Source organism: Dryobates pubescens, chromosome 33 (assembly GCF_014839835.1).
Source record: "Dryobates pubescens isolate bDryPub1 chromosome 33, bDryPub1.pri, whole genome shotgun sequence".
NCBI classification, from domain to species: domain Eukaryota; kingdom Metazoa; phylum Chordata; class Aves; order Piciformes; family Picidae; genus Dryobates; species Dryobates pubescens.
Window position 1 is genome coordinate 3,321,823 of NC_071644.1, and position 62,943 is coordinate 3,384,765.

Sequence of the window (62,943 nt, forward strand, 5' to 3'; positions counted from 1 at the left end):
CCGTCGCCGTGGCAACGCTGGCAGCGTCCGGCGGCGCGCGCGGGAGGCCCCGGGCGGCCCCATGCGGCAGGTGAGGGGCGGCGGGGCTGGGACCCCGGGCCCGGGACATGCGCCCGGCAACGGGACCGGGGGCCCGGGACCTGGATCTGGGACCTGGACCTGGTGGTGGGGCAGGCCATGGGACTATGGAGTTGGGTTATAGGGCCCAAGGCCTAGATGTGGGGCAAGGGCCTGGCTGTGGGGCCAGGGCTATGCTGCAGGGGCAGATTGTAGGACTCGTGGCTGACTTTAGGACTACGGCTTGGCTGTGGGGCTCTGCAGTTGGGTTCTGAGGGCCTGGCTGTGGGGCTCTGGAGTTGGGTTCTAGGGGCTGGCTGTGAGGCTCTATAATTGGGTGAACAGGAGCCAGCAGGGTGACCAGGTGGCCAAGAAGGCCAAGGGCATCCTGGCCTGCATCAGGAAGAGTGTGGCCAGCAGGAGCAGGGAAGTCCTTGTTCCCTGTGCTCAGCACTGCTGAGGCCACACCTGGAGTCCTGTGTCCAGCTCTGGGCTCCTCAGGTTAGGAAAGAGGTTGAGCTGCTGGAAGGTGTCCAGAGAAGGGCAAGAAAGCTGGGGAGGGGTCTGGAGCACAGCCCTGGGAGGAGAGGCTGAGGGAGCTGGGGTTGCTTAGCCTGCAGAAGAGGAGGCTCAGGGGAGACCTTCTTGCTCTCTGCAACTCCCTGAAGGGAGCTTGGAGCCAGGTGGGGGTTGATCTCTTCTGCCAGGCAGGCACCCGGCACCAGAACAAGAGGACACAGTCTCAAGCTGTGCCAGGGGAGGTTCAGGCTGGATGTTAGGAAGGAATTCTTCCCAGCCAGAGAGATTGGCCATTGGTATGTGCTGCCCAGGGAGGTGGTGGAGTCCCCATCCCTGGAGGTGTTTAGGCAGAGCCTGGCTGAGGCCCTTGGTGCCATGGTTGAGTTGATCAAATGGTGTTGGGGGATAGGTTGGACTGGATGATCTCTGAGGCCCTTTCCAACCTGGTTCATTCTGCACTCTGTATCTGACAAGTGCTCCAGTGTGCTTGGGAGTTCCACTTCAGAGGACACCAAGCTCCAGGGTGTTGCCTTGGAGTTGATTTGTTAGAGTCAACACACAGAAGGCGCACCCCCACCCCCACCCCACCCTGCTCCCTCCCCTGGGCTCCTAGGAAACTTCTGTGAGTCACTTGGCTGGCATGTCCCTGCCCATAGCTCAGCCCCAGCCTTACAGAGGGTCAGGTCTCTGTGTCTCCAAGCACTGGGCAGGCCCTGCCTGCCTGCTGGGGCTCTGCCTTGGCTTTGCTCAGCCTTGGTTTGCTGACTCTGTCCATTTGGAGGAGGGCTTGGGACTGCTAGAGCAGGTCCAGAGGAGACCATGATGATGGGCAGAGGGCTGGAGAACCTCCCCTGTGGGGACAGGCTGAGGGAGCTGGGGTGGTTCAGCCTGGAGAAGGGAAGGCTCCATGGAGACCTAACTGTGGCCTTCCAGGATCTGAAGGGGGCTCCAAGAAAGCTGGGGAGGGTTACAAAATATAGAATGAACCAGGCTGGGAAAGAGCTTTGAGCTCATCCAGTCCAACCTCTCACCCAGCACCATCTGATCAACTCAACCATGGCACCAAGGGCCTCAGCCAGGCTCTTCCTAAACACCTCCAGGGATGGGGACTCCACCACCTCCCTGGGCAGCACATTCCCATGGCCAATCTCTCTTGCTGGGAAGAATTTCTTCCTCACCTCCAGCCTAAACCTCCCCTGACACAGCTTGAGACTGTGGCCTCTTGTTCTGGTGCCTGGCAGAAGAGACCAACCCCCACCTGGCTCCAACCTCCCTTCAGGGAGTTGCAGAGAGCAAGAAGGTCTCCCCTGAGCCTCCTCTTCTCCAGGCTAAGCAACCCCAGCTCCCTCAGCCTCTCCTCCCAGGGCTGTGCTCCAGACCCCTCCCCAGCTCTGTTGCCCTTCTCTGGACACCTTCCAGCAGCTCAACCTCTTTCCTAACCTGAGGAGCCCAGAACTGGACACAGGACTCCAGGTGTGGCCTGAGCAGTGCTGAGCCCAGGGGCAGCAGGCTTGGCAGTGCTGGGTTGGACTTGGTGAGCTGAAAAGCCTTTCCCAGCCTCAGCAGTGCTGTGGTCTCAGCTTTGTTGCTCCTTTGCCTCGCTGCCCTTCTGAGGAAGCTGTAGAGAGCATTCTTCAAAGGGCTTCAGAGATGTCTTACCCCAAAGGCCACCACAGGACCTTAAGCTCTCACTGCAGGAACAGCCTAAAGGCCACCTCTGGGCTCTGAGCTTGACTCACTTCCCATTTGCAGGGAGTTGCTAGCTTGAGGGGGGCAAAACAAAACCCCAAACAATTCATTTCTGCTTTTCCCCATGGGACACTTGAGGCTGGGAAGGGCATGACCCTGGGGCCGCTTGAAGCAAGTCCTGCCAGCACTGATAAATGCTCAGCCCCCTCCCCAGCACCTCCACCCCAACCATGCCTGCTGCGTGGGCTCGCTGCCTGGCACACCCCAGGCTGGTGACTGCTTCTAGCTGCTGTGCATCACAGGAGGGGCAGCTGGGGGCAGTTGTGTCCTTGAGAAACTCTCTGGCCACTTCCTTGTAACAGAATCCTGGCATGGCTCAGGTTGGAAGGGACCTCAGAAGGGCAACAGAGCTGGGGAGGGGTCTGGAGCACAGCCCTGGGAGGAGAGGCTGAGGGAGCTGGGGTTGCTTAGCCTGGAGCAGAGGAGGCTCAGGGGAGACCTTCTTGCTCTCTGCAACTCCCTGAAGGGGTTGGAGCCAGGTGGGGGTTGGGCTCTTCTCCCAGGCAAGCAGCAGAACAAGAGGACACAGTCTCAAGCTGTGCCAGGGGAAGTTTAGGCTGGAGGTGAGGAGAAAGTTCTTCCCAGAGCCATTGGGATGTGCTGCCCAGGGAGGTGGTGGAGTCCCCATCCCTGGAGGTGTTCAAGAGGAGCCTGGCTGAGGCACTTGGAGCCATGGTTGAGTTGTCAGGAGGTGCTGGGTGCCAGCTTGGACTTGCTGAGCTCTGAGGTCTTTTCCAACCTTATTGATTCTGATTCTGAGTGTGATCCTGCTGTGACTGAACAGCTTCCACCCCTGAGCAGTCTCTGACCTCACTGAGTTCTCTGACAGCCCTTTAAAACAAACCACACTTTATGCCCAAGATCATCCAGGGACCTTGGATGTGGCACTTGGAGCCATGGTCAGGAGGTGCTGGGTGCCAGGTTGGACTTGCTGAGCTCTGAGGTCTTTCCCAACCTTATTGGTTGGGATCATCTCCTCCAACCCCCCTGCCACGGGCAGGGACACCTCTCAACCAGATTTGGCTGCTCAAGGCCTCATCCAGCCTGGCCTTGAACACCCCCAGGGAGGGGGCAGCCACAACCTCCTTGGGCAGCCTGTGTAGTTCTGTGCCTAAACCTGTGGCTAGGTTCTCACTGTCCTAGAACAGGTTGGGAAAGGACCTTCAAGATCATCCAGTTGGCTGGACTTGGAGCAGGGTTCAGTTAGGAGGTGGTGGGTGAGAGGTTGGACTTGCTGGGCTCTGAGGTCTTTCCCAACCTTATTGATGCTGTGCTGCTGTGTCCCTCTGCTGCCCTGCCCACAGGTGCCTTGAGAAGCAATGGCCACAGCAGCCCTCCTGACCTCGGCAGCGGCTGGGCTCAGCTCCCCCCGGGGCACCGCGGCCCCTTCCCCGTGGGCACCATGCACGTCACCAGGCCAAAGTCTGCCAAGGGCCGCAGGAGGCCGAGCTTCAGCTGCCCCCAGAGCCCGGGGACCTGTCCTTGCCAAGCGCCGCCGGGACCTTCCCCGCCGGCAGCGGCCGGCCGGGGCTCGGCGAGCGGCCGCGGAGCCTTGGCCGCAGCCCCGGCGGTCCCGGCCGGCAGGGCGGCTGCCGGGCAGGTGCCAGCGCTGCTGCAGCAAGTGCCCCTGAGGAGCTGCTCTTCCCTCAACAGGTACAGGGTGCTCCCCTCCATCGGCTGCAGAGGGGCCGCGGAGGTGCTGGCCGAGGGCACCGACCGGCTGAGCCTGCAGGAGCGGCGGGAGGACGCTGCCCGAAGCGGAGCTGCGGCCGGAGAGCGGAGCCCTGCCGGCGCCCCGGCGGAACGGCACGGCCCCCGTGCGGAGAGCTCACACGGCCAGCGCCCTCCCGCCAAGCCAGGAAGGCAAACTCGGCAGCACAGCCCTCCGAGGTTGACTTCAGGCGTGGAAGAGTCGGAGCTGCTGCTGGCGGTTCGCTCTCCCTCCGGCCGGAGAGTCCAGCACCGCTTCAAGCCCAGCGACAGCCTCCGAACCGTCCTGGCCGTGGCAGAGCAGGGAACAGCGTCCAGGTACAGACACTGCAGCCTGGAAACGATGGAGGTGCCCCGGAGGAGCTTCTCTGACCTGAGCAGGTCCCTCCGCGAGTGTGGGATCCTCCACAAGTCCGTGCTCTGCATCCGCCTCTCGGAGCAGCACGACCCAGAGCTGTAGGGGCAGAGGCCCCAGCCGCGGGTGGCTCTGCTGGGGGAGTTACTGAGCTCCTGCTGCTTGACCTCTGATGCCTCTTGGGCTTTTTCTTCACCTCACCACCTCCCTCGGAGTCCCCTTGGGGCAGACCTGTCTGTGTGTTGAGAGAGTCTCTCAGGTGAAGCTCCCTGCTCTGTATCCAGCACCTTGTTCACATGTGCCAGCACAGACTGCTGCCTGAGTGCCACCAGCCTTGGGCCTTTGGGCCCTTTTGAGACCTGCTGCTATTCTTCCTGGGAGACTGAGGGTTGTGAGATCTTTTGTGTGCTCCAGGGAGGTGAATCACTTCCCAAAGTGAAGCTGGGTGCCTCTGCACCTCTTTGGGAAGGTGGAACTGGAAGTTGTTTGCCTCTGGAGGAGCATCTTCAGCAGGTTGTCATCCTCATCATCTTCTTGAGAGTGGCTGAAAAGCAGCTCAGCTCCCCCCAAAAAAGCAGCTGGAGCTAACAGGAGTGACATGTGAGTGATCCTTGTGAGGTATTCAGCTGCTGCACTGATGGACATGATGACCAGAGGCCAGCACTCTGCCCTTGAGCCCAGCAACAGTGGCAGCTTGGGGTGCAGCAAGCAGCGTGTGGCCAACAGGGAGGCTCTCCTGCCCCTCTGCTCAGGCCCCATCTGGAGTCCTTAGCCCAGATCTGGCCTCCCCAGTTGGAGGAGGCCAGGGACTTGCTGGGGAGGGTACAGCAGAGCTCAGCAGGAAGGGTTTGCTGTGTTTCACTCAGTGGTTCCCCCTCTGCCCCTGCGGTGCTGCTGCAGCAGCTTAGCCTTTGCACAGCAATAAAACCTTTCAGGCTGAAACCTGAGGGTGATTTCTGGGGAGGTTTAGCCATCACCACATCCCTTCTTGAGGCAGAAATGTTGCTTAGGGGGTGGGAAAGACCCCAGGGACTGCCCAAAGCAGCCAGCTGCAGCCCTGTTAAACACAAGCTCACAGCAAGGGAGGAAGTGATCTGGATCAGCGAGAGCCTGCTGCCAGCAGAGACCACCACAGGGCTTTGGGAGCATGCAGAAGCTGACCTTTAATCAAGATCAGAAGGGGAACAGCAACTTGGAGCCCAGCAGACAGCACTGGTGCTGCTGGAGGGTACTCACTGTCTCCATCTGAGACGAAGCTGGATCAGTCTGGTCCTCCCACAAGCTCCCCCAGGCAGCAGCACCTCCAGGGCTGCTCATTCTGATGACTTCCTTTTCCACAAGCCCCATCAAGGCTTGCTCTAGGCCAGCCCAAGGAGGACACCTCAGATCTTCCCTGCTTCTCTTCTGCCCCAGTGCCATGGTGGGGACAGAGGGGAGCTCTGCAAGTCCTGCTCAAGAGGCAGTGTTCATCTGACTCATTGATTTGGGCCAGCCCTGGGCTCCCCAGTTCAAGAGAGACAGGGAACTGCTGGAGGGAGTCCAGCAGAGGCTGCAAAGCTGCTGAGGGGCCTGGAGCAGCTCTGTGAGGAGCAAAGGCTGAGAGCCCCTGGGGCTGAGAGCCTGGGGAAGAGCAGCCCCAGAGGGCAGCTGAGCAATGCTCAGCAAGAGCTAAAGGCTGGGGGGCAAGAGGCTGGGGCCAGACTCTGCTCAGTGGTGCCCAGGGACAGGCCAAGGGGCACTGGGCACCAACTGGAACCCAGGAGGAGAAAGTTGTTTGGTGTGAGGGTGCTGAGCCCTGGAGCAGGCTACCCAGAGAGGCTGTGGAGTCTCCTGGTGTGGAGAGCTTCCAACTCCCCCTGGGCCTTGTGCTGCTGGGCTGGGTGCTGTGGGTGCCCTGCTGGAGCAGGGGGGGTTGGACTGGGGGAGGGGATGGGAGGGGGTGGGAGGGGGTGGGAGGGGGTGGGAGGGGGTGGGAGGGGATGGGAGGGGATGGGAGGGGATGGGAGGGGATGGGAGGGGATGGGAGGGGGTGGGAGGGGATGGGAGGGGATGGGAGGGGATGGGAGGGGGTGGGAGGGGGTGGGATTACCCAGGTTGGAAAAGACCTTTAAGATCATCCAGTCCAACCTCTCACCCAGCACCATCTGATCAACTCAACCATGGCACCAAGTGCCTCAGCCAGGCTCTGCCTAAACACCTCCAGGGCTGGGGACTCCACCACCTCCCTGGGCAGCACATCCCCATGGCCAATCTCTCTGGCTGGGAAGAACTCTCTCCCCTCCCCTCCAGCCTACACCTCCCCTGGGGCAGCTTGAGACTGCACCCTCTTGTTCTGGGTGCCTGGCAGAAGAGCCCCAAACCCCCTACCTGGCTCCAACCTTCCCCAGAAGCCCCTTCCAAGCCCTTCCCCACGCTGGGAGAAGGCAGCAGCAGGAGGAGGAGGAGGAGGGAGGGAAGGAGGGGAGCAGAGGCCACACTCAGGATGTGTTCTTTATTCCAATTCCAAGTCCATCAGAAACAGCACACAGGAGGAGGAGGAGGAGGAGCAGCAGCAGCAGCCTTTGGGTGGTTTGCCTGTGGCTGGGAGCTTGGTTCTGGCCCCCAGCTGCTTTCCCCCCCCCCACTTCCCCTTCCCCTCCCCAAAACAAGCCAGGTGACTGCACCACCTCTACCCCTCCCCCCCCAGACCTCAAGCACTCACACTCCCCCTGCCCCCCACCCCCTCTTTAAATAGCTTCCCAACTGAATAAAAATAGATACAACCCCAGAATACAAAAGAAGTTTTTTTTTCACTTGCAGGTTTTTTTTTTCCCTCTCTTTTTTTTTTTGGTCTTTTTTTTAAAAATTATTTTCCCTTTTTTTTTGGTTCTTTTTTTTTTCTTTTGTGTCCTTTTCTCTTTGTTTTTCTTCACCAAAGGCCTTGATACAAATTGATCAAAGGGTGCACAAAAATATGGCTGTGGGGGTTTTTTTTTCCCCCCACCCCTCCTCCTCCCTTCCTCCCCTTTCCCCCCCCCCAAATTCTTTGAAGTACATTTTTAAATGAAGCTCTTTAGTTATTATTCATTAATTAATTAAGAGGGGTTTCCCCCTCCCCCCTCCCCTCTCTCCCCCCCTTCCTTCCCCCTTTCCTTTTTACTTGGTAAAAGGATTCACTTCTCCTGCCTCAAGCAACAGGACCTGATGGCCAAAATCGCCCTGAAAGGCCTCCAAAAGTCACAGTTTGTCCCCATCTTGCTGTGGTGCTGAGAGGGGGAGGGGGTCCCTGCCCCTCAAGGGGCAGGCTGAGGGCTGCTCCTTTGTGCCCCCTGGCTTAAAACCTTCCTCTCCCCTCCTCCAAGCTCCTGGCTGCCAAGCTCGGCAAGGACCCACTGGAGGCCTGTGGCTCTGCACAGGAGTTGAGCCCAGCGCAGCCAAGAGGCTGGGGGGAGGGAGGATGGATGGATCCTTCCTGCCAGGTCTGGAGCAGGGAGGATGGATCCTTCCTGCCAGGTCTGGAGCAGGGAGGATGGATCCTTCCTGCCAGGTCTGGAGCAGGGAGGATGGATCCTTCCTGCCAGGTCTGGAGCAGGGAGGATGGATCCTTCCTGCCAGGTCTGGAGCAGGGAGGATGGATCCTTCCTGACCAGCCTGCAACAGGGAGGATGGATCCTTCCTGACCAGCCTGGAAGAAGGAGGATGGATCCCTCCTGCCAGTCCTGGACCAGGAAGGATGGATCCCTCCTGCCAGGCTAGGGACAAGAAGGATGGATCCCTCCTGCCAGGCTAGGGACAAGAAGGATGGATCCCTCCTGACCAGCCTGGAAGAAGGAGATTGGATCCCTCCTGACCAGCCTGCAACAGGAAGGATGGATCCTTCCTGACCAGCCTGGAAGAAGGAGGATGGATCCCTCCTGTCAGGCTAGGGACAAGAAGGATGGATCCTTCCTGACCAGCCTGGAAGAAGGAGGATGGATCCCTCCTGCCAGTCCTGGACCAGGAAGGATGGATCCCTCCTGCCAGGCTAGGGACAAGAAGGATGGATCCTTCCTGACCAGCCTGGAAGAAGGAGGATGGATCCCTCCTGCCAGGCTAGGGACAAGGAGGATGGATCCCTCCTGACCAGCCTGGGGACAAGGAGGATGGATCCCTCCTGACCAGCCTGGGGACAAGGAGGATGGATCCCTCCTGACCAGCCTGGAGAAAGGAAGGATGGATCCCTCCTGACCAGCCTGGAAGAAGAAGGATGGATCCCTCCTGACCAGCATGGAGAAAGGAAGGATGGATCCTTCCTGCCAGTCCTGGAGCAGGGAGCATGGATCCTTCCTCCTCCTCCTGCAAGGATCACCCTGGGGCAAGGAGCTACAAGGAGCAGCTTCCCCTGTGCAGGTTGGCTGAGCAATGGGAACTTAACCCATGCTGTACCAGGCCAGTCTGGGTGCTGTCCAGGTGGCTTTTTGGTCAGGATGAGCTATCATGATCATTATTATGGGTTGGTTTGGGGGGGGGGTGTTCAGGTTTCTTCCCCTTCCTGATGGGTGAAGCCCAGCAGGTCTGCACATTATTCACACAGAGCTTCAGCAGCAGCAGCTTACAACTGGCTAAGGGAGATCAGCTTCCCCTCAACTCCACCAGTCAGGAGGTGAATTCAGCACACACAATTCCTTAGCACAGCTCCCTTCAGCCTGCCCTCCCCTCCCACCCAACCCTTCCCCTTGCCAAGCCTCAGTGCTTCAGAGCAGCTCCCTGAGCCCTGCCACCACCTTCAGTGGGGAAGCACAGCAACAAAAGAAGCAAGCAAGCAATGCCCAGCAGAAGCAAGGTGGCACCTGGGTGCCTACTGGAGACATCCCTGGGGCAATCTAAGGGAAAACAGGGACAATCCATCAGGAAGCCAGAAACATGAGGCTTAAAGAGCCACAGGGAAGGATTAAGTTTGGGCAAGCTGAGGGCCTTGAGCCCCAAACCAGCTGCTGTGGTTGGGGTTTTGAGGTTGGTCTCCCCCCTTCCCCTTACCTCTGCTGCATTTTAACTGGAGAGGTTAATGCTGAACCTTCCTCCAGCTCAAGGCAATAAACCTTTTGCTTGCTGCTTTGTTTGGGGTGGGTTAAAACTTCAGCTGAACTGAAGCTCAGCTCCCAGAGCAGCACCTGAGGCCCTTTCACCACCTTCAGTGGAGAAGCACAACCACCACAGCAGCAGCAAGCAAGCAATGCCCAGCAGAAGCAAGGTGGCACCTGGGTGGCTACTGGAGGCAGCCCAGGGGAAAATCCATCAGGAAGGCAGGAAAATGAGGCTTAAAGAGCCACAGGGAAGGATTAAGTTTGGGCAAGCTGAGGGCCTTGAGCCCCAAACCAGCTGCTGTGGTTGGGCTTGGCTTGTTTCCACCCTCTCCCTCCCTCCTTCCCCCCCCTCTCCACTTATCTCTGCTGCACTTTAACTGAGGAGGTCAATGCTGACCCTTCCTCCAGTTCCAGGCAATAAACCTTTTTGTTTGTTGCTTTAAAAGTTCAGATGATTAACCTCCTGCCCTTTTGGGGGCTGGGGTTTTTTTTGGGGGGGGGGGGACACACACATACAAGTGCCTGGAATCCAGGAGCAAAAGAAAGAGAAGATTCTTTCCCACCCCCTCCCTCCCCTCCCCTCCTTCCCTTCCCTCCCTCCCCTGACATTTTTAAGGCTAAACTAAGACATGTTCAAAGCTTCTGTAAACATCTCCTCTTCTTTTCCCCTCCCCCTCCCCTCCTCCCCCCCAGACTTGTTGCACAATTTGAAGAGTTTCCCCAACTGCAATTTGGAAATGAGGTAATTTTGGTGTGCTCAAAGAAAAGGTCCTTCTGGTGGAGGGGGAAGGGGAGGGGGAAGAAGAGTTGGGGATGGGGGGCGGGGGGGAAGAGAGGAACTTAGCTGAGCGGCGTTGGCCAATCTGAACACTGATCCAATTGGGATGGGAGAGCTTCCCCAGCAGGCTCCACAGCACTTGCCAGCAGCTGGGCTTCAGTTAGTGATCTTCTCAATTTCATCCAAGTCATCAGTATCCAATTTGTTGATCTTTTTGTCTGGGGGAGGGGGGAAAAAAACCACAAAGGAAGGGATGAGAAGCTCAGCCTGAGGCAGCGGTGAGCAGCTGCAGCCCAGAGAGCCAAGCAGGGCCTGGGCTGCAGCAGGAGAAGTGTGGCCAGCAGGGCCAGGGAGGGGATTCTGCCCCTCTGCTCCACTCTGCTGAGACCACAGCTGCAGCTCTGAGGCCAGTGCTGGAGCTTCTGTGCCAGGAAGGGTCTGGAGGGGCTGGAAGGTGTCCAGAGCAGGGCCAGGAGGAGGAGCAGAGGGCTGGAGCTGCTCTGCTGTGAGGACAGACTGAGAGAGTTGGGGTTGTGCAGGCTGGGGAGGAGAAGGCTCCCAGGAGACCTCATTGTGGCCTTCCAGGATCTGCAGGGGGCTCCAAGAAAGCTGGGGAGGGACTAAAGGAGCTGGGGTTGCTTAGCCTGCAGAAGAGGAAGCTCAGGGGAGACCTTCTTGCTCTCTCCAACTCCCTGAAGGGAGGCTGGAGCCAGGTGGGGGTTGGTCTCTTCTCCCAGGCAGGCACTCAGCCCCAGAACAAGAGGACACAGTCTCAAGCTGTGCCAGGGGAGGTTTAGGTTGGAGGTGAGGAGAAAGTTCTTCCCAGCAAGAGAGATTGGCCATGGGAATGTGCTGCCCAGGGAGGTGGTGGAGTCCCCATCCCTGGGGGTGTTCAAGAGGGGCTTGGATGTGGCACTTGGAGCCATGGTTTAGCTGTCAGGAGGTGCTGGGTGCCAGCTTGGACTTGCTGAGCTCTGAGCTCTTTTCCAACCTTCTTGGTTCTAGGATTCTGTGACTTTTGAGGGTGTCAGGGAGGGATAGGCCTAGGGGGGGATGGAGCAAAACTGGAAATGGGGAGATTCAGCTTGGATGTGAGGAAGAAGTTCCCCAGGAGGGTGGTGAGAGCCTGGCTGGTTGCCCAGGGAGGAGGTGGTGGAAGCCTCCTGCCTGGAGGTGTTTGCAGCCAGGCTGGAGGTGGCTGTGAGCAACCTGCTGCGGCGTGAGGTGTCCCTGGCTGGGGCGCAGGGAGGGGGTTGGAACTGGCTGAGCCTTAGGGGTCCCTTGCAAGCCTGCCAGCTGTGTGTCTCTGAGGGTACATACTGAAATGCTCCTGGATTCTGTTGAGGATGTTCATGCTGTGCTTGCTGTCCACCATGTTGATGGCCAGGCCCCGCTTGCCGAAGCGCCCGGTGCGGCCGATGCGGTGCAGGTAGGTCTCGTTGTCTGGGTTGCCATCCTTGTCCACAGGGAGGTCGAAATTGATCACCACAGAGACCTGCTCCACATCAATCCCTGCCCCAGGAGAGAGCCATCAGGTCAAACACACAGCTGCACCTCAGCTAGGAGCTGCCTGCCCCCAGCCTGCTCCCCCTGTGGTCAGGTCACCCAGCGGGGCAGTTCCCGGCGGCTCTCGGAGCTGCCTCCACGTGGAGTCAGAGGCTCCTTACAGGGCACTCTGAAGGAGTTCCACCACAGCACCCCACTGAAACAGCCAGGGGAAAAGCAGCCCTGGAAATGCTTTAGCCCAACAGGACGCTCACAAGGCAGCAATGGGCCCAAGAAGGGATCAGGGCTGGGCCCCAGCCTGTTCAGTATCTTCATTGATCTGGAGGAGGGGATGGAGTCCATCAGCAGTGAGTCTGCAGCTGACAGCAAGCTGGGGGCAGGAGTTGAGCTGTTAGAGGGCAGCAGAGCTCTGCAGAGGGACCTTGCCAGGCTGGGCAGAGGGGCAGAGGCCAAGGGCAGGAGACTGAACACATCCAAGTGCCAGGTGCTGCACATTGGCCACAGCAACCCCAGGCAGTGCTACAGGCTGGGGGCAGAGTGGCTGAGAGCAGCCAGGCAGAGAGGGACCTGGGGGTGATGGGTGACAGCAGCTGAACAGGAACCAGCAGTGTGCCTAGGGGGCCAAGAAGGCCAAGGGCATCCTGGCCTGCAGCAGGAAGAATGTGGCCAGCAGGAGCAGGGAAGTCCTTGTGCCCTGTGCTCAGCACTGCTTAGGCCACACCTGGAGTCCTGTGTCCAGTTCTGGGCTCCTCAGGTTAGGAAAGAGGTTGAGCTGCTGGAAGGTGTCCAGAGAAGGGCAAGAAAGCTGGGGAGGGGTCTGGAGCACAGCCCTGGGAGGAGAGGCTGAGGGAGCTGGGGTTGCTTAGCCTGCAGAAGAGGAGGCTCAGGGGAGACCTTCTTGCTCTCTGCAACTCCCTGAAGGGAGCTTGGAGCCAGCTGGGGGTTGGGCTCTTCTGCCAGGCAGGCACCCAGCCCCAGAACAAGAGGCCACAGTCTCAAGCTGTGCCAGGGGAGGTTTAGGCTGGAGGTGAGGAAGAAGTTCTTCCCAGCAAGAGAGATTGGCCATGGGAATGTGCTGCCCATCCCTGGAGGTGTTTAGGAAGAGACTGGATGGGGTGCTTGGTGCCATGGTTGAGTTGATCAGATGGTGCTGGGTGATAGGTTGGACTGGATGAGCTCAAAGGTCTCTTCCAACCTGGTTAATTCTATTCTAGTCTATTCTAGTCTAGGGCCAGTGGCAGCCTGGGGTGCATCAAGACCAGCAGGTCAAGGCAGGTTTCTCCTCCCCCTCTACTCTGCCCTACTGAGGCCACATCTTGGGAGTTGTGTGTCCAGTTTGAGAAGGGCAGGGACTTGCTGGAGGTGGTACAGAAAAGAGCTACACAGATGCTGAGGGCTCTGAACATCTCTGTGTGAGGGAAGGCTGAGAGAGTTGAGGCCTTCCAGTCTGCAGAAGAGCAGCCTGAGGAGGGATCTCATCAGTGCTGATCAATACTTCAAGGGTGGGTGTCAGAAGGATGGGACCAGTGACAGGGCAAGGGGCATGAACTTGACCCTAAGAAGTTCCTTGAGGAGGAGCTCCTTTAATTTAGGGCTGGTGGAGCACTGGAGCAGGCTGCCCAGGGTGGTGGTGGAGTCTCCATTCCTGGAGACATTCCAAACCCCCCTGGGACATGTTCCTCTCTAGGTGCCCCCTGCCTTGGCAGGAGGGTTGGACTCACCCTCCAGAGGTCCCTTTCCAACCCCTGCTGCTCTGTGATTCAGCTCCCCCCTTTGGCAACTCCTCCTCTCCAAAGCTTTTTAGCCTTCCTCTCCCCTCCAAGTGCTGTGTTAACTGCTCTAGGAGGTCCAATTGCACCACAAATTCCTGCTGCAGTTCAGGGCTTTCCCATGATTCAGCACCCTGTTTACTTTAAACCCTGAGGGGCAGAGGTCCCAGCCAGGCCTGGATGCCAGAAGCTCTCCCAGGATGTGGACTTTTCCACCTGGAGCTGCCTGCAAGCAACCCTTTGTTTACCACAGGCACCCCTCTGGGCCCAGAGGTGCAGGAATTGCTTGAAGGGCTTTGATTTATCCACTTGGACACCCACAAGTCCATGGGACCGGATGGGATCCATCCTAGGGTGCTGAGAGAGCTGGCAGATGAGCTGCCAAGCCACTCTCCATCATTGTCCTCCAGCCCTGGCTCACTGGAGAGGTCCCAGGTGACTGAAACTGGCCAAGGTGGTCCCCAGCCACAAGAAGGGACGGATGGAGGAACCTGGAAACTCCAGGCCAGTCAGCCTGACCTCAGTGCCAGGGAAAGTGATGGAGCAGATTATCCTGGCAGCAATAACTGCTCACCTGAAGGATGGCCAAGGGCTCAGGCCCAGCCAGCATGGATCCAGGAAGGGCAGGTCCTGCCTCTCCAACTTGATCTCCTTCTATGATCAGGTGACTGCCTGGTGGTTGTGGGGCAGGCTGTGGATGTGGTCTGCCTGGACTGCAGCAAGGCCTTTGACACCATCCCCCACAGCAGACTGCTGGCTAAGCTGGCAGCCCCTGGCTTGGACAGCAGCTCTCTGAGCTGGGTTAGGAACTGGCTGGAGGCTGAGCCCAGAGAGGGGTGGGGAATGGTGCCACAGCCAGCTGGCAGCCAGGCACCAGTGGTGTGCCCCAGGGATCAGTGCTGGGCCCCAGCCTCTTTAACATCTTCATTGATGATCTGGATGAGGGCATTGAGTCAGTCAGCAGCAAGTTTGCAGATGACACCAAGCTGGGAGCAGATGTTGGTCAGTTAGAGGGCAGAAGGGCTCTGCAGAGGGACCTTGACCCACTGGACAGAAGGGCAGAGGCCAACAGGATGGCATTCAACAAGTCCCAGTGCCAGGGGCTGCACTTTGGCCACAACAACCCCAGGCAGTGCTACAGGCTGGGGGCAGAGTGGCTGAGAGCTGCCAAACAGAGAGGGACCTGGGGGTGCTGATTGACAGCTGCCTAAACATGAGCCTGCAGTGTGCCCAGGGGGCCAAGAAGGCCAATGGCATCCTGGCCTGTATTAGGAATAGTGTGGCCAGCAGGAGCAGGGAGGTCATTGTGCCCCTGGACTCTGCACTGGTTAGGCCACTCCTGGAGTCCTGTGTCCAGTTCTGGGCTCCTCAGGTTAGGAAAGAGGTTGAGCTGCTGGAAGGTGTCCAGAGAAGGGCAACAGAGCTGGGGAGGGGTCTGGAGCACAGCCCTGGGAGGAGAGGCTGAGGGAGCTGGGGTTGCTTAGCCTGCAGAAGAGAAGGCTCAGGGGAGACCTCATTGCCCTCTACAACTACCTGAAAGGTGGTTGGAGCCAGGTGGGGGTTGGTCTCTTCTCCCAGGCAACCAGCACCAGAACAAGAGGACACAGTCTCAAGCTGTGCCAGGGGAGGTTTAGACTTGAGGTGAGGAGAAAGTTCTTCCCAGCAAGAGAGACTGGCCATGGGAATGTGCTGCCCAGGGAGGTGGTGGAGTCCCCACCCCTGGAGGTGTTCAAGGGGAGACTGGACGTGGCACTTGGTGCCATGGGCTAGTCGTGAGGTCTGTCGGGACAGGTTGGACTTGATGATCCTTGGGGTCTTTTCCAACCTTAGTTATACTGTGATACAGGATGGAATGGCTGAGGGTGTGAGCTCCTTCCAAAGGCAGGCAGCCAGCAGTGGGCCTGGCTGCTCCTGCCCCTTCCCCAGCCCCTACCTCTGGCGCAGACGTTGGTGGTCACCAGCACCTTCTCCTTGCCCTCTCGGAAGCGCTCGATGACAGCAGCTCTCTGCTCCACCATCATCTCCCCACTGAGCAAAGCCACCTGGTGGCCTTCCTTGGAGAGCTCTGCTGCCAGCCAGCTCGCTGTCTTTCGAGTCTGCAACACACAGTGGGGGCCCAGCTCTGGCAGGCAGCTTGGAGCCAGCAGGAAGCAGCCCCCCGCCGAGCCCCGAGCCGGCGCCGTGCGCTCGGCAACCCCCGCCCCGGCCTGAGCCCCAGCAGCGTGGGCAGCAGGGGCACAGAGGGGATTCTGCCCCTCTGCTCTGCTCAGACCACCCCACCTGCAGTGCTGGGGCCAGCTCTGGAAGCCCAAACACAAGGAGGACGTGGGCCTGGTACGGTGGGTCCAAAGGAGACCGTGAAGATGAGCCAGGGGGCTGGAGCACCTCTGCAGAAGGCAGCAGGGCCAGGGAGGGGATTCTGCCCCTCTGCTCCACTCTGCTGAGACCACAGCTGGAGCTCTGGGGCCAGTTCTGGAGCCTCTGTGCCAGGAAGGCTCTGGAGGGGCTGGAAGGTGTCCAGAGAAGGGCCAGGAGGAGGAGCAGAGGGCTGGAGCTGCTCTGCTGTGAGCACAGCCTGAGGGAGTTGGGAGCTGTTCAGCCTGGAGAGAAGGCTCTGGGGAGACCTTAGAGCAGCCATCCAGTACCTGAAGGGGGCTGCAGGAAAGCTGGGGAGGGACTTTTGACCAAGGCCTGTGTAGTGATAGGTTGGACTCTATGATCTCTGAGGTCTCTTCCAACCTTGGTGCTACTGTGATAGGATGAGGGATGATGGCTTCAAACTGGAAGAAGCTGGATTTAGATGAGCCATGAGGGAGAAATCCTTCCCCATGAGGGTGCTGAGGCACTGGGACAGGTTGCCCAGAGAAGCTGTGGAGGCTCCAAGCCTGGAAGTGTTGAAAGCCAGGTTGGATGAGGCCCTGAGCAGCCTGCTCTGGTGCAAAGCCTTCCTGCCTGTGCCAGCAGGGTTGAAATCAGCTGATCTCTAAGGTCCCTTCCAACCCAAACCATCCTGTGGCTGGCTGATTCTGGCCTTGACTGGAAGCTCTGGGGCTGCTCAGTTTCTCTCCCTCCAAAGCACCCAGCTCTGAGTGCTGTGCTCAGCCCTGCTCCTTCATACCCTCTGCTCCCAGCTCTCTTAGCTGAAAGAGGAGAGGGTGCCTCAGCTCCCCCCCACCAGGAGCCCACCCTCAGTGGCCAGGTTCTCATTCATGCTCTGCTCCTCAGCTTCCACTCTTGAGGGATGACATCTAGAGGCTGAACAACTCCCAAGCAGCATCAAGTAAACAAAAGCACTCAGCTTGGAAATGCCAGGCTCAGAGCTGAGCCTGGTTGTGAGACCCAGCAGAGGCTCCACGTGGGTCTGAATTCAGCAGTTTGCCATCAGGATGTTTTCCCTCTGCTGAGCTCCAGCTTATGACTGATTAGGATCACATCTTGAGCAGAGGGAGCCAGAAGAGAATCCAAACAGAGGTTTTCCCTCCTGCCTGGGCCAGCTTTGGTGCTGCCAGCACTGGTTTGCAACTGAGAGTTAATATGGTGGCTTCCAGGCACCAAATGAAAGGCTCAGGGGGATCCCAGAGGAGGTCTCCCCAGCTACACAGTGCCAGGGGCATCAGCTGGGGAACTCCAAGACTTCCTCAGCCCTCTCTCTGAGCTCTTCTCAGCCCTTTGCCACCCTTGGGAGTGGGTTCTGGGGTTTTTTCTCTCAGTAGCCCTCAGCAATGGTTTGTTCTGCAAACCTGCACTGCTCTGATCTTTCCTTTGGGGAAATCAAGACCAAAACCAATGGCCAAGGCCAGAGAAACAAACCTGCTCTGGCTGGCATGGCTCTCCAGCTCTCACTGAATGGCTTGGGATGGAAGGGACCTGAGAGATCATCTGCTCCAACCTCCCTACTATGGGCAGGGACTCCTCTCAACCAGACTCAGCTGCTCAAGGCCTCATCCAAGCTGGCTTTGAACACCCCCAGGCAGGGAAGTTGTAGCCAGCTGGGGGTTGGTCTCTTCTCCCAGGCAGGCACCCAGCACCAGAATAAGAGGACACAGTCTCAAGCTGTGCCAGGGGAGGTTTAGGCTGGAGAGGAGGAGGAAGTTCTTCCCAGCAAGAGAGATTGGCCAGGGGAATGTGCTGCCCAGGGAGGTGGTGGAGTCCCCATCCCTGGAGGTGTTCAAGAGGGGCTTGGATGTGGCACTTGGGGCCATGGTTTAGCTGTCAGGGGGAGAGGGGAGAGGGGAGAGGGGAGAGGGGAGAGGGGAGAGGGGAGAGGGGAGAGGGGAGAGGGGAGAGGGGAGAGGGGAGAGGGGAGAGGGGAGAGGGGAGAGGGGAGAGGGGAGAGGGGAGAGGGGAGAGGGGAGAGGGGAGAGGGGAGAGGGGAGAGGGGAGAGGGGAGAGGGGAGAGGGGAGAGGGGAGAGGGGAGAGGGGAGAGGGGAGAGGGAGAGGGGAGAGGGGAGAGGGGAGAGGGGAGAGGGGAGAGGGGAGAGGGCTCCAAGGAGACCTAATTGTGTTCTTCCAGGATCTGAAGGGGGCTCCAAGAAAGCTGGGGAGGGACTTTTGAGGGTGTCAGGGAGGGATAGGACTGGGGGGGATGGAGCAAAACTAGAAGTGGGGAGATTGAGATTGGCTGTGAGGAAGAAGTTGTTCTCCAGGAGGGTGGTGAGAGCCTGGCACAGGCTGCCCAGGGAGGTGGTGGAAGCCTCCTGCCTGGAGGTGTTTGCAGCCAGGCTGGAGGTGGCTGTGAGCAACCTGCTGCAGTGTGAGGTGTCCCTGGCCATGGCAGGGGGGGGTTGGAGCTGGCTGAGCCTCGAGCTCCCCTCCAGCCCTGAGAGCTCTGTGATTCCAAAGCTCCCCACAAGGGACTCACGTGGCAGAAGATCATGGCCTGGGCGATGGTGATGGCGCCGTAGATGTTACAGAGGGCCTGGAACTTCTCATCTCTGTTGTTGCACAGCACATAGTACTGCTTGATGGTGTCCAGAGTCTCCTCCTCTCGCTTCAGTTTGATGATGTTGGGGTCTGGAACCACCTTCTGAGCAAACTTCCACACGGAGTCCTCGAATGTGGCAGAGAACAGAAGCATCTGGCAGTCCCTGGGGAGCATCCTGCAAGAGGGAGCACAAGGGGCAGGGGCCACGTGGCTCTTCCTGATGATGGGACTGGGCATAGGACCAAAGAGTTGTTTGGCTTAGGAAAAGACCTCTGAGATCATAGAATCCACCAGGTTGGAAAAGAGCTCAGAGCTCAGCAAGTCCAAGCTGGCACCCAGCACCTCCTGACAGCTAAACCATGGCTCCAAGGGCCACAGCCAAGCCCCTCTTGAACACCTCCAGGGATGGGGACTCCACCACCTCCCTGGGCAGCACATTCCCATGGCCAATCTCCTTCCAATCTCTCTTCCTTCTGGGAAGAACTTTCTCTTCACCTCCAGACTAAACCTCCCCTGGCACAGCTTGAGACTGTGTCCTCTTGTTCTGGGGCTGGGTGCCTGCCTGGGAGAAGAGACCAACCCCCAGCTGGCTGCAACCTCCCTTCAGGGAGTTGTCATAGACTCAATAAGGTTGGAAGAGACCTCAGCGATCAGCAAGTCCAAGCTGGCACCCAACACCTCCTGACAGCTAAACCATGGCTCCAAGGGCCACATCCAATCCCTTCTAGGTGTAGAGAGCAAGAAGGTCTCCCCTGAGCCTCTTCTGCAGGCTAAGCAACCCCAGCTCCCTCAGCCTCTCCTCCCAGGGCTGTGCTCCAGACCCCTCCCCAGCTCTGTTGCCCTTCTCTGGACACCTTCAAGTCTCTCAATGTCCTTCTTAAACTGAGGAGCCCAGAACTGGACACAGGACTCAAATCCAGCCTTCAACCCATGAGCAAAGCAGAATGAGAATCCCTAAACCACTTCTTTCGGTGCCTGGAAGGCTTAATGCTCATCTTCCACCACCTCCTGGAGCAGAGGGATCCAAGTCCTGAATCCTGACAAATGAATCAAGCCAGGGCCAGGGCTTAATCTTGGTGCTTTAGCAGTGAAGACACCAGTCTGGAATCCAGCCCTGCTCTCCCTCCATGGCAGAACCACCACAGATCCAAGGAACCAGAAACCCCCTGGGGCAGTGAGGAGGAGGGGAAAGGGCCACAGCTTGTGCCAGGGCTGGGTTAGGTTGGACATGAGGAACAATTCCTCTGCTGCAAGATCAGAGCTGAATATATCAGCTTAATCTTGGTGCTTTAGCAGTGAAGACACCAGTCTAGGATCCAGCCCTGCCCTGCAGAACAGCCACAGATCCAAAGAACCAGAAACCCCCTGGGGCAGCGAGGATGAGGAAAGGGCCACAGGTTGTGCCAGGGGAGGCTTAGCTTGGACATGAGGAACCATTGTTTTGCTGCAAGATCAGAGCTGAATATATCAGCTTAATCTTGGTGCTTTAGCAGTGAAGACACCAGTCTAGAATCCAGCCCTGCTCTCCCTCCATGGCAGAACCACCACAGATCCAAGGAAACTGAAGCCCCCTGGGGCAGCGAGGAGGAGGGGAAAGGGCCACAGGTTGTGCCAGGGCTGGGTTAGGTTGGACCTGAGGAACAATATCTTTGCTGCAAGAGTGGTCAGGCACTGGCACAGGCTGCCCAGGGAGGTGGTGGAGGCCCCAGCCCTGGAAGGGTTGAAGAAAGGAGCAGATGTGGCACTGAGGCTGCAGTGGTCACGGAGGTGCTGGGGACTGGATGTCCTCAAAGCCCCCTGCTTTGGGGGAGCCCTTACCTCTGAATGCGGATGCTCTGGTCCTGGTGGCCCTGGGTGGCTATCATCACATCAGCCTCATCCAGGACAAACACTTTGATCTTCTTGGGGTCTATGAATTTCAGCTTGGAACACCAGTCCAGCACCGTGCCGGGCGTGCCGATCACGATCTGCTCCGAGATCTTCTGCCCGCGCTCCACTGCCGAGCCAGAGAGGAAGGGGCTGTCAGCACATGGCTGCACTGCCAGCAAGGGCACCCTGCAGGAGCCTGCTGCACCTCCCAGCTGCTCTGCACCACCACAGACAGGCTCTGCCTGGCCTGGTTTCAGGCCAGCCAGATCCTCTCTCGCCTCCCACTGGGGCAGGGAAAATGGATAGGGCGGAGGAGGGCAGAGGAGGGCAGGAGGAGGGCAGGAGGAGGGCAGGAGGAGGGCAGGAGGAGGGCAGGAGGAGGGCAGGAGGAGGGCAGGAGGAGGGCAGGAGGAGGGCTGGAGGAGGGCAGGATTAACCAGGTTGGAAAAGACCTTTGAGCTCATCCAGTCCAACCTCTCACCCAGCACCATCTGATCGACTCAGCCATGGCACCAGGTGCCTCAGCCAGGCTCTTCTTTGTAGCTCTCTGTAAAACACTTTAACTGCTTTTCCATTTAAACTTTCCCTCACTTCTGCAATCCATTTGTGTGAGTCCCACACCTGGAGTCCTGTGTCCAGTTCTGGGCTCCTCAGGTTAGGAAAGAGGTTGAGCTGCTGGAAGGTGTCCAGAGAAGGGCAAGAAAGCTGGGGAGGGGTCTGGAGCACAGCCCTGGGAGGAGAGGCTGAGGGAGCTGGGGTTGCTTAGCCTGCAGAAGAGGAGGCTCAGGGGAGACCTTCTTGCTCTCTCCAACTCCCTGAAGGGAGCTTGGAGCCAGCTGGGGGTTGGGCTCTTCTCCCAGGCAACCAGCACCAGAACAAGAGGACACAATCTCAAGCTGTGCCAGGGGAGGTTCAGGCTGGAGGTGAGCAAGAAATTCTTCCCAGCAAGAGAGATTGCCCATGGGAATGTGCTGCCCAGGGAGGTGGTGGAGTCCCCATCCCTGGAGGTGTTTAGGAGGACACTTGATGGGGTGCTTGGTACCATGGTTGAGTTGATCAGATGGTGCTGGGTGATGGGTTGGACTGGATGATCTCAAAGGGTCTTTTCCAACCTGGTTAATTCTATTCCATTCCCTTCCTCAGCCCACTGCCTTCCTCAGCCCATTCCCTTTCCTCAGCCCATTCCCTTTCCTCAGCCCATTCCCTTTCCTCAGCCCATTCCCTTCCTCAGCCCATTCCCTTCCTCAGCCCATTCCCTTTCCTCAGCCCATTCCCTTTCCTCAGCCCATTCCTCTCCTCAGCCCATTCCTCTCCTCAGCCCATTCCTTTCCTCAGCCCATTCCCTTTCCTCAGCCCATTCCTTTCCTCAGCCCATTCCTCTCCTCAGCCCACTGCCTTCCTCAGCCCACTGCCTTCCTCAGCCCATTCCCTTCCTCAGCCCATTCCCTTCCTCAGCCCATTGCCTTCCTCAGCCCATTGCCTTCCTCAGCCCATTGCCTTCCTCAGCCCATTGCCTTCCTCAGCCCATTCCTTTCCTCAGCCCATTGCCTTCCTCAGCCCATTCCTTTCCTCAGCCCATTCCTTTCCTCAGCCCATTCCTTTCCTCAGCCCATTCCTCTCCTCAGCCCATTCCTTTCCTCAGCCCACTGCCTTCCTCAGCCCACTGCCTTCCTCAGCCCACTGCCTTCCTCAGCCCATTCCCTTCCTCAGCCCATTCCCTTCCTCAGCCCATTCCCTTCCTCAGCCCATTCCCTTCCTCAGCCCATTCCCTTCCTCAGCCCATTCCCTTCCTCAGCCCATTCCCTTCCTCAGCCCATTCCCTTCCTCAGCCCATTCCCTTCCTCAGCCCATTCCCTTCCTCAGCCCATTCCCTTCCTCAGCCCATTCCTTTCCTCAGCCCATTCCTTTCCTCAGCCCATTTCCTTTCCTCAGCCCATTCCTTTCCTCAGCCCATTCCCTTCCTCAGCCCATTCCCTTCCTCAGCCCATTCCCTTCCTCAGCCCATTCCCTTCCTCAGCCCATTCCCTTTCCTCAGCCCATTCCCTTTCCTCAGCCCATTCCCTTTCCTCAGCCCATTCCCTTCCTCAGCCCATTCCATAGAGGCCTTGAGACACTCCCCACCCCCCCCAGACAGGGCAGCATCTCTTATGGCAGCAGGGAGAGAAGAACAAGGAAGCGAGAGACTCGGCAGATAGATTCATGGGGTGCAGGACACCATGGGTATGAAACAGGCTACTTCCTGTGTCCTGGGCACTCCTGACACCAGAGGGGGGACCTCATGTGGCAGCAGCAGGAGGCACCCAGGCTGCCCTGCCCCAGTGCCTCAGCCAGGGGCTGCTGCTGCTGCCCTCAGCTCACTCACATTTATTGCCTCGGACGGCGTAGGCCAACTTCAGCTCCGGGTAGAACTTCCCCATCTGCTCGATCACTTTTCCTGTCTGCAGAGCCAGCTCATAGGTGGGGGAAAGGCACAAACACTGGAGGGACAGAAGGACAACAGGCTGGAGGTGGCAGGGCCCTGGGCCACAGCAGCACACTGCCCTTGGGAGGCCTTTGCTGCTGAGGTTTGCCTGACGACTAAGCCCCGCGTGGGTTCCGGGGGGCCTGAAAGCAGGGCAAGGAGCTGCAGGCCTGCTGCAGCCAGCTCTGCTTCTCAGATCCTCTGCCAGGGGACAGCAGTGACAAGGGACCCAGTGCCTACACTTAGACTAAGAGCTAGGAATGGCCTTTTTGCAAGGGCAGGAGCACTGCTCAGCTATCTCCTAAGGAGCTTGGGTTCCAAAGCTCTTCCTGGGCTGCCCGGGGAGGTGGCGGCGGCATCCAAAAGGGCTCACAGAAGGCCTGGCTGTGGTGCTGAGGGACATGGCTTTGGTGGTGGACTTGGCAGGGATGGGTTAACAGCTGGACTTGACCATCTTGGAGGTCTTGCCCAACCCTAATGGCTCTGTGACTCCTTGGGAGCTTCTGCTCTCCTGCCTGAGCTCTTTTTGCCTCGCAGCCCCCAGTTCCGCTTGCTCAGCCCCCTTCAGCCCCCAGCTCTGCCCTGATTCAATGCCTCCCAGAGTGCCATTCCCCTGAGCCAACCCTCCACAGAGCAAAGGCATCCTGGAGTGGTGCAAGGGAGGGCCTGGCAGGAACAAGCTGAAGCTCCTGAAGGGCCTTTCCCAGCCTCGAAGGCTCTGCCCCTCTCCTGCCTTTTGCGCTGTGGCAGGTCCCCACAGCCCCTGCTCAGCACTGCACAGGAGGGGCATCACAGAGGGAGGTTCCTTAAGCTAGGAGCTGACTGTCAAAGGTCTCAGCCTCTTCACTCCCCACCCCCAGCAGAGTCCCAGAGCAGGAGCATCACCTGTGGGTACTTGTTGCCGGGTTCCACTCGGCTCAGCATGGCCAGGACGAAGGCAGCTGTCTTGCCAGTACCAGACTGAGACTGTGCAATCAGGTTCTGGGGGCTGCAGAAGGCACAGGGGGCATGAGCTCAGCAGCTGGAGCCCCCAGGCAACCTCACCATGGCCTTGAAGGCTGGCCAAAACCCAGCAGAGGAGCAGTTTAAACCCCTTCCAGCTTCACCACTGCCCTGGACCCGGGGCCCAGCTCCGCCAGCTAAGCCCCCACAAGGCAGAAGGTCATCCCTGCCCCCTTCCAGCACCTCCTGCTATGGAGAGCTGGAGGGAAGCTGCTGCTCTCTGCCAGTACTTTAGCCACTTTTGCACATCTCCCCCTAGTGCCTGCACAGGCTGCAGCTCAGGGGGGCAGAGGAAAAGCAGCCCCTGCAGGCAGCACCCTGCTCCCACACCCAGGGCAGCCTCAGGGTTTCTTTGCTGCCTGGGGAACTGGGATGGACCTTGGGCACAGCACATCTTGGCCAGCCCCAGCAAGAGGACAGCCCCCAGGCTGCTGTCACACAGCTGGGGACCACAGAAACACTCTGGCATGGGAACTCCTTCATCACAGCCTGGACAGCTCCCCCATCCCCAGTCACAGACTGCACTGGGTTGGAAGAGACCCTCAAAGGTCATCTTGGCCAAGCCCCCCGCAGGCAGCAGGGACACCTCCAGCTGGAGCAGGCTGCCCAGGGCCACAGCAAGGCTGGTCTTGAATGTCTGCAGGGATGGAGCCTCAACCACCTCCCTGGGCAGCCTGTTCCAGGGGCTCCCCACCCTCACTGCTCTTCCTCTTGGTGTCCAACCTAACCCTGCCCTGCTCCAGATTCAAACCACTGCTCCTGATCCTATCCCCACAGCCCCTTCTGAGCAGTCCCTCCCCAGCCTGCCTGGAGCTCCCCTGCAGATATTGCAATGCAGCTCTGAGCTCTCCCTGGAGCCTTCTCCTCTCCAGGCTGAACAGCCCCAACCCTCCCAGCCTGTCCTCACCAGAGAGGTTCTCCCTGATTGTCCTTGCAGCCTTCCTCTGGGGGCCTGCTCCAGCAGGTCCATGTCTCTCTTATGTTGGCTGTCCCATAGCTGGATACCATCCTCCCCTCCAGAGCTCAGAGCACACTCCTCAGAGCACACCAAAGCCTCCCCTCCAGAGCTCAGAGCACACCAAAGCCTCCCCCCCAGAGCTCAGAGCACACCAAAGCCTCCCCCCCCGAGCTCAGAGCACACCAAAGCCTCCCCCCCAGAGCTCAGAGCACACCAAAGCCTCCCCCCCAGAGCTCAGAGCACACCAAAGCCTCCCCCCCAGAGCTCAGAGCACACCAAAGCCTCCCCCCCAGAGCTCAGAGCACACCAAAGCCTCCCCCCCAGAGCTCAGAGCACACCAAAGCCTTCCCTCCAGAGCTCAGAGCACACCAAAGCCTCCCCCCCAGAGCTCAGAGCACACCAAAGCCTCCCCCCCAGAGCTCACTCCTCAGAGCACACCAAGGCTGCTGGTGGGAGGGCAGCAGGGAGCAGGTACTCACGGCTCAGCCAGCATCATGGGCAGGGCATTCTCTTGGATCTTGGATGGCCTGTTGAAGCCCATGGCATAGACTCCCTGCAGCAGCTGGGGTTTCCTGAAAGCACAAGAGGGTGCCACCATGACCCCAGGGAAAGCACATTGGGGTTTTCCCCTCCCAAAACGAGGTGAGAAGGGGAAAGCCTTGGAAGCAGCCCCAGAGCTGCCCCTGCCCCAGGCACCACCCCAGCCACACCGCTGCCATCAGAGCCTGGAAGCCAGCAGAGGCAGCAGGAAACCTGCAGAGGAAGCTTTGCAGAAGCCCAGCCAGGAGGAAAGCAGCCCTCCCCAGCCCTGTGGGAGCACTGTGCCACAGCACTGGGCAACCTGAGCCACACTCTCACCACCCTCACCCTGAAGAGCTTCTTACAATCATGGAATCAATCAGGTTGGGAATGACCTCAGAGCTCAGCAAGTCCAAGCTGGCACCCAGCACCTCCTGACAGCTAAACCATGGCTCCAAGGGCCACAGCCAGTCCCCTCTTGAACACCTCCAGGGATGGGGCCTGCACCACCTCCCTGGGCAGCACATTGCCCAGCACAGGCTGGGGGCAGAGTGGCTGAGAGCAGCCAGGCAGAGAGGGACCTGGGGGTAGTGGCAGACAGCAGCTGAACAGGAGCCAGCAGTGTGCCCAGAGCATCCTGGCCTGCAGCAGGCAGAGTGTGGCCAGCAGGAGCAGGGAAGTCCTTGTGCCCTGTGCTCAGCACTGCTCAGGCCACACCTGGAGTCCTGTGTCCAGTTCTGGGCTCCTCAGGTTAGGAAAGATGTTGAGTTGCTGGAAGGTGTCCAGAGAAGGGCAACAATGCTGGGGAGGGGTCTGGAGCACAGCCCTGGGAGGAGAGGCTGAGGGAGCTGGGGTTGCTTAGCCTGCAGAAGAGGAGGCTCAGGGGAGACCTCATTGCTCTCTGCAACTCCCTGAAGGGAGCTTGGAGCCAGGTGGGGGTTGGGCTCTTCTCCCAGGCAGGCACCCAGCCCCAGAACAAGAGGACACAGTCTCAGGCTGTGCCAGGGGAGGTTCAGGCTGGAGGTGAGGAGAAAGTTCTTCCCAGCAAGAGAGATTGGCCCTGGGGATGTGCTGCCCAGGGAGGTGGTGGAGTCCCCATCCCTGGAGGTGTTTAGGCAGAGCCTGGCTGAGGCACTTGGTGCCATGGTTGAGTTGATCAGATGGTGCTGGGGGAGAGGTTGGGCTTGATGATCTCTGAGGTCTCTTCCAACCTGGTCTGTTCTATTCTATTCTAAGAGAACTCTTTGCTGATGACCCCCAAGGACAACCTGAACCCCAGGGGAACTCTTTGCTGATGCCCCTCCAAGAGCTCCTGGAGTGCTGTAGTGGTGCCCAGCAGCAGAGGCTCTCCCCCCAGTGCAGGTAACAGGCTCCCTGGAGAGCTTCCCCCTCAGCACAAGAAGCTTTTCAGGCCCCTGGCTTTCAGAGGAGGGCTGCAACAAAGGCCCTTTGAAAGCAGCCCCTTGTGGTGCTCAGCAGGGAGGACCTGCAGAGCTGCTCTGCCACAGTTGCCAAGGACACACCAAGCCAGAACAATCCCAAGGCTCAATTAGTCCAACTGGCTCCTCATTAACCCACTTGGAGCTCTGGCTGGTGAGGGACTGGAACCAGTCTGACAGGCACTGCACAACTGGGCTTGTTGGAGGAGTTCAAGCACTAACAACCACCCAAGTGAAACAACATCCTGCCAGCTCCCAGCCTCAGCAGCTCCCAGTTCCCTGGGGAGCTGCAAAGGAGCAACAAAGCTGAGACCACAGCACTGCTGAGGCTGGGACAGGCTTTTCAGCTCACCAAGTCCAACCAGTAACCCAGCACTGCCAAGTCTGCTGCCCCTGTCTGTGCTCAGCACTGCTGAGGCCACACCTGGGGTCCTGTGTCCAGTTCTGGGCTCCTCAGGTCAGGAAAGAGGTTGAGCTGCTGGAAGGTGTCCAGAGAAGGGCAACAGAGCTGGGGAGGGGTCTGGAGCACAGCCCTGGGAGGAGAGGCTGAGGGAGCTGGGGTTGCTTAGCCTGGAGAAGAGGAGGCTCAGGGGAGACCTTCTGGCTCTCTGCAACTCCCTGAAGGGAGCTTGGAGCCAGGTGGGGGTTGGGCTCTTCTCCCAGGCAAGCAGCACCAGAACAAGAGGACACAGTCTCAAGCTGTGCCAGGGGAGGTTCAGGCTGGAGGGGAGGAGAAATTTCTTCCCAGCAAGAGGAATTGGCCCTTGGGATGTGCTGCCCAGGGAGGTGGTGGAGTCCCCATTCCTGGAGGTGTTCAAGAGGGGCTGGGATGTGGCCCTTGGAGCCATGGTTTAGTTGTCAGGAGGTGCTGGCTGCCAGCTTGGACTTGCTGAGCTCTGAGGTCTCTTCCAACCTTATTGATTCTATGCTTCCTTGCTTCCCAAACCACCAGCACCTGCCTGAGCCTCCCCTGCTCTGCTGGGGAGCTGCTGCTGGAACACCACCTGTGACACAGCAAAGCTCTCACTCTGCAATTCAATCAGCCAGTGCCAGTGGTGTGGAAGGACAGCCCTCCTCCTCCTCCTCCTCACCACTCAGCTTATCACACACCAGACCAAAAGCCACAGGTTCAAACTCAAGAGGAGCTGATGAGAGAGAGCAGGAATGGAAATGAGCTTGGTGGAGATGGAAGCTTCCACAAGCTGGAAGCTTTCTGGAGCTAAAACAATTCTCCTTGCATTTAGAACCACAGAATCCATAAGGTTGGAAAAGAGCTCAGAGCTCAGCAAGTCCAAGCTGGCACCCAGCACCTCCTGACAGCTAAGCCATGGCTCCAAGGGCCACATCCAAGCCCCTCTTGAACACCTCCAGGGACAGGGACTCCACCACCTCCCTGGGCAGCACATTCCCATGGCCAATCTCTCTTGCTGGGAAGAACTTTCTCCTCACCTCAAGTCTAAACCTCCCCTGGCACAGCTTGAGACTGTGTCCTCTTGTTCTGGTGCTGGGTGCCTGGGAGAAGAGACCAACCCCTTCCTGGCTACAACCTCCTTTCAGGTAGTTGTAGAGGGCAATGAGGTCACCCCTGAGCCTTCTCTTCTCCAGGCTAAGCAACCCCAGCTCCCTCAGCCTCTCCTCCCAGGGCTGTGCTCCAGACCCCTCCCCAGCTTTGTTGCCCTTCTCTGGACACCTTCAAGTCTCTCAATGTCCTTCTTAAACTGAGGAGCCCAGAACTGGACACAGGACTCCAGGAGTGGCCTAAGCAATGCAGAGTCCAGGGGCACAATGGCCTTGCTGCTCCTGCTGGCCACACTCTTCCTGATGCAGGCCAGGATGCCATTGGCCCTCTTGGCCACCTGGGCACACTGCTGGCTCATGTTTAGGCAGCTGTCAATGAGCACCCCCAGGTCCCTCTCTGTTTGGCAGCTCTCAGCCACTCTGCCCCCAGCCTGTAGCTCTGCCTGGGGTTGCTGTGGCTGAAGTGCAGCCCCTGGCACTGGGACTTGTTGAATGCCATCCTGTTGGCCTCTGCCCATCTGTCCAGCCTGGCAAGGTCCCTCTGCAGAGCCCTTCTGCCCTCTAACTGACCAACATCTGCCCCCAGCTTGGTGTCATCTGCAAACTTGCTGCTGACTGACTCAATGCCCTCCTCCAGATCTTCAATAAAGATATTGAACAGGCTGGGGCCCAGCACTGATCCCTGGGGCACCCCACTGGTGCCTGGCTGCCAGCTGGCTGTGGCACCATTCCCCACCACTCTCTGGGCTCAGCCTCCAGCCAGCTCCTAACCCAGCTCAGAGAGCTGCTGCCCCAGCCAGGGGCTGACAGCACAAGCGAGTCAAGGCTCAGGCTCAAGGAGCAGGCTTCCCACCACTGAGTGGGCTGCAGGAGGCAGGCAGGAGGGAGGCTGTGGGCAGGACAGCTGTGGGGGCAGGGCAGCCTGGGGCTGAGCACTCACAGGCGGAGCTCCTCGAAGGACTTGACGGAGTAGAGCGGCGAGGCAGGGTCCCGCTGCAGCACCTCCACCTGGTTGGTGGTGGCCACCAGGTTGCTGCGGATCAGCTTGTTCAGCAGGGACTGGGCAGCCCTGTCCTCTGGCAGGGGAGGGGGAGAGGGGCGAGGGGGAGAGGGCAAGGGGAAGGGGGGGAGAGAGGGGAAGGGGAGAGGGGATCGAGGGGAAGGGGGGGAGAGAGGGGAAGGGGAGAGGGGGGTGAGGGGAAGGGGGGGGAGGGGGGAAGGGGAGAGGGGGGCGAGAGGAAGGGGGGGAGAGAGGGGAAGGGGAGAGGGGGGCGAGGGGAAGGGGAGGGCGAGGGGAAGGGGGGGGCGAGGGGAAGGGGGGGGCGAGGGGGGAAGGGGGGGCAGGGAGAGAGGGGCGAGAGGGGCAGGGAGAGAGGGGCAGAGAGGGGCAGGGAGAGAGGGGCAGGGAGAGGGCCAGAGGGGCAGGGAGAGAGGGGCAGGGAGAGAGAGGGCAGAGAGGGGCAGGGAGAGAGGGGGCAGAGAAAGGGGCCAGAGGGGCAGGGAGAGAGGGGCAGGGAGAGAGGGGCAGGGAGAGAGGGGCAGGGAGACAGAGGGGAGGGAGGGGCAGGGAGAGAGGGGCAGGGAGAGGGGCAGGGAGACAGAGGGGAGGGAGGGGCAGGGAGACAGAGGGGAGGGAGGGGCAGGGAGACAGAGGGGAGGGAGGGGCAGGGAGAGAGGGGAGAGAGGGGCAGGGAGACAGAGGGGAGGGAGGGGCAGGGAGACAGAGGGGAGGGAGGGGCAGGGAGACAGAGGGGAGGGAGGGGCAGGGAGACAGAGGGGAGGGAGGGGCAGGGAGAGAGAGGGGAGAGAGGGGCAGGGAGAGAGAGGGGAGAGAGGGGCAGGGAGAGTCAACCCCAGCCTGCCCCGCCACAACGCGGCCTCCCCGCGCCGGCTCCGCAGGACAAGGTGGATCCCGGCCCTGGAATTCAGAGCAAGGCCACAGAGGAGCCCAACCCCCCCTGAAGCACCCCCAGGGGCCCAGAGGTCCACATCTCACCCCCAGCAAAGCAAAGCCAAGGGACTGAAGGGGAACCTTCCCCAGGCAGAACGCTGCTGAGTTCAGAGCCACAGAGTGACAGAAAGGGTTGGGCCGGAAGGGACCTTAAAGCTCAGCCAGTTCTGACCCCCCTGCCATGGGCAGGGACCCCCTCCCCCCACCAGCCCAGGGACCCTCCTCCCCCCCAGCCCAGGGGGACCTCCCCTCTCCACCAGCCCAGGGGGACCCCCCCTCCCTCCACCAGCCCCAGGGACAGGCCCTCCCCCCCAACCCCGGGACCCCCTCCCCACCAGCCCAGGCTGCTCAAGGCCTCATCCAACCTGGCCCTGACCACCTCCCTGGGCAAGCAGTGGCAGTGCCTCACCACCCTCACTACAAAGAATTTCTTGCCAGAGAGGGCTGAAAGGGCTCCAGGGCCAAAGAAGCAGCCAGGGCTGAGGGTAAGGGAGGTGGGAGCCTGAAGGTTGAAGCCCTGCACTCTGGGCTTTGCTGTTTTTAAAGCCCCCCAGAAGAGGCAGAGCCAGCATCCACCTCTGAAGAGCCAGGAAAGCCTCTTGGTGTTGCTCCAGCAGCTCCAGCCCCACCTTCTCCAGCTGCTCCTGCAGCCACTCCTGCCCCTGAGGCCTTTGCTGTCCCCTTATTTCCACTCCAATTCAGGAGGCTCCCAAGTTACTGCAGGGCCCAGCAGCTTTAGAAGGGTTAGGGCCATGCCTTACAATCAGGTCCTTGGGGCAGGACACAGGATCAGCCATGCTGGGCCATGAGGCAGCCTCAACAAAGAGCTGTAACTCAATTCCTTCCTCAGACTCCTTGAGGAAGCCTTTCCCAAGGCAGCACTTACCCTTCTCCTCATCCTCTGTCTTCTCCACATTGTCATCAGCCTTGATCACAGCACCTGAATGAAAGCAAGGAAGGGTTTGGGGGTGGTGCTGTTTCATTTCAGCTCTGTGCTTCCCTTCTGCTGGAAGTTCTGGACTAATGGGGAAGGCACTTGAGCAGCAGCAGCCCAAACCCACCAGAGAAACCACTTCTGTCAGCCCCTGGCTTGGGCAGCAGCTCTCTGAGCTGGGTTAGGAACTGGCTGGAGGGCTGAGCCCAGAGAGTGGTGGGGAATGGTGCCACAGCCAGCTGGCAGCCAGGCACCAGTGGTGTGCCCCAGGGAGCAGTGCTGGGCCCCAGCCTGTTCAGTATCTTTATTGATGATCTGGAGGAGGGCACTGAGTCCATCAGCAGTGAATGTGCAGCTGACAGTAAGCTGGGGGCAGGAGTTGAGCTGTTAGAGGGCAGCAGAGCTCTGCAGAGGGACCTTGCCAGGCTGGGCAGATGGGCAGAGGCCAAGGGCAGGAGACTGAACACATCCAAGTGCCAGGGGCTGCACATTGGCCACAACAACCCCAGGCAGTGCTACAGGCTGGGGACAGAGTGGCTGAGAGCAGCCAGGCAGAGAGGGACCTGGGGGTGCTGGTGGACAGCAGCTGAACAGGAGACAGCAGTGTGCCTAGGGGGGGGCAAGAAGGCCAAGGGCATCCTGGCCTGCAGCAGGAAGAGTGTGGCCAGCAGCAGCAGGGAAGTCCTTGTGCCCTGTGCTCAGCACTGCTGAGGCCACACCTGGAGTCCTGTGTCCAGTTCTGGGCTCCTCAGGTTAGGAAAGAGGTTGAGCTGCTGGAAGGTGTCCAGAGAAGGGCAAGAAAGCTGGGGAGGGGTCTGGAGCACAGCCCTGGGAGGAGAGGCTGAGGGAGCTGGGGTTGCTTAGCCTGCAGAAGAGGAGGCTCAGGGGAGACCTTCTTGCTCTCTGCAACTCCCTGAAGGGAGGTTGGAGCCAGGTGGGGGTTGGGCTCTTCTCCCAGGCAGGCACCCAGCCCCAGAACAAGAGGCCACAGTCTCAAGCTGTGCCAGGGGAGGTTCAAGCTGGAGGTGAGGAGAAAGTTCTTCCCAGCAAGAGAGATTGGCCATGGGAATGTGCTGCCCGGGGAGGTGGTGGAGTCCCCATCCCTGGAGGTGTTTAGGCAGAGCCTGGCTGAGGCCCTTGGTGCCATGGTTGAGTTGATCAGATGGTGCTGGGGGAGAGGTTGGACTGGATGAGCTCTGAGGTCTCTTCCAACCTGGTTCATTCTGTTCTGTTCCACACCCATCTGAGAGGCTGTAACTCACCATTGGCATCTGCTTTGGGTTTCTCCTCCTTCAGGTTTAAACTGCTCAGCTACAAGTAGAGGGAGTGAAAACAAAAGACACAGGATCAGAGCTGTGCAAGAGCCACTGTGCCTCAGCTCCCCTGCTGGCCAGGGCAACCTGGGCTCCCACCAAGGCTTCCAGGCTCAGCAGTGAAAAGCCAAGGTGAATGTGCTGAAGTTAGTGAGGTGAGCTCAATTCCAAGAGCCTGGAGACCACTATCCCATCCTCTGAGCTGTGATGACAAGGGGGAGAAGAGAGCTGACTGCTGGCCCCTGTGCCCTCTGCTCTCCTGCTCACACACAGGAGAAGACTTCCAACTCCAGGGTGGGAATCTTGAGCAGTCCTGGGAGACAGAAACTGCTCCAGGGTGAGATCTGCTTTCACCCCTCAGAAATGTGATGGGGAGAGGAGCCCTGAGGGTCTCCCTGGAGCTGGGTTAAAGCTCTCTGTGCTAAAGAGCAGCCCCTGAGCAGCAAAAGAAACCAGACCCAAAGCACCTCAGACAAACTGAGGACAGGGGGAAAGGGAGACTTGGGGCTCCTGGGAGGCTCCTGGGAGTCAGAATGCAGGTTTGGTGACCAGCTCTGAGGTGGTGCTGCTGGCAGGGCTGCATCTGAAGGCTTCCAATTAGCTCAAAGGATTAACAATGACATTAAAATAGGAAGGAAGGTTGGTTTATTTTCCTCCTCCTGTTGAGTCCTCCTAAATCCTGGCAGCCCCAGGCCAGGGTATCCCAGAGGCAGTGCTGCCAGCAGGACCCCAGTTGAATAGCTGAGGAGAAGGCTCTCCCTGCCCCTTCAGTGCCTCAGAGCAGAAAGTAAGGGGAAAGGGGATGGGGAAGGGGATGGGGAAGGGGATGGGGAAGGGGATGGGGAAGGGGATGGGGAAGGGGATGGGGAAGGGGATGGGGAAGGGGATGGGGAAGGGGATGGGGAAGGGGATGGGGAAGGGGATGGGGAAGGGGATGGGGAAGGGGATGGGGAAGGGGATGGGGAAGGGGATGGGGAAGGGGATGGGGAAGGGGATGGGGAAGGGGATGGGGAAGGGGATGGGGAAGGGGAAGGGGAAGGGGAAGGGGAAGGGGATGGGGAAGGGGATGGGGAAGGGGATGGGGAAGGGGATGGGGAAGGGGAAGGGGATGGGGAAGGGGAAAGGTTTTTCCGGGCTGGCTGTCGGTGAGGAGGAGGCGGCGGCAGCGCAGCCCCGGGGACCCCGCGGCTCCGGGCCCGGCCGGGGCCGCTCTCCCCCCGCGTCCCCGCTGGCCACTCACCGACTCGGCCGCCGCCTCCTGCTCGTCCACGGCCAGGGCCCAGGAGTCGGTGGCCATGTCCGGGCCGGGGCGCTGGCGCCGCGCTCGCCGGGACCAGCAGCAGCACAGCAATGGCGCCGGGCGCGGGAAGGGCGCAGGCGCCGCCGGGGCTCCCCCGCCCCCAGCGCGCCGCCGGAAACACAAACCGCGGCCCCGCGTTCCGCCTGCGCGCACGGCCGGCCCGGAGGGGAACGCAGCGGGCACAGGGGCGGGGGCAGGGGCGGGGGCAGGGAGACTGGGGCGGGGGCAGGGGCGGGGGCAGGGACAGGGACAGGGGATGGGGAAGGGGAAAGGGAAGGGGAAGGGACAGGGACAGGACCAGGGGCGGGAGCGGGGGCGGGGACAAGGGCAGGGGCAGGGATAGGGATAGGGTGACAGGAGCAGGGGGGTAGGGGCAGGGGAATAGGGGCAGGGGAAGGGGGACAGGGGCAGAGGCAGGGGCAGAGGCAGGGGCAGGGGCAGGGGGACAGGGGCAGAGGCAGGGGCAGGGGCAGGGGGACAGGGGCAGAGGCAGGGGTAGGAGAGGGGACAGGGGCAGGGGGACAGGGGCAGAGGCAGGGGCAGGGACAGGGGGACAGGGGCAGAGGCAGGGGTAGGAGAGGGGACAGGGGCAGGGGGACAGGGGCAGAGGCAGGGGCAGGAGCGGGGACAGGGGCAGGGGGACAGGGGCAGAGGCAGGGGTAGGAGCGGGGACAGGGGCAGAGGCAGGGGTAGGAGCGGGGACAGGGGCAGGGGGACAGGGGCAGAGGCAGGGGTAGGAGCGGGGGCAGGGACAGGCGCAGGGAGAGTGCAGGGGTGAGGGAGGGGCACATCGGGGCGCTGCGGGCAGATGGTTTCCATGCAGGGGTGATCTGGTCCCTGGGTGCTGTGGGGCTGGAGTCTGTGCCTGCCTGGTGCCTGGCGTGGGGTTAGGGTCAGAGCCAGCCTCACTGCCTGGTGTGGGGCTAGGGTCAGAGCCAGCCTCGGTGCCTGGTGTGGGGCTAGGGTCAGAGCCAGCCTCGGTGCCTGCTGTGGGGCTGGGGTCTGTGCCTGCCTCTGTGCCTGCTGTGGGGCTGGGGTCAGAGCCAGCCTCGGTGCCTGCTGTGGGGCTAGGGTCGGGGCCAGCCTCGGTGCCTGGTGTGGGGCTAGGGTCGGGGCCAGCCTCGGTGCCTGCTGTGGGGCTGGGGTCTGTGCCTGCCTCGGTGCCTGCTGTGGGGCTGGGGTCTGTGCCTGCCTCGGTGCCTGCTGTGGAGCTAGGGTCAGAGCCAGCCTCGGTGCCTGGTGTGGGGCTGGGGTCTGTGTTCCCCATGTGAGGGACCCCCTCTGGGAGGTGAGGCTGGGAGGACGGGAGTCAGCGGTCGTTGTGAGGAACTGCAGCTGTCTGGCTGTGAGCCGGAGCTGGAGGTGAACAACAAGGTTGGGGAATGAGTCACTGAGGTGTAGACGTGGCAGGAACATGGAAAAGCCATTTGTGTCCTGTCACTCCCCGGGGAGGAGGGGCTGGGTGCTACCCAGTGCCAAACCTGCTCTGCAGAGCTCCTGGGATAAAGGTGAGAGAAAGCAGGAAGGAGTGTGGGAAGGGGCTGTGGAATTCCCTTGCTGGGCTGCCCTTCCCTGTGCAGCAGTTGTGCTTCCTGGAGCCTGGGGTGGAAGGAGCAGCCCTCAAGGAGGATCTTCATTTGTCTTTCTGTTCCATGTGGCAGGAGAGGTGAAGTGGCCAAGCCTGTAGGCAGCAGCCAGAAGTTCCCAAGGCAATGGTCACTTCCTTGTCTCAATTTCCCTCTCCCTTTTAATGCAGACACAGAGCCACCTCACTCATTCCTGTGCCTCCCTCATTCCTCTCCTGTGAGGACAGGCTGAGAGAGTTGGGGTTGTCCAGTCTGGAGAAGAGAAGGCTCCAAGAAGACCTCATTGTGGCCTTTCAGGATCTGAAGGGGGCTACAGGAAAGCTGGGGAGGGACTTCTGAGGGTGTCAGGGAGGGATAGGACTGGGGGGGATGGAGCAAAACTGGAAGTGGGGAGATTGAGATTGGATATGAGGAAGAAGTTGTTCCCCAGGAGGGTGGTGAGAGCCTGGCACAGGCTGCCCAGGGAGGTGGTGGAAGCCTCCTGCCTGGAGGTGTTTGCAGCCAGGCTGGAGGTGGCTGTGAGCAACCTGCTGCGGTGTGAGGTGTCCCTGCCCATGGCAGGGGGGTTGGAGCTGGCTGAGCCTTGAGCTCCCTTCCAACCCTGACAGTTCTATGCTTCTGTAATTCATTCCCACAGCCTGGAACTTTCCATCTGGGCTGTTGGCTCCTTCTGTGCATGAGAAATCCTCTCCACACCTCCTAATTTTGATGCTATTGATGTGTTGGGGCCAGGCAGGACCTGAGCCCTTCACTGTTGCTCTTCAAACCCCCTTCTGATTTGTTTTCCCCGTGGTTATCAGCTATTAGCTGATCTTTCCTCCTGCATCTAATTAGGTTGCCTCATCAGAAGTGAGAGCCCTGCTTCCCTCTGCTTAGCAGGATTGCCTCCACATCCCCCCCAGCCACACACACAGAGGAACTTTGGGGGTCTGGCAGCTTGGAGAGGTGACATCATGGCTTGTTTTTTCCATGGCAACCCAGGAGGATGCTGGATGCAGGAGCTGAACGTGAGGAGATTGGCAATGAAGGGAGCAGGCAGCCAGAAGCCAGGCTGGGGTGCTGGGGACTTCATTGGGGGGGAAACCAAGGAGAAACCTGGCAAGTCCCATGGGATGAATGGAATGGAATGGAATGGAATGGAATTGACCAGGTTGGAAAAGACCTTCAAGATCATCCAGTCCAACCTCTCCCCCAGCACCATCTGATCAACTCAACCATGGCACCAAGTGCCTCAGCCAGGCTCTTCCTAAACACCTCCAGGGATGGGGGACTCCACCACCTCCCTGGGCAGCACATTCCCATGGCCAATCTCTCTTGCTGGGAACAATTTCTTCCTAACATCCAGCCTGAACCTCCCCTGGCACAGCTTGAGACTGTGGCCTCTTGTTCTGGGGCTGGGTGCCTGGCAAGAAGAGCCTAACCCCCACCTGGCTCCAACCTCCCTTCAGGGAGTTGCAGAGAGCAAGAAGGTCTCCCCTGAGCCTCCTCTGCTCCAGGCTAAGCAACCCCAGCTCCCTCAGCCTCTCCTCCCAGGGCTGTGCTCCAGACCCCTCCCCAGCTCTGTTGCCCTTCTCTGGACACCTTCCAGCAGCTCAACCTCTTTCCTAACCTGAGGAGCCCAGAACTGGACACAGGACTCCAGGTGTGGCCTCAGCAGTGCTGAGCACAGGGCACAAGGACTTCCCTGCTCCTGCTGGCCACACTCTTCCTGCTGCAGGCCAGGATGCCCTTGGCCTTCTTGCCGCTCTGGGCACACTGCTGTCTCCTGTTCAGCTGCTGTCCACCAGCACCCCCAGGTCCCTCTCTGCCTGGCTGCTCTCAGCCACTCTGTCCCCAGCCTGTAGCACTGCCTGGGGTCGCTGTGGCCAATGTGCAGCCCCTGGCACTTGGATGTGTTCAATCTCCTGCCCTTGGCCTCTGCCCTTCTGCCCAGCCTGGCAAGGTCCCTCTGCAGAGCTCTCCTGCCCTCTGACAGCTCAACTCCTGCCCCCAGCTTGCTGTCAGCTGCACATTCACTGCTGATGGACTCAATGCCCTCCTCCAGATCATCAATGAAGATATTGAACAGGCTGGGGCCCAGCACTGCTCCCTGGGGCACACCACTGGTGCCTGGCTGCCAGCTGGCTGTGGCACCATTCCCCACCACTCTCTGGGCTCAGCCCTCCAGCCAGTTCCTAACCCAGCTCAGAGAGCTGCTGCCCAAGCCAGGGGCTGACAGCTTGGCCAGGATGGGAACACTTCAGCTGCTCAGCTGCTTCTGCAGACACAGACCTCCAGGACAGAGCTGTAATTGGGCTTAGCCTAATCTTGGAGATGGGAACATCAAGGCACAGGACAGGAGAACTGCCCCTGGCTGGCAGAGTTAGCTGGAGGCAGAGCTCTCCAAGCCCTCCTCTGATCCTCTACCTTAGCTGCAGTAGTTGCTGGGGGATTAAAGGGCAATGAGGCTGGGGAGAGGCCTCAAGCACAAGCCCTGGGAGGAGAGGCTGAGGGAGCTGGGGTTGCTTAGCCTGCAGAAGAGGAGGCTCAGGGGAGACCTTCTTGCTCTCTGCAACTCCCTGAAGGGAGCTTGGAGCCAGCTGGGGGTTGGGCTCTTCTGCCAGGCAGGCATCCAGCCCCAGAACAAGAGGACACAGTCTCAAGCTGTGCCAGGGGAGGTTTAGGCTGGATGTGAGGAAGAAATTCTACACAGAGAGAGTGATTGGCCACTGGAATATGCTGCCCAGGGAGGTGGTGGAGTCCTCATCCCTGGAGGTGTTTAGGCAGAGCCTGGCTGAGGCACTTGGTGCCATGGTTGAGTTGATCAGATGGTGCTGGGTGAGAGGTTGGACTGGATGATCTCAAGGGTCTCTTCCAACCTGGTCTATTCTATCCTATTCTATTCTATTCTATTCTATTCTATTCTATTCTATTCTATTCTATTCTATTCTATTCTATTCTATTCTATTCTGTTCTGTTCTGTTCTGTTCTGTTCTGTTCTCCCTCTGTTACCCCTGTTTATCATGAGTCTCTACCAACAGGGTGATGATTTCCTCCCTCCCCAGGCTTGAAGCAGGACTGGCAATACTCCTTTGTGGTGCCCTGGTGCTCTGCCTCCCAGTGGTCACTCTCTGACCCCAGGTGTGGAAGACAGAAGCTGCAAGAGGAGGATTCTGCTGAGCTCAGGCTCTTGGTTTTAGCTTCTCCTCCACCAGGTGTTGTCTCTTTCTGCCCTTGAGCTCTCAGCTGGTGGTGGGCCAGGCTGGAGGGGAAGAGGAGGAGGTCCCTGTGAGCTCCTCTGGCACACAGCAGCACTCCTGAGCATCACATTGATGCCTCACCCTTTGCACTTTCATTTCCCCCCCCCCCCCCCAAACCAGCTCTGCTTCTGTGTTCTCCCAAGCTCCCACCTCTGCCTCAACCTCCACATCAGATCCCCTCTCTTGTTGAATCAATAAACATCTGTTTGCTGTCTGGCTCCCAGGATTTCTGCTGTTTCCTCTGCAGGAGCCAAGAGCCACATTTGGTCAGGCACTGGAACCGTGGGGCCTGGGCTCCTTGGTGCCTGACTTATTTGTCTAGCAGGAGCCATAAATCCTCAAGCTTCAGGGCTTGAGTCAGCCTCTGGGAGCTGGGCTTGAGGAGGAAGAAGCTCTCAAGCAGGCATTTGCCTGCAGAGGTCCTTGCCATCACCCCTGGAGCACATCCTCCTCGGTCACAGAATCAGCCAGGTTGGAAAAGACCGCAGAGATCATCAAGTCCAACCTGTTGCCTATCACCCAACACCTCCTGACAGCTAAACCATGGCTCCAAGTGCCACATCCAGGGGAGGAAGGTTGCCCAGGGAGCTGGTGGAAGCCTCCTGCCTGGAGGTGTTTGCAGCCAGGCTGGATGTGGCTGTGAGCAACCTGCTGTGGTGTGAGGTGTCCCTGCCCATGGCAGGGGGTTGGAGCTGGCTGAGCCTTGAGCTCCCTTCCAACCCTGACAACTCTATGAGGGACAGGATGCATCTGGTCACCCTGAGCCTCCTAGAGCCCAGAGCTATGCTTGGAGATGAGGGGAAAGAGGAAAATGCTCCAGGTTCATCTGGGGGAGGACAAGAAGGGGGCCAGGGTGGGTTGGAGGGAAGAGGTTTCTCAGCACAGAGGCTGCTTTAGGAGCTCAGCCTGCTGCTGAGGCCACACCTTGAGTCCTGTGTCCAGTTCTGGGCTCCTCAGGTTAGGAAAGAGGTTGAGCTGCTGGAAGGTGTCCAGAGAAGGGCAACAGAGCTGGGGAGGGGTCTGGAGCACAGCCCTGGGAGGAGAGGCTGAGGGAGCTGGGGTTGCTTAGCCTGCAGAAGAGGAGGCTCAGGGGAGACCTTCTTGCTCTCTGCAACTCCCTGAAGGGAGGTTGGAGCCAGCTGGGGGTTGGGCTCTTCTGCCAGGCAGGCATCCAGCCCCAGAACAAGAGGATACAGTCTCAAGCTGTGCCAGGGGAGGTTCAGGCTGGAGGTGAGGAAGAAATTCTTCCCAGAGAGATTGGCCATGGGAATGTGCTGCCCAGGGAGGTGGTGGAGTCCCCATCCCTGGAGGTGTTTAGGAAGAGCCTGGCTGAGGCACTTGGTGCCATGGTTGAGTTGATCAGATGGTGCTGGGTGAGAGGTTGGACTGGATGATCTCAAAGATCTTTTCCAACCTGGTTAATTCCATTCCATTCCATTCCATTCCATTCCATTCCATTCCATTCCATTCCATTCCATTCCATTCCATTCCATTCCATCCTAAGTCCTCTGGCCCACACCTGGTGCCCAGCTCTGCTCTGGCACAGCTGGCCAGGCCATTGCCTTCCTGCTGCCTCGGTTTCCCCTTCCACCTACAGTTCCACCCCCCCTGCATTGAAGTGTCAGCTGCTCGAGGCAGAGGCTGTGTCCTGCACACACACATCCTGCATCCCTCCCCTTTCCCCACGGAGAGGCTCCCCTTGAGCCCTCCTGTGCCCCAGGGGGCTGCTGGGTGAGGGGCTCTGGGATGTGCCCTGGGGAGGAAAGGACGGAGGAGCAGAGGTGGGGATGGGACAAGCAAAGGAGGAAGAAGGGAGATCTGCGCTAGGGCTGCAGAAGCAGCCAGCGAAAGGTGATGCCCCCCTGATCTGAGGGGACTTTGGGGTGTGTTGTGTTGCTCTGGGGGGAGCAGGAGTGAAAGGCAGTGGGAAGCAGGGCTGGGGGTTGGGGTTTTTTTGGTTGGTGCCCTCTGCCAGCCACTGCCGCAGACAAATCTCCCCCCGGGGAGGCAAGTTGTGACGACGTGCAGGAGGAGTTCGCATCCTCTGCCACCTCTCTCCTCTGCCCGGGTGGGCTTCACCCCTTCCCCTGCATCCCTTCCCCCCCGCCCCGGAGCGGGAGGGGAGGAGGCCGGCGGGAGGCAGCGGAAGGTGATCGTCATGGTTACCTCCCCGACAAAACAAGCGGCTCCCCTCGCTGCTGCTCACCCCAGCAGCCCCACGCTCCCTGGGTGCTGTCCGCTGGCCCTCCCTGGGTGCCCACCCCCCATCCAGCTGGGTGCTCACAACCCACCCCCAGCTCCCAGCAGAGCTCCCCCGCGGGGGGCACAGCTTGCTGCACGGCTGGGGGAAGAGCCATCCCCATCCCAGACCTCCCCGGACCACCCCAGAGCCCCAGCATCGCCCCAGCGCCAGCCCAGCGTGGCTGCCCGGCGGGGAGGGCACGGCGGGAGGGGTGCCGAATGCCACAGGTTGCTGAGGTGGCTGTCGTGCGGCGCTCCCCCCGCCGAGCCCCGGCGCTTGCTCTCTCTTCCTCTCTCTCCCTCCCTTTCTCTCTCTCTCCCCCTCCTTATCTCGTCTCTCGGTGTCTTCCAGAGACAAAAGCAGGCTGAAGCCGTGCCTGTCGCCTTCGGGATTTCTTCTGCCCTTCCTTGCACCCCCCCCCCCCCCCCCCTACTCCTCTCCCCTCCAAGCCCAGCTGCAGGGGCTGGTAGGAGTCGGTCAAGTTGCTCCAAGCCCCCTCCCCCCACGCCCCTACTCCTCTTCCTTCTCCTCCTCCTCCTCTCTTCTTCCAGGAAAGGTAAGAAAAGCAGTGGCTGCTCTCCTGTTGCTCCTGCACCTTTTTTTAGCAGGCTGGGCGGTGTGTGCTCTGCAGGGGGAGGGGGGAGGTGTGTCTGGGTGCGGGCTGAGCCATCCCAGGGCTGCCCCTTCCCAGGGCTGAGCCATCCCAGGGCTGAGCCATCCCAAGGCTGAGCCATCCCAGGGTTGAGCCATCCCACGGCTGCCCCTTCCCAAAGCTGCCCCTTCCCAAAGCTGCCCCCTTCCAAGGCTGCTTCACCCCAAGGCTGCTCCACCCCAAGGCTGCTCCCATCCCAAGGCTGCTCCCTTTCCAAAGCTGCCCCTTTCCAAGGCTGCTCCCATCCCATGGCTGCCCCTTCCCAAAGCTGCCCCTTTCCAAGGCTGCTCCCTTTCCAAGGCTGCTCCCATCCCATGGCTGCCCCTTCCCAAAGCTGCCCCTTTCCAAGGCTGCTCCCTTTCCAAGGCTGCCCCTTTCCAAGGCTGCTCCCATCCCAAAGCTGCCCCTTCCCAAAGCTGCCCCTTTCCAAGGCTGCTCCCATCCCAAGGCTGCTCCCTTTCCAAGGCTGCCCCTTTCCAAAGCTGCCCCTTTCCAAGGCTGCTCCCTTTCCAAGGCTGCTCCATCCCATGGCTGCCCCTTCCCAAAGCTGCCCCTTTCCAAGGCTGCCCCTTTCCAAGGCTGCCCCTTTCCAAGGCTGCTCCCATCCCATGGCTGCCCCTTCCCAAAGCTGCCCCTTTCCAAGGCTGCTCCACCCCAAGGCTGCTCCCACCCCAAGGCTGCTGCTATCCCAAGGCTTATCCCTTCCCCAGGCTTGGGCACAGCCTCAGCACAAACCCTTCTGTGAAAGCCATCCCTGTCACAATATTTCTGCAGGCACCAGCCCACACTTTGCAAGCTGCTGCTTCCCTGCTTTGCCTTTTCCCAGCTGGATGCTGAGCCCCCTGAGCAGCCCTCCCCTCCCCACAAGCCTCCAGCCATCATCAAGGGACTGTCTTCCAGCTCCCTTGCAGGCAGGGAGAGCAAAGGAGGTTGAATGTGGGGGGGTGAGGGGGTGATGCTGCTGGGAATGGGTTGAGCTTCTCCCCTCCTGAGCAGCCCAGTGGGGTGTCCCAGCTGTGGCCACACTGATGTGGGGGACAAGAGGACTTTCCTTGGCAGGGTTCTGGGGTCTTCTGATTCCACCCCCCCAGCAAGGGTCAAAGCATCCAGGACCTGATTTGTCCTCACCTGGGGCAGGGTAGGACAGGGGTGGGTGGAGGAGGGCTGTGCTGCTTCTGCCCCCTCCCCCTGTGTGTCTGCTTGGCTCTGGATGTGTCCCATGCACAGGACAGTGGCAGTTTAAGGTGAGCCAAAGGGTGCCAGGGCTCAGAGCTGCCTCCCCAGCCCGGCCCAGCGAGGCAGGGGTTAACCCAGCCGGTCTGGGAAGCGCTGTCTGCACGGGGACGTGATGGACTGCTCTAGAAACAGGGCTTGGGGCATCCGCCACGGCCCTTGAGAGCCAGCCCTGGGGCAAAGCCGATGGCCCGGGACACCGGCCAGGGACAGGACTGCTGGTCCCCAACGTCTGCCTCTGCCGCTGGCCTCTCAGCCTCACTAAAGGGGGAGCCCAGGTTGCTCTTCCTGGGTGTCCCTCTCAGCAGGAGGGAGCTGCTCCCCCAGCCCTCCCGTGGTGCCCATCCGAGACTTCAGGAGGCCCTCTGGGGAAGCTGTGCCTTTAGACCAGGAGCTTTGTCCCCCCCCCCTTGGCAGTGGGGTGCCAGCTTGCCCCCCCTGCAGCAGAGCTGGGCTGCAGCCCAGGGGCTGCTTGGCTGGCAGGTTGGGTGCCCCCCGTGCTGGCAGACCGTGGTGAGGGGAGGCTGGAGGAGGGAGAGGAGCTCCCAGAGCTTCTCAGGGGAGGCTCCCCCCAGGTCTGCTCTGGTGGGTCCCTGTCTCTCCCAGGAGGTGCTGCCATCAGCCAGCCAAGCCTCCCCTCCCTGCCCTGTGCAGGGGCTCGTTCTGGGCACTGTTTTCTCCTCCTGCTTCCCAGGGATGTTTCCCTGGGTTGGATCCCAGGCCCCTGCCAAGGGTTGAGCCCCCTGAGCCGGGGGTACGGTGGCTGGAGGGGTCCTGCACCCCTTAAGTGTGACCTTGCCCTTGCTGGGGGCCAGGCAGGTGAAGCCAGGGATCCCACAGCTGCTCCCCGAGCTCTGCTTGAGACCCCCCCCAAAAAAAAAACCCGCCTGGGACGGGCAGGGCTTCCCCTGCCTTGGTTTTGCCACGGGGTGGGAGTTTGCCTCCCTGTGCCGGTGGCCCAGCAGCTCCCTCCCAGGGCCGCGGTGCAAGAGGGGCTGCCAGCAGCCGGAGAGGTCTGTCCGTCCGTCCGTCCGTCTCCCCGAGCTGTAGTCGTGCTGCCAGCCGCTGGATGTCAGTGTTGATTGATGCTGCTGAGGAGCGAGAGCTCTTCCTCCCCTGCTGCCGCAGCGCAGCCACCCCCCCGGGCCCCGCGGGCACGGCCGGGGGCTTGCTTGGCCCTGGAGGTGATGGAGACCCCCGAGGCAACCCCTTTGGAGCTGCTAAGAGCGGCTCCAAAGCGTCTCCCAGAACTTGTGGCACCACGGGTGGGCTTCACAGGCCCGTGCTTGCGTCTAGAGGGGGCAGGGGGAGAGGGCAAAAGCAACCTCTGGACCCCTGCTCCGGGCAGCAGGGCTGGGTGGGGATGCGCCACAGGCAGCACCCAGCTTGATCCCAGCTGCCAGGTGCTGGGTTGGGTCTTCCTGGCCTGTGGTCGGCTGTGTGGGTGCCAGGGTGGTGGTGGCACAGCTGGGACCCCCCCCAGCTTGCTGCTGGGCATGCAGAAGCCAGGCTGTGTGCTCAGGGTTTGCTCTCCTACCCCACAGGAGGTGCTCTCCACCTCAGCAGAGCATTTCTCTGCCTCCCTCTCTGCCACACGTGCTCAAAACCCAGATTCTTTTGAGGGCACATCGGTGCTTGGAGACACAGCTGCCCAGCCAGGCAGCTCAGGTCAGCTCTCCAGGCATCACAGCCCCCTTGGAGGCACAGAAACAGCCCCTTTCCACCCCAGCCCTTGAACATCCAGCCCCAAGCCTCAGCCCCGTGCCAGGGCAGCTGCCTGGAGTGCCTGCTGCAAGCTCTGGCTGAGTCTGGGCTCTGAAGCAAAGCCCTCCTCATGCTGCATGCCAGCAGGACCACCCTGAGCTGTTGGAGCAGCAGCAGCAGTGCCCTCTCCCTCAGATGGGCTGGGGGGATGGGCTGGAGCAGGCTGAGCAGCTTTACCTCTGTGCCCCTCAAGAGGGGGACAGACCAGAGACTCATGGAATTGCTTGGCTTGGAAAAGGCCTCTGGGCTCATCCAGTCCAACCCCCAACCCAGCCCCACCATGGCCACCAAACCCTGCCCCACAGTGCCATGGGCACAGGTTCCTTGAAGCCCTCCAGGGATGGGGACTCCACCACCTCCCTGGGCAGCCTGTGCCAGGGCCTGACCACTCCTGCAGCAGAGAAACTGTTCCTCATGTCCAACCTAACCCTCCCCTGGCACAGTTTCAGGCCATTCCCTCTCATTCTATCCCCTGCTACTAGGGAGGAGAGAGCAACCCCCACCTGGTTGCAAGCTCTCAAGGAGCTGTAGAGAAATGTGTGAGGGAAAGAAGCATTTAGAGAGCAAGGAAGAAAGGCAAACCAAGGGGAGAGGCCAGGATGTGGCTGGCCAGGGGATGGTTTCTGTCCTCAGCTGACCTGGGGGTGGGCAGGAGGTGTTTTCAGTGATGGGAATCAATAAGGTTGGAAAAGAGCTCAGAGCTCAGCAAGTCCAAGCTGGTACCCAGCACCTCCTGACAGCTAAACCATGGCTCCAAGGGCCACATCCAAGCCCCTCTTGAACACCCCCAGGGATGGGGACTCCACCACCTCCCTGGGCAGCACATTCCCATGGCCAATCTCTCTTTCTCCTCACCTCCAGCCTGAACCTCCCCTGGCACAGCTTGAGACTGTGGCCTCTTGTTCTGTTTGCTTGGGGGAAGAGCCCAACCCCCACCTGGCTCCAACCTCCCTGCAGGGAGTTGCAGAGAGCAAGAAGGTCTCCCCTGAGCCTCCTCTTCTGCAGGCTAAGCAACCCCAGCTCCCTCAGCCTCTCCTCCCAGGGCTGTGCTCCAGACCCCTCCCCAGCTTTGTTGCCCTTCTCTGGACACCTTCAAGTCTCTCAATGTCCTTCTCAAACTGAGGAGCCCAGAACTGGACACAGGAGTCCAGGTGTGGCCTAAGCAGTGCTGAGCACAGGGCACAAGGACTTCCCTGCTCCTGCTGGCCACACTCTGCCTGCTGCAGGCCAGGATGCCCTTGGCCTTCTTGCCCCCCTGGGCACACTGCTGGCTCCTGTTCAGCCTACCATCAACCAGTAAAGCACCTGGCTGGCTCTGTTGTGGTGGCCCCGTGGCTGCTGTGGGCTAGGGTGAGGCAGGTTGGGTGAGGGGACACACACTGAGGTCTGGGGGGCTGCAGGGGTGCTGGTGGGAGCCTTGGGGATGTGGATTCCTGCCAGCTGCCATCCCGAGGGCCCAGAGGAGCAAAGGCAGGCTGGGGAGCAGCTGGAGGGGCAGTGGTGGGCTCCTAGGGGGCACGGGAGGGAGATGCCAGCTCCCTGGCTGCTCTCCCCGTTCCCCACTCTTGTCACTTGATGGCGTTGCTGACGCGCTCTGTGCGGAGCTGCCGCTTGCTTCCCAGCCCCACCAGAAGGGCTTTTGCTGGGGAAGCAGCCAGGAGGAGCCTCCTGAGCCCTTCTTGCCCTTGTAGGGCAGAGTTTGCAACTGGCACGGCGTGGAGAAGGGCTGCTCTGAGCCATGCCAGAGCTGCAGGAGAGGGGCAGCTGCCCTGCCTTGCTTTATTGAGGGCTCTGTGTCCCAGCAAGAGATCCCTGCAGGCAGAGCATGCCCTTGGCCTCCCCTGAGTGCAGGAGTGGTGAGGGGCTTGGATCTCACAGCTCCACAGCCAAGAGAGCTGCCAGGATGAAGTCAGGCTCCTGGAGCCTGAACTCTCCTCTCTGGCAACCCCATAACGAATCCAGGTTGTGCCCCTGGCTGATGGAGAGCCTCATCCCCAGCCCATTCCTTGCTCACTTTCTTCCCTAAGGCACAACAATTCCCCATCCTCCTTCCTCCAGCCAGCATTTCAGTCACTTCCCAATATCCTGGTGGCCACTGCCACGTCTCCACCTTCATTATCACTCTGGAGCCCTGGAAGCATGGCTTGGAGCATCCCAGGCTGTGATGGATGCCCTGGGCTCCTGGAGAGGACCTGGACATGACCTCTGTGGGCAGCTCTTGGTGTGAGCAGCCTTTGAGGAGTAAGGAGAGGAGGGGGAAAAACAAATCAGGAGAGGAGGATTCAGTTTGGAACAGCCGAGGCTGCTGGCCAGGATTCAGGAGTGTGCCTTCTGTCACAAGCATGCCCTGGGCTGCAGCAGAAGTGTGGCCAGCAGGTGGAGAGAGATGATTGTGACATCTGCTCCGCTCCGGGGACACCTCACCTGCAGGGCTGCGTCCAGCTCTGGAGCTCCCTGCACAGGAAGGACCTGGGCCAGATGGAGTGGGGCCAGAGGAGGCCACAAAGATGAGCAGAGGGCTGGAGAACCTCTGCTGTGGGGACAGGCTGAGGGAGTTGGGGCTGCTCAGCCTGGAGAAGAGAAGGCTCCAGGGAGAGCTCAGAGCTGCATTGCAATATCTGAAGGGGAGCTCCAGGCAGGCTGGGGAGGGACTGCTCAGAAGGGGCTGTGGGGATAGGACCAGGGACAATGGTTTGAAACTGGAGCAGGGCAGATTTAGCTTGGACACCAGGAGGAAGCTCTGCACAGTGAGGGTGGGGAGACACTGGAACAGGTTGCCCAGGAAGGTGGTTGAGGCCCCAGCCCTGGAGAGCTTCAAGATCAAATTTGATGTGTCCCTGGGCAGCCTGCTCTCGTTGGAGGTGTCCCTGCTGGCTGCAGGGGGTTGGACAAGATGACCTTTGAGGGTCCCTTGCAATTCAGTGACACCATGATTCCATGACCTTTGCTGCTGCTTGGTTTGCTCAGGTGCCCTGCTTGCCCTGTCCCATCCCAACCAGCCCTGTTTGCCCTGTCCCATCCCAACCAGCCCTGCTTGCCCTGTCCCATCCCAGCCAGCCCTGCTTACCCTGTCCCATCCCAACCAGCCCTGCTTGCCCTGTCCCATCCCAGCCAGCCCTGCTTGCCCTGTCCCATCCCAGCCAGCCCTGCTTGCTCTGTCCCATCCCAGCCAGCCCTGCTTGCTCTGTCCCATCCCAACCAGCCCTGCTTGCTCTGTCCCATCCCAACCAGCCCTGCTTGCTCTGTCCCATCCCAGCCAGCCCTGCTTGCCCTGTCCCATCCCAGCCAGCCCTGCTTGCCCTGTCCCATCCCAGCCAGCCCTGCTTGCTCTGTCCCATCCCAGCCAGCCCTGCTTGCTCTGTCCCATCCCAGCCAGCCCTGTTTGCCCTGTCCCATCCCAGCCAGCCCTGCTTGCCCTGTCCCATCCCAGCCAGCCCTGTTTGCCCTGTCCCATCCCAACCAGCCCTGCTTGCTCTGTCCCATCCCAACCAGCCCTGCTTGCTCTGTCCCATCCCAGCCAGCCCTGCTTGCCCTGTCCCATCCCAACCAGCCCTGCTTGCCCTGTCCCATCCCAACCAGCCCTGTTTGCCCTGTCCCATCCCAACCAGCCCTGCTTGCCCTCTCCCATCCCAACCAGCCCTGCTTGCCCTGTCCCATCCCAACCAGCCCTGCTTGCTCTGTCCCATCCCAGCCAGCCCTGCTTGCCCTGTCCCATCCCAACCAGCCCTGCTTGCCCTGTCCCATCCCAACCAGCCCTGTTTGCCCTCTCCCATCCCAGCCAGCCCTGCTTGCCCTCTCCCATCCCAACCAGCCCTGTTTGCCCTGTCCCATCCCAACCAGCCCTGCTTGCCCTCTCCCATCCCAGCCAGCCCTGCTTGCTCTGTCCCATCCCAACCAGCCCTGCTTGCCCTGTCCCATCCCAGCCAGCCCTGCTTGCCCTGTCCCATCCCAGCCAGCCCTGCTTGCTCTGTCCCATCCCAGCCAGCCCTGCTTGCCCTGTCCCATCCCAGCCAGCTCTCCTTGCCCTGTCCCATCCCAGCCAGCCCTGCTTGCCCTCTCCCATCCCAGCCAGCCCTGCTTGCCCTGTCCCATCCCAGCCAGCCCTGCTTGCTCTCCCTTTTTCCTCCCTTAATGCCATTTTCCTGCTGAGCTCGTGGCCTCGGTGCCTGTGTTGGTGTCCTCCATGGCATTTGCATAGCAAGGTGGCTTTAACAAGGCAGGACTGTGAGGAGATGAGGAAGAGGTGAGGAAGAGGTGAGGAAGAGGTGAGGAAGAGGTGAGGAAGAGGTGAGGAAGAGGTGAGGAAGAGGTGAGGAAGAGGTGAGGAAGAGGTGAGGAAGAGGTGAGGAACTGATGGATTCCACTGCTGCTGCCTCTTCCTGGGTCTTGCAAATCATTGCATGAAGCTCTGCAGAGCCAGCCAGGGAGAACTGCTGCCTAGCAACTTCTCCCCATGCCCCCGGGGGAGCTGGATGTGGCCCCAGATCTACCTGAAAGGTCTCCTTTGAAACTCCCCAGCCTTGGTGGGGGGAGGATGGAGCTGGAACAGAGGAAAACCTGCTCCGGGGAGAAGAGTTGAGGCTGTAATTGGCAGAAGCAGGCACTTTGCATCTGAATGTCTCAGCTGAGCAAAGCTGAGGGATGAGTCAGCCTTTGCAGGAAGGAGCTGGAGGTGTGGGGCAGCGGAGCCAGGCCACCGCCTCCCTCCCCCCCCCCCGAAACGCAGCGAGGATGAGGATGGGCAGGGGCGTGGGAGGGCAGGGAGGCTGCCTGGCCCTGCCTGCTCCTCTTTCCCACAGTCTAAAGAAAAACCCTTCAGGTCGTGGTCTTACCCTGGAGAAAGTTGGCACTTTGGGGGAGAGTGAGAAGCAGGAGGGCCAACCCCCCTCCCCCCCCCCCCCCCCGCCCAGCCGTTAACCCCCTGCTGCCCAGATTCCAGCAGCAGGTGGCTGCAGGAGCTGCTGAGGTGTGTGATTCAAGCTGGAGAGCCAGACTAGGGAGGAGGAGGAAGTTTTGGGGTGGTGAGAGCCTGGCCCAAGTTCCCCACAGAGCTGGGAGATGTCCCACCCCTGATGCTCTTCCAGCTCAAGCTCTCTGGGGCTCTGAGCAACCTGATGTCTGTGCTGGTTGCAAGGAGGCTTGGTCTAGGCTGAGCTTTGACTGCTCCCCACAGAGCTGGGAGATGTCCCACCTCTGATGCTCTTCCAGCTCAGGTTCTTTGGGGCTCTGAGCAGCCTGATATCTGTGCTGGTTGCAAGGAGGCTTGGTCTAGGCTGAGCTTAGACTGCTCCCCACAGAGCTGGGAGATGTCCCATCCCTGATGCTCTTCCAGCTCAGGCTCTCTGGGGCTCTGAGCAACCTGATCCAGCCAAAGATATCTGTGCTGGCTGCAAGGAGGCTTGGTCTAGGTCTAGGCTGAGCTTTGACTGTTCCCCAGAGAGCTGGGAGATGTCCCACCCCTTATGCTCTCCCAGCTCAGGCTCTTTGGGGCTCTGAACAGCCTGATCCAGCCAAAGATATCTGTGCTGGCTGCAAGGAGGCTTGGTCTAGGCTGAGCTTTGACTGTTCCCAACCAAACCACTCTCTGATCCCCCCCTGCAAAGCAGACCTCTGCATCTGCAGGGGCAGCCTGAGCCTCCTGCCTTCCACAGGAGAGGATTTGAGGCTGGAGTTTGCCTTGCACCTCCCCAGCCAGCACCTTATCTCCATCCCCATCTCCACCAGGGCTCTTCTTGGCACCTTTCCACCCTCAAAGCTGCAGAAGCCAAAAGGAGATGGTGGGGGGGACACACAGAAGTGTTCTTGGGGTGGCTCCTCAGTCATTCTCAGCCTTCCACCTCTCTCCAGGTGACTCCTCCAGCACCAAGAGACCCTCCCCCCCTCCAGGGAAGATGCCAGGGCTGATCAACTGGACCACCTGCTCCCCACTGCCCCTCACCACGTCGGAGGTGACCTCGTGTGTCAGTGGCTACGCCTTTGGGATGACAGCCTTGCTCACCTACCACAACCCAGAAGCTCAGGCTTTTGAAGGCAGGTTTCAAGGGGGTGGAGGTGCTTTGAGAGCCAGGGGTATCCCAGTCCTGGCCTTGGGCCTTTAGGTGCTTTGTGGGAAGGGGAACCTGAGTCTGTCGCGACCTCGCTTTGGTCCTTCGCAGCCCAGGGCCAGGTTCAGTAAGGCACAGCCCAAGGTCCTGCAGCTAGGGCAGGGCAATCCCTGGGACCTATGCAGGCTGGAGGAGGGATGAGATTAAGAGCAGCCCTGCAGGAAAGGAGTTTGGGGGTGCTGGTGGGGGAGAAGCTGGCCAGGAGCTTGCAATGGGCACTGGCAGCCCAGAAGGCCAATGGCAGCTTGGCTGCCATTGGCCTTCTGGGCTGCCAGTGCCCATTGCCAGGGATGGAGAGAGAGGATCCTGCCCCCTCTGCTCTGCTCTGGGGAGACCTCACCTGCAGGGCTGTGCCTGGAGCCCCCAGCACAAGGACATGGACCTGCTGGAGCACAGAGGTGAGCAGAGGGCTGGAGCACCCCCTTCGCCAAGGAGGGGCTGGGAGAGTCGGGGCTGTTCAGCCTGGAGAGGAGAAGGCTCCAGGGAGAGCTCAGAGCTGCATTTCAGTGTCTGAAAGGGACCTGCAGGCAGGCTGGGGAGGGACTGCTCAGAAGGGGCTGTGAGGGATAGGATCAGGGGCAGTGCTTTGAAACTGGAGGAGGGGAGGCTTAAGGGTGGAAGCTCTGCGCAGTGAGGTTGGGGAGACCCTGGAACAGGCTGCCCAGGGAGGTGGTTGAGGCTCCATCCCTGCAGACAGCCTTGATGTGGCCCTGGGCAGCCTGCTCCCGTTGGAGCTGTCCCTGCTGCCTGCAGGAGGGGGGGAGGGGGTTTGGCCACGACGACCCTCAGAGGGTCCCTTCCAACCCCACGCAGCCTGTGCCTTATCGAGCATGGGAGATCCCAGGAGCGTGCAGGGAAGGGCCAAAGGGAGCTGCCCCACCGTGGTCCTGGCTGGTGGGGCTGGGCAGGAGTGCTTGGTGTGGCTTTCAACACAAAGCCTTTCTGGCTGCCAGGTCTCTTTGTATACCCCCTGGAGGAGGGCACCACCATCGTGGGGTTCGAGGCGGCCGTGGCCCGGAGAGCCATCACCGTGCAGATCAAGGACAAAGCCAAGCTGGGGGACAGATGCTTTGAGGGCTGCCACCCCACCGAGGGGAGAGCTCCTGATGGAAGTGGTGAGAGGGTCTGGGGGCACTGAGAGGGGGGATTTGATAAGTGTCTCTCAATGTCTGAGGGCTGGGGGGCAAGAGGGAGGGGACAGGGGCAGGCTGGTTGCACCCTGGGATAGGGGAAGGGGCAATGGATATAAACTCCAGCACAGGAGGCTCCACCTCACCATGAGGAGGAACTTCTTCACTCTGGGAGGGTCCCAGAGCCCTGGAGCAGGCTGCCCAGAGAGGTTGTGGAGTCTCCTCCTCTGGAGCCTTTCCAGCCCCATCTGGATGTGTTCCCGTGTGAGCTGTGCTGGATTCTCTGCTCCTGCTCTGGCAGAGGGGTTGGGACTGGATGATCTCTAGAGGTCCCTCCCAGCCCTTGGCATCCTCTGATCCTGCGATGGGGAAGCAAAGAACAGGGAGGTGGCAGAGAGTGGGTGGCTGGCACATGCCATGGCATCAAGAAGGCTCCTTTGGAAGGCTGAGCCTTGGGTTCTGGTGCTCGTGTTTCAGTGTCTCCTCCATTCTGGACAGCCAAGGGAGAGGGCTGGGGCTCAGGCTCCGTGGGGAAATGCTGATGTGAGCACTGAGGGCTGGCTGCTTTGGGGGTGGCCACAGGAGGCCTGGGGAGCGGTGTTTTCCCTGCTTGTGACACCACATCTCCCTGGTGTGGTCCTCCCCCTGCGCAGGAAGGCTCGCGATGGACGAGGACTTGGAGAGGATCGCTTTCGTGGCTAACCTGGGCATCATTCCTCCCCTGGAGAGCGTCTCCATCTTCATCAGCACCTCCTCTGAGCTGCAGACCCTGCCCAGCGGGGCTGTGAGGGTCCTTCTGCCAGCTGTGTGTGTCCCCAGGGTCCCTCAGGCCAGCCTGGAGAGCACCAGCAGCTTTGTCAGCCACCAGCTCCGAACGTATGGGAAAGCACGGGCTGGGCTCCGGTGGGGAGGAGAAGGCTGCAGCTGCTGTGGGAGGCTGGAGAGCTGCCAGAAGCTGATCTGCAGTTCCTGGGGGGGATGTGGAAGGTGTTGACTGGGCTTCATCTCACCAACAGGGACAAGAACCACTGTGGATTGAAGAGGCAGGAGCAAGGGAGCAGGACTTGCTTGGCTCAGCTGCTGGAGAGGGAGGCCACCAACCCCTTTGAGTACGAGTTCAGCTTCCATCTGGAGATCCGGGGGCCATGCCTGCTGGCAGGTAGGGGCTGCCAGGCTGCTTGATCACCACCTCGAGGCAACATCCAAGCTCCTTCTCCCTCTCTGCCTCCTCAGTGTGGAGCCTGCTTTGGCAGCTTCCCCGTGCTGGGGTGGCTTCAGCAGGAGGGTGCTGATGTGAGCGTGGGGAGGGTGATACGGCAGAGGCATCACACAGCCTGCTGGGGTCCTGCTCCTCTGCCACCTCCTGACTGTGGCAGTTTTAGGCTATGCTGGGGGGGAGGGGGAAACTTCAACCCACCACAGTGGTCTCCTCTCCTTGGTCTTCCCACCCTCAGCCTCTGACCTCACCTTGGTTTCCCTGGGCAGGTGTTGAGAGCCCTACCCACGAGATCCGAGCGGACGCCGACCCCGCGGCTCGCTCCGCCAGGAGCATCATGATCACCCTGGCCAACAAGCACACCTTTGACAGGCCTGTGGAGATCCTCATCCACCCAAGTGGTAGGTGGAGAAAGACCTGGGAGTCCTAGTGGACAGCAAGTCACAGAATCATAGAATCAATAAGGTTGGAAGAGACCTCAGAGCTCAGCAAGTCCAAGCTGGCGCCCAGCACCTCCTGACAGCTAACCCATGGCTCCAAGGGCCACATCCAAGCCCCTCTTGAACGCCTCCAGGGATGGGGACTCCACCACCTCCCTGGGCAGCACATTCCCATGGCCAATCTCTCTTGCTGGGAAGAACTTTCTCCTCACCTCCAGCCTGAACCTCCCCTGGCACAGCTTGAGACTGTGGCCTCTTGTTCTGGGGCTGGCTGCCTGCCTGGGAGAAGAGACCAACCCCCAGCTGGCTCCAACCTCCCTGCAGGGAGTTGCAGAGAGCAAGAAGGTCTCCCCTGAGCCTCCTCTTCTGCAGGCTAAGCAACCCCAGCTCCCTCAGCCTCTCCTCCCAGGGCTGTGCTCCAGACCCCTCCCCAGCTCTGTTGCCCTTCTCTGGACACCTTCCAGCAGCTCAACCTCTTTCCTAACCTGAGGAGCCCAGAACTGGACACAGGACTCCAGGTGTGGCCTCAGCAGTGCTGAGCACAGGGCACAAGGACTTCCCTGCTCCTGCTGGCCACACTCTTCCTGCTGCAGGCCAGGATGCCCTTGGCCTTCTTGGCCCCCTTGGGCACACTGCAGGCTCATGTTCAGCTGCTGTCCACCACTAGCCCCAGGTCCCTCTCTGCCTGGCTGCTCTCAGCCACTCTGCCCCCAGCCTGCAGCACTGCCTGGGGTTGCTGTGGCCAAAGTGCAGCACCTGGCACTTGGACTTGTTGAATGCCATCCTGTTGGACTCTGCCCATCAATGGCAGCTCCCCAGGGAGATGGAGGAGTCCCCATCCCTGGAGGTGTTCAAGAGGGGATTGGATGTGGCCCTTGGAGCCATGGCTTAGCTGTCAGGAGGTGCTGGGTGCCAGCTTGGACTTGCTGAGCTCTGAGGTCTTTTCCAACCTTATTGATTCTGTGATTCTAATGTGCCCTTGTGGCCAAGAGGGCAAATGTTCTCCTGGGGTGCAGCAAGAAGTTGTGGCCAGCAGGTTCTAGGGAGGTTCTCCTCCTGCCCTTCTGCTCTGCCCTGCTGATGCCACACCTGGAACACTGTGTCCCAGTTCCAGAGAGACAGGGACCTGCTGGAGAGAGTCCAGCAGAGGGCTGTGAGGGTGTCTGGGGGACTTGAACATCTCTCCTTGTGAAGAGAGGCTGAGATCCCCCTGGGGGCTGTTGAGCCTGGAGAAGGCTGAGAGGAGATCTTCTTGGCACCTACAAACATCTGAGGGGTGGGTGGCAGGGTGAAGGGGCCAGGCTCTTCTCAGTGGCACCCAGTGGCAGGATGAGGAGCAAAGGGTACAAGCTGGAACCCAGGAGGTTCCACCTCAACAGGAGGAGAAACTTCCTTGGGGTGAGGGTGCTGGAGGCCTGGAGCAGGCTGCCCAGAGAGGTTGTGGGGTCTCCTGGTGTGCAGCCTTCCAAGCCCCATCTGGGTGTGTTGCTGTGTGACCTGCCCTGGGGGATCCTGCTCTGGCAGGGGAGGGGTGGGGGGTGGGTGTTGGACTGGGTGATGTCCAGAGGGCCCTTCCAGTGCCCACCATTCTGGGATTCCATGATTGTCCACCTGATTCTCTGCATTCCCAGAGCCCCACATGCCTCACATCCTAATGGAAGAAGGTGACATGACTCCTGCAGAGTACGAACGACACCTGAAGGGGAAGAATGATTTCATCAAAGGCACTAAGAAAGACTCCAGTGCAGAGAAAAAGGTGAGAAGCAGAAGCTGCAGCTCCCAGCTGAGGCTCTCCCTGGGGGCTGGAGCTGTGCAAGCATCAGAGGTTGCCCTGGGCCAAGAACTTCTGCAGCATCCTCCCTCGGCAGGGGCTTGTGCAGAGGAGCAGGGCAAGAGAAGGGATTCTGCCCCTGGGCTCTGCTCTGCTCAGACCTCACCTCCAAGCCTGCCTCCAGCTCTGCTGTCCCCAGCAGCAGAAGGACACAGAGATGTTGGAGGGAGTCCAGAGGAGGCCACAAAGATGATCCAAGGGTTGGAGCAGCTCTGCTGTGAGCACAGGCTGAGGGAGCTGGGGGTGTTCAGCCTGGAGAAGAGAAGGCTCCAGGGGGACCTCAGAGCTGCCTGCCAGGAGCTGAAGGGATCCTGCAGGAAGGCTGCAGAGAGACTTTTCCTGAGGGTGTCTGGAGGCAGGACAAGGGGAAAGGGTTTGAAGCTGAGGTGAGGAGAAAGTTCTTCACTGAGAGAGTTGTTGGCCATTGGAATGTGCTGCCCAGGGAGGTGGTGGAGTCCCCAGCCCTGGAGGTGTTCAAGAGGGGATTGGATGTGGCACTTGGAGCCATAGTTTAGCCATGAGGTCTGTGGTGCCAGGTTGGACTTGATGGTCTTTGAGGTCTCTGCCAGCCTTGGTGATGCTGTGATTCTGTGTGTGATTCTGAGGGAGAACAGGGTTAGACTGCTGCTGAGGAAGAAGCTCTTCAGTAGAAGACTCTGGAAAGAGGCTGCTCAGAGAGGCTGTGGATGTCCCTTCCATGGACAGGAAGGCTGTTCAAGGCTGGATGAGGCTTTGAGCAACCAAGTCTAGCTGAGAGGTGTCCCTGCCCATGCCCATCTCCCTTGAGATCATCCCCCTTGAGATGAGTTTGCTCATTCTCTGCGTGTCTGAAGGGCTTAGGGGTGCTGGAGGGTGTCCAGAGAAGGGCAACAAGGCTGCTGAGGGGGCTTGAACACAGACCCGGGGCTTGATCATAGACCCTGGGCTCCAACACAGACCCTGGGCTCCAACACAGACCCTGGGCTCCAACACGGATCCTGGGCTCCAACACAGACCCTGGGCTCCAACACGGACCCTGGGCTCCAACACAGACCCTGGGCTCCAACACGGAGCCTGGGCTCCAACACAGACCCTGGGCTCCAACACGGATCCTGGGCTCCAACACAGACCCTGGGCTCCAACACGGACCCTGGGCTCCAACACAGACCCTGGGCTCCAACACGGATCCTGGGCTCCAACACAGACCCTGGGCTCCAACACGGATCCTGGGCTCCAACACAGACCCTGGGCTCCAACACGGATCCTGGGCTCCAACACAGACCCTGGGCTCCAACACGGATCCTGGGCTCCAACACAGACCCTGGGCTCCAACACGGACCCTGGGCTCCAACACAGACCCTGGGCTCCAACACGGATCCTGGGCTCCAACACAGACCCTGGGCTCCAACACGGACCCTGGGCTCCAACACAGACCCTGGGCTCCAACACGGATCCTGGGCTCCAACACAGACCCTGGGCTCCAACACGGACCCTGGGCTCCAACACAGACCCTGGGCTCCAACACGGACCCTGGGCTCCAACACAGACCCTGGGCTCCAACACGGATCCTGGGCTCCAACACAGACCCTGGGCTCCAACACGGATCCTGGGCTCCAACACAGACCCTGGGCTCCAACACGGATCCTGGGCTCCAACACAGACCCTGGGCTCCAACACGGATCCTGGGCTCCAACACAGACCCTGGGCTCCAACACGGACCCTGGGCTCCAACACAGACCCTGGGCTCCAACACGGATCCTGGGCTCCAACACAGACCCTGGGCTCCAACACGGATCCTGGGCTCCAACACAGACCCTGGGCTCCAACACGGATCCTGGGCTCCAACACAGACCCTGGGCTCCAACACGGATCCTGGGCTCCAACACAGACCCTGGGCTCCACCACAGAGCCTGGACTCGACCACAGCTCCTGGACTTGACCACAGACCCTGGGCTCCAACACAGACCCTGGGCTCCAACACAGACCCTGGGCTCCAACACAGACCCTGGGCTCCAACACGGATCCTGGGCTCCAACACAGACCCTGGGCTCCAACACGGATTCTGGGCTCCAACACAGACCCTGGGCTCCACCACAGCTCCTGGGCTCGACCACAGCTCCTGGGCTCCAACACAAAGCCTGGGCTCCAACACGGATCCTGGGCTCCAACACAGACCCTGGGCTCCAACACAGTTCCTGGGCTCGACCACAGCTCCTGGGCTCCAACACAAAGCCTGGGCTCCACCACAGACCCTGGGCTCCAACACAGACCCTGGGCTCCACCACAGACCCTGGGCTCCAACACAGCTCCTGGACTCGACCACAGCTCCTGGGCTCCAACACAAAGCCTGGGCTCCAACACAGACCCTGGGCTCCAACACAGACCCTGGGCTCGAGCACAGCCCATGGCAGGGGGGTTGGGAGTAGCTGATCTCCGAGGTCCCTCCCAGCCGACGGCCTTGCAGTGCCGCTGAGGCTGCTGCAGCGCTGCTGGCAGGCCAGGTGCGGCAGGAGCCGGGGGGCTGCTTACGGCGCCTGTAATTAGCGCTAGTCTGGCAGCGCATCGCTGGCTGGGTACATTGCCACCGCATTAAGGGAGGGGGGTGGGGGTGGTGGAATCGTTGCGGTGACACAGAGGAAAAGCCTCTTTTTAATTGCTCTGTAAATGTTTACCTCTCCTGGAGAGCTGTCAGAGAGGGAGAAGGGAGCTCGCTGGAAATAATGAGCGGAGCAGACGACAAAGGCAGGGGGAAGCTTCTCTTTGTTCTGCTGAGCAGCAACGGAGGAACACACACACACACACACACACACACACACAGAAAACCCCACCCCAAAAACAGCCCCAAAAAATATCTGCCGGGGGATTTGTGTCTCGTTGCTCAGCAGCTCTGAAGCAGTGAGTGACAGCCAGCGCTTCAGAGCTGCCACGGCAGGCAGAGAGCCTGGGATCAGAGCTGAGGACTGGAGGGGAGCTGAGTTTTTCTTCCCAGCTTGCTTGTCTTCAGAGAATCAGAGAATCAACCAGGTTGGAAAAGAGCTCAGAGCTCAGCAAGTCCAAGCTGGCACCCAGCACCTCCTGACAGCTAAGCCATGGCTCCAAGGGACACATCCAAGCCCCTCTTGAGCACCTTCAGCAGCACCTTCCCATGGCCAATCTCTCTTGCTGGGAAGAACTTTCTCCTCACCTCCAGCCTAAACTTCCCCTGGCACAGCTTGAGGCTGTGTCCTCTTGTTGTGGGGCTGGTTGCCTGCCTGGGAGAAGAGACCAACCCCCAGCTGGCTCCAACCTCCCTGCAGGGAGTTGGAGAGAGCAAGAAGGTCTCCCCTGAGCCTCCTCTTCTGCAGGCTAAGCAACCCCAGCTCCCTCAGCCTCTCCTCCCAGGGCTGTGCTCCAGACCCCTCCCCAGCTTTCTTGCCCTTCTCTGGACACCTTCCAGTGTCTCAATGTCCTTCTTAAGTTGAGGAGCCCAGAACTGGGCACAAAGAAGAGGCAGTGCAGGTGGGATGCCTCCTTTGCTGGCTCTCAAGATGTTTGTTGAAGCCTTACCTGTAAAATTCACTCACTATGAAATCCAGGCTGTGGGCTCATCCCCATCATGGGGGGGTGGGGTGGGATGTCCTAGGGGGCAAATCATATCCTAGGCTGCATCAGAAGTGTGGACAGCAGGTGGGCAGAGGGGATTCTGCCCCTCTGCTCTGTTCTGGGGAGACCTCACCTGCAGGGCTGTGTCCAGCTCTGGGGCCCCCAACACAAGAAGGACCTGGACCTGATGGAGGGGGTGCAGAGGAGACCACAAAGACGATCAGAGGGCTGGAGAACTCCTGCTGTGGGGACAGGCTGAAAGGGTTGGGGCTGTTCAGCCTGGAGAGGAGAAGGCTCCAGGGAGAGCTCAGAGCTGCATTGCAATATCTGCAGGGGAAGCTCCAGGCAGGCTGGGGAGGGACTGCTCTGCAGGGCTGTGGGCATAGGACCAGGAGCAGTGGTTTGAAACTGGAGCAGGGCAGGGTTAGGTTGGACACCAAGAGGAAGAGCAATGAAGGTGGGGAGACCCTGGAACAGGCTGCCCAGGGAGGTGGTTGAGGCTCCATCCCTGCAGACATCCAAGGGCAAACTTGATGTGGCCCTGGGCAGCTTGACCTAGTTGGAGGTGTCCCTGCTGCCTGCAGGGGGGTTGGCCAAGAGGAGCTCTGAAGGTCCCTTCCAACCTGTCTCATTCTGCGATTCCAGGGAATGCTGTGGCTCCAGGGCCACCATTCTGCCCTCGTTTGGGATCCCTCTAGGCTGAAAGCTGCAAAGCATCTGTGATGGGGAAGATGTTAAGGAAAAGAAGGTCACATGGCTGGAGGGAAAGGAGGGTGGGAAAAGCCCTTTGAGCTCCCAGTGAGCAATTTATACTCCCAAGCAGGAGGGAGAAGTGCAGGAGGATGAGCAAGAGCTGGGGTGATGGCAAGGTCTCTGTTCCTGTGAATGGGAGCTGCCTTTTCACAGGGGTCAGGGAAGCAGCACTCAGGCAGCAGAGCTGAAAGCCAGGCTCGTGTGTTTGTTGATCCACAGGCTCCCTGGAGCCTGGGGAGATCCATAATAGAAGTGGTGGTTGTTATCCCTGTTGACCCAGCAATGTGAGTCAGGGCTGGAGAGAACCAGCCTGGTTAGCTGGGGTCTGGTTTACTCCTGGTGAAAGAAAGAGAAGGCTTTGAAAGGGGAGGGAGGGGGCAAAAAAAAAAAGGCCAACAAAGCCTCTGACAAAGGAGCTGCCTGTGGTGGAGCATTCTGGGGACCCTCTCTCCAAGAAGGATGCTCAGGGCTGGAGCAGGGCCAGAGAAAGGCAACAAAGCTGGGGGAGGCTCTGGACCTCCAGGGGCTCCAAGGGTCAGAGCATCAATAAGGTTGGAAAAGAGCTCAGAGCTCAGCAGGTCCAACCGGGCACCCAGCACCTCCTGACAGCTAAACCATGGCTCCAAGGGCCTCAGCCAGGCTCTTCCTAAACACCTCCAGGGATGTGGACTCCACCACCTCCCTGGACAGCACATTCCAATGGCCAATTCCTCTTGCTGGGAAGAACTTTCTCCTCACCTCCAGCCTAAACCTCCCCTGGCACAGCTTGAGACTGTGTCCTCTTGTTCTGGTGCTGCTTGCCTGGGAGAAGAGCCCAACCCCTAGCTGGCTCCAAGCTCCCTTCAGGGAGTTGGAGAGAGCAAGAAGGTCTCCCCTGAGCCTCCTCTTCTGCAGGCTAAGCAACCCCAGCTCCCTCAGCCTCTCCTCCCAGGGCTGTGCTCCAGACCCCTCCCCAGCTTTCTTGCCCTTCTCTGGACACCTTCAAGTGTCATCCCCACCACAGCCAGGACAAGCCCACAGAAGGCCACAGCCTCACAGCTTGCCCTCACCTCCCTGCTTTTCTCCTTCTCAAAGTCAGGAAGGGGCAGAGCAGAACCCCCCCAGGCTCTGCAGCTCTCTCTCTTTTTGCCTACAGACAGAGATCATCAGGAAGAGGCTGAACAAGGACATCCCCCACCACCCTGTCATCATGCTCAACTTCTGCCCTGACTTGAGGGCCATCCAGCCCGACCTCCAGAAAGCCCAAGGGGAGTTCATCTTCCTCATAGACTGCAGCAGGAGCATGAGTGGAGTGCACATCAGCCGTGTCAAGGTACCTCCCGGGGAGGGGAAGTGCCTGAGAGCACCGAGGGCTGCACCTGACTGAGCTGTGGGGGCTGCTGAGTGGCACCAGGAGCCGGGGGAGGTGGGGAATGATCTGCTGCAGCCTTCTGAGGAGAGGCTGAGGGAGCTGGGGCTGCTCAGCCTGGAGAAGAGGAGGCTCAGGGGAGACCTTCTTGCTCTCTCCAGCTCCCTGAAGGGAGGTTGGAGCCAGGTGGGGGCTGGTCTCTTCTCCCAGGCAGCCAGCACCAGAACAAGAGGCCACAGTCTCAAGCTGTGCCAAGGGAAGTTTAGGCTGGAGGTGAGGAAGAAGTTCTTCCCAGAAAGAGGAATTGGCCAGGGGAATGTGCTGCCCAGGGAGGTGGTGGAGTCCCCATCCCTGGAGGTGTTCAAGAGGGGCTTAGATGTGGCCCTTGGAGCCATGGTTTACTTGTCAGGAGGTGTTGGGTGACAGAGCTTGGCTGAGAGAGAGCCAAGCTGCAGGGTGGTGGCACTGGGAGGCACTGGGTGAGCAGTGCTGGGTGAGCAGTGCTGGGGGAGAACCAAGCTGCAGAGTGGTGGTACAGGGAGGCACTGGGTGAGGAGTGCTGCCTGAGCTTGGCTGAAGGAGAACCAAGCTGCAGAGTGGGAGCACTGGGAGGCACTGGGTGAGCAGTGCTGGATGAGCAGTGCTGGGTGAGCTTGGCTGAAGGAGAACCAAGCTGCAGAGTGATGGTACTGGGAGGCATTGGGTGAGAAGTGAGGCAGAGCTTGGCTGAGAGAGAGCCAGGCTGCAGAGTTGGGGTACTGGGAGGCACTGGGTGAGCTTGGCTGGGTGAGCAGTGCTGGGTGAGCAGTGCTGGGTGAGCTTGGCTGGGGGAGAACCAAGCTGCAGAGTGGGGGTACTGGGAGGCACTGGGTGAGCAGTGCTGGGTGAGCAGTGCTGGGTGAGCAGTGCTGGGTGAGCAGTGCTGGGTGAGCTTGGCTGGGGAAGAACCAAGCTGCAGAGTGGGGACACTGGGTGAGCAGTGAGGCAGGGCTTGGCTGAGAGAGAGCCAAGCTGCAGAGTGGGGGTGCTGGGAGGGATGCAGACGGGAAGGGGCTGCTCTGGGGTGGTTCAGTGCCCTTGGTCGAAGGGGCTGGGGTGGGAAACGCAGGGCTTTGAATTTCTTGGCTCCTTTCTCCGGGCAGAGAGGCAGCCCCAGGGCAGGGCCCAGCTGAGGGGTGGGCTCAGTGCTGAAGCTGGGCTAATGGCTGGAGATTGACTCCTCTGGCAGCAAACATCTCTGCTTATCGAGCTGCTGGGCAGCTAGCGAGCGCAACAGGCTGCAGATCAATATTTACCACCGGGAGCAATAAACCTTCCCTGCTTGCTGCAACAGAAGCAGCCTTCAGCTGCCCACTTTGGGAAGCACTTCAGCAGAAACATTTGGAAATTTGGAGTCTTTGGCTTCTGTGTTGGTTTTTTTTTTAGCCTCTTTTAGCTTCTCTTTGGCTTCTTCTCTTCCCTTGTAACGAGCTCAGAGCTGGGATGTCAAGCGTTGAGCTCCGGCAGAGGCAGCATCCCAGGAGCCATCTGGGGAGCTGCAGTATAAATATATCCTCGTAGGTTTGAGCTAACAGCTTGGTTTGAAGTCCTCTGGAGCCTCTTTAAAGGGCAGCCCCTGATCTCCTGCGTTAATTCCCTGCCTTGCTGCTGAGTCAGAGAATCGTTTGAATCAATTGCCTTGAAAGAGACCTCTAAGGGTCAGCCACTCCAAGCGGCAGCCCAGCCCCACCGTGGCTATTGTGCCACGGCCGCACATTCCCTGAGCACCTCCAGGGCTGGGGACTCCACCACCTCCCTGGTCCAACCCCTGACCACTCTTGCAGCAAAGAAATTGCTCCTCATGCCCAGCCTAAGTCTCCCCTGGTGCAGGCTGAGGTCGTTTCCTCTTGTCCTATCAGTTGTTCCTAGGGAGAAGAGACCAAATCCCACCTGCTGCAACCTCCTTTCAGGGAGTTGTAGAGACCCAGGAGGTCTCCCCTCAGCCTCCTCTTCTCCAGGCTGATCAACCCCAGTGCCCTCAGCAGCTCCTCCACAGCCCTGCTCTCCAGACCCTTCCCCAGCTTTGTTGCCTTTGTCTGGCCCTGCTCCAGCCCTTCAATGTCCTTCTGGGAGATAGGAGCTCAAACCTGAACCTAGGGCTTGAATTCCTGAGCTCACCTCAAGACCCCCA

The 62,943-nt window shown here is 60.0% G+C and overlaps 3 protein-coding genes across 3 annotated transcripts in view; 2 read left to right on the forward strand and 1 right to left on the reverse strand.

Moving 5' to 3' along the window:
* Window positions 1-3,644: 3,644 nt before the first annotated feature.
* UBXN10 (UBX domain protein 10) lies at window positions 3,645-4,495 on the forward strand. The gene is given in 2 exon segments (XM_054175904.1): window positions 3,645-3,720; window positions 3,723-4,495. Coding segments are annotated over 2 exon segments (849 nt in total).
* Window positions 4,496-10,261: 5,766 nt separating this feature from the next.
* Window positions 10,262-33,713, reverse strand: LOC104302519 (ATP-dependent RNA helicase DDX19B). Its single transcript, XM_054175901.1, has 12 exons — window positions 33,615-33,713; window positions 32,324-32,372; window positions 31,014-31,067; window positions 29,117-29,252; window positions 25,180-25,272; window positions 23,626-23,728; window positions 22,642-22,756; window positions 20,229-20,406; window positions 18,348-18,585; window positions 15,419-15,581; window positions 11,531-11,722; window positions 10,262-10,428 (listed from the first exon to the last, which is right to left on the reverse strand). The coding sequence occupies exons 1-12, from the start codon at window positions 33,669-33,671 to the stop codon at window positions 10,367-10,369; spliced, it is 1,440 nt and encodes a 479-aa protein (XP_054031876.1). The 5' UTR covers window positions 33,672-33,713; the 3' UTR covers window positions 10,262-10,366.
* A 16,568-nt stretch (window positions 33,714-50,281) lies between these two features.
* VWA5B1 (von Willebrand factor A domain containing 5B1) overlaps window positions 50,282-62,943 on the forward strand; it is a 35,405-nt gene continuing 22,743 nt past the window's right edge. Inside the window, exons 1-7 of the mRNA XM_054175912.1 lie at window positions 50,282-50,420; window positions 51,448-51,609; window positions 52,278-52,500; window positions 52,641-52,783; window positions 53,110-53,241; window positions 54,912-55,036; window positions 60,561-60,737. Of these exons, the coding sequence (XP_054031887.1) occupies window positions 50,282-50,420; window positions 51,448-51,609; window positions 52,278-52,500; window positions 52,641-52,783; window positions 53,110-53,241; window positions 54,912-55,036; window positions 60,561-60,737 (1,101 nt within the window). The remainder of the gene's footprint in view (window positions 50,421-51,447; window positions 51,610-52,277; window positions 52,501-52,640; window positions 52,784-53,109; window positions 53,242-54,911; window positions 55,037-60,560; window positions 60,738-62,943) is intronic.

Coding starts and splice junctions, on each gene's coding strand:
- LOC104302519 (XM_054175901.1), bottom strand. CDS start 33,671: ATGGCCACCGACTCCTGGGCCCTGGCCGTGGACGAGCAGGAGGCGGCG. Junction 22,757..23,625: donor CCGGCAACAAGTACCCACAG/GTGATGCTCCTG, acceptor CTGTCCCTCCAG/TGTTTGTGCCTTTCCCCCAC. Junction 10,429..11,530: donor CAGAATCCAGGAGCATTTCA/GTATGTACCCTC, acceptor CCCCTCCCCCAG/ACAAAAAGATCAACAAATTG.